This window comes from Terrapene carolina, unplaced genomic scaffold (genome assembly GCF_002925995.2).
Source record: "Terrapene carolina triunguis isolate 2854851 unplaced genomic scaffold, T_m_triunguis-2.0 Scaffold67, whole genome shotgun sequence".
NCBI lineage: Eukaryota > Metazoa > Chordata > Testudines > Emydidae > Terrapene > Terrapene triunguis.
The window spans coordinates 35,967,248-36,029,375 of NW_020664418.1; the positions used below are offsets into that span (position 1 = coordinate 35,967,248).

The 62,128-nt window shown below is 42.7% G+C and overlaps 1 protein-coding gene across 1 annotated transcript; it reads left to right on the plus strand.

The window, feature by feature from the left end:
* The first annotated feature begins 31,492 nt into the window (after positions 1–31,492).
* TMC3 (transmembrane channel like 3) lies at positions 31,493–58,297 on the plus strand. The gene is made up of 15 exons (XM_029910750.1): positions 31,493–31,582; positions 34,510–34,676; positions 36,032–36,175; positions 41,040–41,115; positions 45,317–45,398; positions 47,365–47,471; positions 48,333–48,431; positions 48,534–48,676; positions 50,943–51,090; positions 53,095–53,138; positions 53,296–53,443; positions 57,022–57,131; positions 57,301–57,379; positions 57,920–58,174; positions 58,274–58,297. Exons 1-15 carry the CDS (start codon positions 31,493–31,495, stop codon positions 58,295–58,297), a joined length of 1,716 nt encoding a protein of 571 aa, XP_029766610.1.
* The last annotated feature ends 3,831 nt before the right edge of the window (positions 58,298–62,128 follow it).

Here is a 62,128-nt window from a genome sequence, read left to right on the forward strand (position 1 = left end):
CAAGTTCCTTACAAGAAGAGCTGAAAATACCAGATGCTCCAATTTGTCTTGGATTTTCTCATAGCTGCTAACATTGGTGTTCCGCTTGGTGGAGGTTTAGCCAAATAAGGGCTGGACTGTTCCTCCCTAAATCCACATGCAGATACCGTCCCCGTCCCCCCACCCCTGATCAAAATGAATAGGCCAGCAGGCAGCACTCTCTGCACTAGATTCCACAGAGAGCCATGCAAGGGAAGAGCTGGGTGTGGTGTCATTGAATGAAGCACCACCATGGTCCCAGCACATCCCTTCTCACTCCTGACACACCCGCTATTCTGAGAGCTTGGGAGAGGGTGGAGGCAACCAGTGCAGGGTAGAACTGACTAGAAAGAGGAATCTGTCTCCATGAAAAAATGTGCCGTTCACAAATGTCCTCCTGAACCAGGATGAAATGTTCCAATGTGAAATATTTCGCAGAGAGGGTTTATAGAAAAAATTTATTTTGGAAGAACTGAAATGCAATTTTTCTGCTTCTCAGATGCCCACCGGGACAGCTGCTGTCATTTAGGAAAAGGGCAAGAACCTGGGTGCCAGAGAGGCAGAGAGCCTGGACACTCAGCCCCCCCTGCAGCTCTGGGAGCTAGAGAACCCAGGTGCCTGGCCTCCCTTCCTCCCCTCACCGTTCTGGGGCTGGAAAGACAGAGAGCCCAAGCACTCAGCCTTCAAAACCCTCCACGAAAGCTTTTGTCAGTGTCACTGGCAGAAAGTTAAATTGATGAGCCTCCCTGGGGGCAGCCAGCGAGCCATTATTTTTCTTTTACCCAACAGAAAATCACAATTTTTCAGAAAAACTGAAATTTTCTTATTGGAAAATCATTCAGACAAAAATAAAAATATTTTTGACCTGTTCTAATACAGGGGCTCGGACCTGGAATACTTGCACCAGATGTTACAGACGACTCAAGAATTGCACCATCAGGTAAAACAGACTCCAGTGAGGAGTGGCTGGAATCAACACTGATATCAACACTAGATACTGCAATGACATTTAAAATATACCTGGCCTTGGCATCAGTCGCTTGCTCACATAAAAAGAAAGTCTTAAGCACCTAATCTGTCCTGGATAGCGGATTTATGAGTCTGGAAAAGTGCTGGTAGACAGTTGTTGAGCTGTACCAAAGACATCAACATTCTTTAGGTTACTTTCAAGGTATACCTTCAGTATTTTTTTATCTAATATTATCCGGTGTCTTGTTTTTAAAAAATGCTTCCTGCAGGCAGAGTGATTAAAATGGTGTTCCTGTTGAGCTAGGGATTTAACAAACTAGTTTTGGACAATCTGCTGTTTTTTAGCAGCACTTTCTTCAAATTTTGAAAGGTAGTCAAACGTAAATGTGTACAGAAATGTTAAGAGGTTGATCATAATTATTATTTATTCATTATGTGTATTACAGTATTGCCCAGCCAACATTAGTGGCCTTTTGTGCCCTTTGTACAAACACATATTCCCTGATCCAAAACCCATTGAAATCAATGGAAGAATTTCCATTGATTTCAAATAGCTTTGGATCAACCCATAGTAAAGAGACCAGTCTCTAACTTTTATAATGTACAGTCTAATTAGACAAGAGAGGTACATTTTTGCAAATATCTATATATGATGTAATAGCATATTACTTCTATATTTTTCTAAATATGATATAATGAAATATGTCATATATGTGCCTGTATCAGTTGTCTTTTTCATCAGTTTGATACACACACACATTTATGTATTTATAAAATAAATAGCTATCAATAGGATTTATGTGTTCTCAGTAAATTCTGTAATAATAATTTAACACACAAAAGGGTTCTTCCCACATTGAAAGTGGTACATTGACTTTAATCAATCTCTGCAACATAAAAAGCTTCCAGTTTTAAGTGTGTTTTTGTTGTGGACAATGTTTGTCGCTTATTTCTTGACATATAGTAAAATATATTCCTCCTCCCAATAGATCTCCTAACGTTCCCAGTGGCTAAAGCAGGACAGGTCCTACCCATTAGGGAGCTGGTACTGGGTGCTGCCCCAGGGGAGTGGGAGGTCCGGGTTGCGGCAGATAGTTGCAGAGGAAGCCTGCCCTGCACTCATCCTGCAGTAGCAGCACCTGTCCTATGGGGCTGGCTAAGGTCTACTCCAGTGTTCTGAGCTCTTGCTGCTGGGCACAGGGCGGGCAGGGGCTGGGGAGGAATAGGGGGAGTCCAAAATGAAATGAAATTTTAAGTTGAAACTAAGTGAATTGTGTCTTCAAATCAACAAACTGATTTAATTTCAAAATGCAAATCAAAAACAATGTGGTTAGATTCTCCCAATTGGAAAATTGAAAAATGTTGTCAGCATAGATATTTTCTCATGGAAATGGAAAATTTCAAGTGCAATTTATTTATTTTTTTGACATGAAAATTAAGAATTTTTCAATCTAAACGTTTGACCAGCTGTACCCCTCATAATGTTAATCACAGTGCTGTTGTACAGCCACCCACTGTGCCTGGGACCTTGGTGTACACTGAATGTTCTGCGGCTATTTTTGCACTACTAATAGAGATTGATATAATTTACACACTTTTAGAAACTCCACTGCAGAATTTGCTGCAATGTCCCTAATGGGTGACAATGAAGCAGGTGGGGGCAGGTGTATCTAATTTCAGTGTCTCCGTTCAGTGAATTCATATCTGAGCATGTCTTTAAAAGACAAACGAGACATGCCTACATTCAGATTCTCATAATAGCTTCAGAGATGGTTTCAAAATCAGATCTTTTTAATGTACTCACATGGTTCAAGGCAATGTTGCCAACTCTCACAATTTTTACACAAGTGATGTGATTTGGGCTGGGGCTGGAGCCAGTCTTATGATGGCAGAGAAGTTTCAGCCCTCTAGCGCATGTGAGCCCTCTGATTGGCTGATCCAATTCCCATCTCCTGGAAGAGCTCTCTTCTCCCCACAGCCCCAGTAGCATCTATAATTTTGATTTTACAAACTCTGTCTTTGGTTGTAATCTTATAGTCTCTGCAGCCACCTAGTGGGCACTCTAGGCATATTCACTGAGGATAGTACTAAAGAGAAGGAGGAAGGACCTTTCTTTCTGTAATAAGCGTGACACACAGTGACAGAAGTAATGGCAGAACCAAACCAAAACACCCAACTTTATTTCCTTGCCACAGCCACCTGACTTTGATCAGATTCACAAAGGTGAATACCCTTGTTATATGGGTCAATATTTACTGACTGTCGTAACTACTGTTACCATAAACTTCTAATACCAATTTCTTCCATAGCAGCACATTGACTCTTGAAACTCAGCCATTACTCTTGAGCTAAATCTTTGACAGGCCTTGTAAAGCTTAACTATTTATTTTAAATTGATCCAAACTAACCTGAGTTATAAATTTTCATCTCTCTCTTCTCCTTCCCCTTTCTGACACATCCTTCCTTCCTTCTTCCTTCCTTCCAGTTCAACCAGATTGCTTTGATTCATATATCTCACCTTCTCTTTCTTCTAACTGCTGCTCCCCCTCCCAACCGCCAGCAAACCATGCTCATACTTTCTCTCCTAACCCTCTGTTACAGGATAGGTTTAAGATAAGGCCTGGATCCAACTTATCCCTTCTCCAAGTGCTGCCTTATAAAAACCGGCATTCTGGAATTTGTAGTCCCCCCAGAGGATCATACAACTACAGCCTACAAAAAGGTCTGCAGGGAAAAGGGTCCAGCCTGTAAAACAGCTGCTTGTTGCTAAGTGCAGGTAAAGGCCCAGGGAGACTCTGAGACTTTCCACTGGAAGATCTGAAGGGAACGCGCTCTGGCTGTTATGTCTGTCCTAAAAAGGAGCCTTGGAGATGGGCTGGTGACCAGAAGTTGAGAAAGGGCTGGGGAGAAGACATAGAATGCTCGCAAGCCAGGCACTCTAGGAAGTGGTCCTGGGAAGCAGAGAAGCAGGCAGCATGGAGTATGAGTGTTGACAGCTGCCCAAGTGTAGTGGGTGTGACATTCTGTACCTTGGGGGAATGCCCTGTAACCCCCATATTCCTCATTTATATGTGATTGTGATCTTACATATAAGGCATGCCATGTGAGGTATCAGGGGAAAGGTTATGATCTGCTGAAAGTCATTTCTCTATCCATATATGTATATCATTAATGCATATGAAGTTATGAGAATTGTGTTGTACGGTGGTCATTAAAACATGCTGTAAGTTGGGAAATCAGCCAGATATTAGCTCCCCAGAGGCAACAGCAAGGAAAGTAGCCAACACCCAGGCGGCGTGTTAAACAACCCATCAACAACCATTGTCCAGCAAGGGAGCTACAATTCAATGACTCACCTGCATGAAGCCACACCAGGGGAATTGCTCAACCTTGCCTGGAGATTCAGCAATGCACCCAGACATGCCTGTACTTGTGTTTTTCAAGCAGATGGACTGAGGGTATAAAACAGACACACAGGCCACATGCTGGGCCTTTCTCCTTCACCCACCTATGCTGCAAGCAGCAAGGGCACCCTGAAGACTCCGACTGAGGGGACTGGCCCAGATTTCAAGGGTGAAATCTGTGTACTAAGGACTGCAGTATCCAGTGGGGTGAGAAAAATTGCTTAATCTAGATGTTGCCCAGTCTAATAGGGTTGAGAGTATAGACTGCGTGCTCATATTTTATTTTACTTTGGTAACTAACTATGACTTTTTGCCTAGCACTTAATATCACTTAAAATCCATCTTTCATAGTCAATAAATTTGTTTTACTGTTTATCTTTACCAGTGAGTTTGTATGAAGTGTGTGGCAAATCTGCTCGGGTTTTGCAAAGTCTGGTGTATGTCCATTTTTCATTGATCAAGTGGTGAACCAATTAATAAATCTGCATGTCTCGTCTTGAGGTACAGTGCTGGGAGCTGGGGGTAGGATTTGGCTCTGGTGCCTTTCTCTGTGGTGATTCATGAGTGGCTCTGGGAGCATTCATGCAATCTAGCTGGGTGTGGAGTTTCCACATGCTGTTGTGCTGAGTGATAACAGGACCTAGAGGGGTTTGCTGCTGGTCACTAGCAAGGTATTGTGAGAGACATCCCAGGCTGGAGAGAGTTCAGGGGGCACAGCGGTCCCACAGTCCCAGGCTGCATGCTGGGGATCCCTTCACTGTGGGTTTCCGGGCTGGACCATGGTAGGAGAAAAATGCTTATTGGCTAACCCAGTGGTGCATAATCTAGCTATGCAATGAATGTATTGCCTGCCCTACGTGGCTGTACATTGTCCTGCTGGACAATTCTGTCCGGCCCCCATGGAGAATGCCATCCTCTGCACATCATGACCTCACATGCACTGTATGTGTCTGCATTTTGCAAAAATGTGACCCATTACCAAGACCAGATGACTCCTTTCAGCATCCCTTCTGCTTCTCAGTTTTTCACTCCCAGTACAAATCAGCAAGGTACTCAAATTACCACTATTTAGATAGTTTTTATTCCTCTTATAGCCCAGTCATACTAGATAGGATCTGTAAAACACTGATGGGGCATCTAAAATGCGAACCCCACTGCTTTTCAGCCATTTTCAAAGAAGTTCTCCATTTCCCTCTGTGGAACTGGCTCCCCTAGAAGCATTGTGCTGGACACCTCTGGTAATAATTCGGTTGCTCAAGAAAAGATTTCACAAATCTTGCTCATTAGGGAACTCTTTAGGGATCTTTTCCCCCTAGGCCACTGGTCAGATGGTGGCCTGTGTGGAAACTGTTCCATGCTGATGTAGGGCCCCTGCACTCTATAAACTTTCCTGATTTATCAAAGGAATGTTCACAATCGAGAACCAGATTATAGTCTGCACTATCCAGGGAGCTCAAGGCAAATGGCTGTCTCAAGAATCTCATCACAACAACTTCCTGTAGTGGCAAGCAGGATTTTTCTCTCTTCTCCTAAGATTCCCTTTGGATCTGGTCACCATTGAAAGTGACAACAGAACCTATATCGCATAGCAGTAATGCCAGAGATGAACAAAAAAGTGCCCCAAAAAATCCTAATTGAAGCAAGGCTCTCCCAGATCAAGAAATTGTGTTACTTACTTACTTATTTAATGTGTGTCACCCTCTAAACACTCAACAAGTATGATCCCTGTTCAAAGCATCTCGCAACAAAAAGAATTTAATGACCAAAACCAACTACATTTAGGCAAAAGAGCAAGACTGGTTGACTGACTAAGCAACTGCTGGTTGGATACAGGAGAATGAGATCTAAATCAGTGAGTTATTGAGTAGTTATCAGAAATGTAAAGACCCTGTCACTCATGGTTTTCCAGATTCCTACAGATGTCAGTTCAACTCTTTCCTTGGGACCTTCTATGCCAGGGCCCTCTCAAGCACTCATGCATTGAGCACCTGAAGCTCTGAGCCTGGAACCTGAGGGGTGTACCCGCCTTACGTGTGGTACTACAGAGAGCTCATGGACTGTCTGCTCATGCCTAGAAAACCATCCTCTAATCTGGGCATTTCAAGAGATTCTGAGATCTTGGACCTTGAAAGGACCAAAAAAACCTGTTTGTTTCAGGACCAGGGATATACTGGAGTTCCTTCTAGATGGGTTTTGACTGGGTATGAGCTCTTGCTTCCTGAACATCCAAGTTTCAGTGTTAGGAGCAATGTGGCCTATTTCTTCCCATTCTGGTTGGTTGGTCGATCGGTTGTTAATTTGTTTGGTGATTGTTGCATCCTCACATTCCTTTGTTCTTTAAAGTTGTGTCCTGCAGACCAGGAGACCACTAAAATAATTTGATGCCACAGTCCACCACCAAAAACTACCCCCCCCCACACACACACCTTTTCTTTGGCTAATAAATGTAGGATAAAGTTTCCTGCCTGGAGATTTGTGAAATATTAACCATGACTATTAATCAGAATTTATTGTTTTGTCTTCTGGGCCATGGTCATTGACTGAGAGCTGGAGATGTAACCAGTATTCTGAACATCATCCTTGCTGGCATTTCACTGAGAAGCTGGAAAAAGAGGAAGAACCTAGTCAAAATGGATCAGAGAGCACCAGGTACCCACTCCCACTTCAGAGCAGGTACCATTATGGGTAGGAAAGGAAACTTTACCTTTCAAAGTCATTTGATTCATAACTGAGCTATGATTAATCATGTTAATTTTAAATACTTTAGAAAAATATTGCAATTATGGGATGCCATCCCAAATATGAGAGGCTAAATGCCTTCCAGATTCCAACTGCTTTGTCACTGTGTATGTCTGGATTAAGCTACTGCATTTCCTTCTCTGAGAAATGGATGTTGCTAATCTCACTGATATAGTAGCTTCATATTAGATCATGTTACAGATTCTAAATCAGATTACACCAAAATCAGATTCGTTTCTGGTTTTTAAACAAGGAGCTGAATGTCTGTATTTCTGAATTTCTTGTGTTACAGCTCTTGTCTGATTTCTCTACCCAAGAGAAAACAGGCATTCAACATTGCATGTATTCCCGTACAAAATTTTAGTAGAGTAGATTTTCCATATTAAGTGGATAGCGGATTAAGTCACAGTCTGGGAGAGAGGTATTCAAAATACTCTGCCACTATAAGGTCTAAAGTAGCTAAAAGTTTCATTCACCTTCTGAGCACACTGCCATAAATATTTTGTATAATGTACTGTTTGCACTCCAGGTCTGCTTTATACTCATCACCACTCATGACAATCTGCCATCCTAGGCAAAACTTCAGCATGCCCCTCCCCACTCTCGCTCACCCCTAGAACAGAGGGTTTCAACCAAGAAGAAATGTTCCCCCAGAAAGTCTGGGGGTGGTGATACATCAAGCCTTCTGACGGTTCCGTGGTTATGATAGAAAACGGGGGAGGAAGAAGGCACCAGGTTGCAGTACCATTCACTCAGGTTTGGCCCTGCCACCTCTACATCACACACGTTTTCTGCACTGAGTATATATTATTATTATTATTTATATATTTTATAGATCTGTACTCCAAAGAGCTTACCAAGGTCCTCCATCAAAAGAGAGGGAAGTCAGGATCTGATATTCTTAATATTTCTAATATTAAACTAAAAAAAACTTTTTGAAGAGGAAAACAAGGCAGCCTATATACCTCATAAAAGAACAGAAAAGGCCAATAAAATGTTATGGGGTGTGTGTTTTGCTTTTGTTTTGTTTGTTTGCTTCACATTAAACATAAGCTCTAGTTCTGGTAGTTTTCTTTTGAACTAACTGCCCATTCTCTTTAGATGGCAAGCTTAAATGCTAGTCTGACATTTAAAAGTTACTGGACAGTCACATGAATTTTTTTGTGCAATTAATATTTTTATTCTCTTGTCAGCCTTGCAGTGCATTTTGTACTGTAGAATTATATTGGATCTGCAAAATCATAGTTGGAGTCAGGCTGCTTGCTGCCAGTAACTTACAGAAAATGAGTAACAAGGAGAAATAGCTATATTTTAAAAAACTAAACTCAGTCAGGTTTATTGGTGTTTGAATTAACCATACATCATAGCAGGTATTTTATGTACAAAGAAATAATTTTACCACATGGTGGAGCTTTCTGCTTACTCTACAGGATCAGAGACTGTCAGATAGCAAAACAAGTTGATCATTTCTCAGAATTGTTTATGTAGCTGACAGATTTGTACTCCAAAGACCTTCCCAAAATCCTCCAGTAAAAAGAGATAAAAATGTAGAATTGACTATGGAGATATATGTATCTGTGCCTTAATGAGAAATCTGGATGGCTTTTAGACCAGCAAATATTGACATGGATAAAATGCTCTTTAGAAAATCTATCCATGTATTTATTTATGAATTACTGCTGCCTGGGACAGTAATATCTAAGTGCCGATCCTTCACAATCAATGGAGTAGAATCATAGCCAGAGATGTTTCTCATAGTGAAATGACTAATCAGCCCACACTTGGCTGGGGCAACATTTTTAGCCAAACCTTTTTTTTTATTCCAAAACATTCAAATTCACCAAACAGTTTAATTGTAAACAAAAAAGGCCACAAAAAATTCAGAAAATGTCTTAAATGTTTGTTTTGAATTTTTGATTCAAAATGACTTTTCATTTTGAAATTTCCTTGAAAAAATTTACTTTTTTTTAATTTAAAAGGTCAAAACATAATGAAATATTTTGTAAACTGATTTTTTTTTAAATTTAATGTAGAAAAATTAATAAAAATCTTTAAAAAAAACAAAAATCCCAAGCAGAGGTGGTTGATTTCTACCCCTGCAGATCATTGGTGTCTTTACTATGGTAGATTTAACAGAAGATTCTGCAAAAACAGATTGTTGTTTTTTTTTAAATGTGACCCAATTGTGGCACGTATCATGTCTTAAATAACTAACTCACTTTGTCTGAGTAGGGTGCCTTAACTCTGATCAGGAGAGACCACCTCCAATAATTCCTTAGCTTTTCTGTTGATACTGGTGGTAAGGCCACATTTATGCTATGGACATTTGCATCCTGTGACAAAGAATCTGACTGCCAATTTATTTCATATAAATTAGCGTATTCTAATACCTTTCAAGCAGCTGGATCAAATCTGATACTGTGGCATAGAGAGGGAAGGCTCTGTAGAATATTACCTGTCCTCTCAGCCATCCAACCCATTCATACATATACATTCATTTTTAAAAATAAAAATTACATCTTTCTCCGCCGTAGCTCCTTGAAACATAGCACACAAAATCACACCTTAAGAAAAGCCTCCTCTTCTTCACGACTCAGTTTGCACAGCACCTGATTCATCACGTTGAGGGGAAAGGCTCAGGTCACTGCAACAGATGCAGATACATTGAAAAATAAATTGCTAATTCATCTTCAGTAACAAAGAAGTCCTTCCAAAGTGGATGCAGAGGCAAACAGAGTATGTGGCATTTGCACAGATTTAGGGAATATCTGTGTTTGTGACGACAGAAGATTCATTGCATGATAATGGAACTAAAAGTCCAAAGGAAAATCGTTTAATTGGCAAAAATAAAACTAGAGGGCCAACTTTCACTATTTTTTTTTTTCGGTAGATTTGCTCATTGACATACGGTAATCTCATCACCTTAGTGCAGGGTTCTCAAACTGAGGGTCGTGACCACTTAGGAGGTCATGAGGTTATTACGTGGGGGTCACAAGCTGTCTGCCTCCACCTCCAAACCCCACTTTGCCTCCAGCATTTATAAGAGTGTTAAATATAAAAAAAAGTATTTTTAATTTATATGGGGGGTCGCACTCAGGGGCTTGCTGTGTGAAAGGGGTCACCAGTACGAAGGTTTGAGAACCACTGCCTTAGTGCTACGGGTGGCATTCCTACAGGGCAATGAGTGCTAGTCACAAGGGAACAAATTACATACACACCACTACACACTTTACAGTTGTGGTCCATCTTTTAGCTTCTTTGTTTAAGAGAACAATGTATTCTAGTTTAGAATGCAAATTTCAGGGCTTGTCTACAAACACAAATTGCACTGATTGAATTAAATCAGTTGCTAAATTGATTTATAGTTAAATTATGTGGGCACCTTAAACTGCTTACCAAATTAACCTACATCAATATTAGCTGCTCTTAAATCAATTGAAGGTTATCCACACAAAAGGGTTGCACCGATTTAACTAAATGAAGTTAGAATTTGATTTAATTAAATCAGTACAATTTGTGTGTAGATTAGACCTTAGTTTTATTTAAAAAGGAGGCTCCAGAGGGGGAGATGTTTTAGCAATCTTAACAAGAATAGTGAAGCTGTTTTAAACAATGTATATGGAAGCTACCATAATGTTTGGCAGAAAAGAACAACAGAATTGCATGAGGGTAGCAGAAACAGGAAATGATAACCATAAACAAAAAATGAAACTGACCAGTCTAGTTTTATAACTCAGTATTAGAGCTGGTCAGAGAAACTTCGAAGGAGCCATATTGCATAAAAATATACAGTTCTGTCAAAATCAAAAAGCTTCAGAAAATCAGGTCAATTTTGCTGGAATTTTGGTTTAAATTTTTTTTTAAAAAAATGTTCTGAGAACATCCACACAGTCCCTTTCAATATTTTGGGAATGAAATATTTTGATTTCTTGTTTTGAATTTTTATTTTGCATTATACTATAATACAATATAAAATAAACTCTACATTGATTTAATCAAAATAAAACATTTTGAATAACCCAAAATTATTATTATTTCATATTTTCCTTTGTGGAGAATTTTAAAGTTTTAGTGGTTATTTTTTTTTTTTTTTTTGGTAAGTTTTTGCTCCGATTTGGAATGAAGCCAGATTTTGACATTTGAAAATCCTTTGTGAAATAGAACTTTTGTCCTCTGCACAGCTCTACTCAACATACATGAAGAGCAAAATGTTAACTAAAGCACCTAGAGTGGGGACCATTACAGATGTTTCACTTACTAATATATTATTCTAAAATAGGGAATTATCACAAATACAGTAAATATAATAAACAGTAAAAGAGAAGTTAATAAGTGTGCCCATTGTACTTTAGGAGGAAAAGAAGCATGTATTTAATGTGGCTAATACATTGGGCTAGACGTATGGAGATACTGAGTTCCATGGTATTTCAGGCTTAGCCTCTGAGTTGCATGTGTGACCTTGGGTATATCACTTAACTGCTCTGTGTTTCAATTTACATGTCTGTGTAATCTGGATAATAACATTTAAGTTAGGAGTGCATTAAGGCTTTCCTTAGTATTCATAAAGTACTTGAGATCCCCAGGTGAAAGGAGCTATTTGAAGCACAAAGTATTATTATTTAAAAAAAAAAAGCCCACGCTTGACACGTTATTTTTATTAGTTCTTTTTTTATAATGGTTGTACCAATGGCATAATGGCATAATAAACACACTTTACAAGAGTTGGATAAGGAGGAAATTCTCATTGGCAAAGTGAAGCATAAAAAGACTGATCATAAATTATTACACTTTGACAGCCTTCTTCACTGCTGTCTAAAGAACAGTACATACAAGTTCAAAGCAAAGTGTAGATCTGATCCTAATCCATTGAAATCAGTGGCAAACTTTGCATTGACTTCAATGAGATCAGGGACAAGCTCTAGAGTTCACATTCTAGTGAAGAAAACTATTGTGGGTGGCAAAATTGTATTGAGAACTCCATGAATTTCAATCTACTGCATTCCCAGTTATCCATTCTACCGAGAGGTGGGGTCTTCCATCCTGCAGAGGGGACATGAGATGGCCACATAGATGTCTCAAGATCCAAAGTGAAATCGCATGAATCTCTGAACATTCTTGCAAAGGGCTGGACTCTGCTATTCACCTCCTCCAGTGCTTTCCCCAACTGACTCAATATTTAACTTACTGTAGATATCTGCATATAGTGTGTATAGCACCCCCTCTTTATGCTGAAAAATCAACCAGAAGAACCCTCCAATGTTAGGGCTGTAAAACTGTAGCTTAAGTTTTTCAGCCATTTGGCCTTCCACCAGAAAACCTATCGTGCTAAGTATAGGGTGCTGTTTGTGGTCATCCACTTGCATGCCAATCTGTCACCCTCCATGCTGCTTTCTTTACTGTGAGTGGACATGGTTTAAGAAGGCAGAAGGATTTTCCACCTGTGTCCAGGGCTTGTTGGTGATGGCCTCATAATCAATCATATTTTATGAATTCAGGTGTTTCAGAAATGACCATGCGTGGTGGGCTATTGCTAAACAGGGAAGAGTCCAGAATGGTATGGTATGAAGTACAAATATAGTGGCAGCTTAAATACGAGTAGAGACAGCAATGCTGGATTGCATGACTAAGCCAGTCTCCTGCTACCAGAGGGGAGAGGGAGGCAATGAGGGAACTCCCTTTTGATCCCTGTTGCTGTTGGAGAAAGGATAGAACCAGAGTCTCTATTTATATTGATTAATTGAGTCTACACTAGGGATTTGTACTGGCGAGCTATATAAGTATAGTATACCTGTGACTAAAAACCAACTGTGAAGATAAGGCCTTACATAAGTTTCAGCTCTCCTTAATAGGGTGCTATATGACTTATACAGGCTTTTACTGATTAAAGAAGTTCTGTGGTAAAATAACAGAGATGCACAGGATTTTATTTATGAGACTTGCATTGATTTTAATACACTGCTTTGAAAATTTATACCTGACATAAGAAGGCAATAGTCCATTCAAAATTACAAGTTTATTTTCTCCTGCCCAAATCTGACCTGTACTCTCATTTACCCCATTGCAGGGTTTTGTAACAAATGTAATTCATCCCCGTTTCAGCCATCTTGGCTTTCTGGCTAAGATCATGTATATTGTCAGTTTATTATCTGTTGTATCCTTCATTGGGAGACTTTTGCAAGGGGAATGGGGTGAACTTAGTGAGCTCTTAGATACCTGGAAGCCAGGAAAAGAAAACACCTATCTTCAACACAAGACTAGAAAAAACATTTGCATTACACATGTATCCCTTTTAAAATGTGTCCTCTGCATTTTAAAGGTCTTGCTCAGTGAATTCCATGATTATTTAATCATAAATGCAGACTTTTATATTGAAGTTTTATCACAACTAATTTTCCCCATGCAAAATCTATTTTGGATAGATTAAACTTATTGCTAACCCTTGTTAATGCTGTTATTTGTAGCACAGATCTCCCATAATAACTTCTTTTAAATAAATATGATGTTAAGTTAGGGTTAAATATTGTGCTGTACCTTGAAAGGTAAAAGGGCAATGAATTAATTTGGAGTTCTTCCAAGGACAAAAATGTTGTTATACATCACTGTAATGTGCCTTCTGTTCAGATCAATCAAATCACATCCATTTGGACTACTCCAAAGTGAGATATAATTGTGTCTTTTTCTTTTGAGAATTATAAAAAAAAATATGAGAAAATCTATTATGTTGAAAAGTTAAAGGTGTGCTAATGGATTATCAAATGTCTCATTCAAGCTTAGTGGAAATGTTTTCATTGGGAAAACTCAATTTAATGCAGCATAATATTATTTGACGATACATTTTGAAGTCCATATAATGAGGTTTAAAAGCAAAGAATGAAAGTCCCTTTGGAGCAGTCTGCTAACAGTGATAGTTGGAAATAGCCATAACCTTATAACTTTTTGGCTGCACGATGCGATAATAATATAATTCTGGAGCTGGGTGGTATGGTGATATATGCTTCATTTATATCCATTCTACCAAGTGACATTTATTGAAAACTGGCTGTTGAACTGCTTTCCATGTCGGTTGCTATCTATCTGCCTTGGTGCTGTTGGAGATTGTAATTACATTTTGCTTCATTTCCTGTATAATTTATGTGAAAAATCCTTCAATGGCAGGGAAGTACAAAGCCCAGACAATGAGAACATGACACTGTGTAAGATTGAAGGTGGTTGTTTGGAACCAAAGATAGAAGTTGGCCGTAACTCCGGCAATTTCAAGGTCATCCAGTGCAGACAGAGCCCAAGCAATGCAGCCGTTTTGTGACTGTGGAAGCTAAAAATGTTTTGCTACTTCTATAAACATTGATCTTCTGTCATTCTCAGAAATTAAGGTGTGTCTTATGGGGAGGGTAATTAGAGGTTATTAATTTTGTTATGTCTAGTTACCAGGACATTTAGAGACTAGGCTATATAAGGTGTAGAGTGATTAAAATGTTTTTAGTTCCAGAGTTTAACATTTTATTATATTGTTTTGTTTAACCTCTCATAATTTTTTTTCTTTTGGCTGTTTCTTGATGGTGCTAGCCATTTTTAAAAAATTAACAAATATTTTAGTACCAAATGATTATTGCCGGGGGGTTTTTTTAGGAATTTTTTCTTCCTAAATCTTCATCCTTCTGGCTTGTCTCAGCACTACTCAGGTGTAAGACGTTACAGTTTAGCGATAATAAGCTGGGTTCATTTCTCCAGGAAAAAAACAAACCTCTCTTCAGCGGATGCTTTAAAAATTGTTCAGTGTTTTTCTTCCGAAAATATAAGTTCTGTCTACTAATGACATTGCTGTTGATTTCCATAATGACATGTGAATAGTAGAGGAAGGCAATCTGCAATATGTATCCATAATCTGTGTTTGGAGACCACCTAGCACAATGAAGTCCTGATCCATAACTGGACTCCTAGGCTTTACCCACAATGCACATAATAAATAATAATAATAGCATTGTATACAATAAATAATGCTGGGCTAGATTTCCCCTCCTGAATTGCTGGTGGTGGATAATTCCTCATTTGTAGAGAAATAATTTAATTGTCCTAATTCATTATTGAAGGCCTTTTTAAATTGTGGTGCACTCTGCCTATACTGAATTTTAATGCTGTGAAAATGAACTGACTTGCTGCTAAAAACAAGGAACATTGAATGTGCATATTGTGCAAAGGCCCTTCCCATGGCTCCTGACCTGAAAGACACTTCCTTAGCATGTCCAGATCAGAATTTCTCAGTCAAGCCAAAATGTTGTATGAGTTTGACACAATTCCTTGTTAAGATGTTGTGCTACATTAGGTGTGAATAATTTCCAACACGATATAATAGAATACTGCCCATCATGTTAGAAATTAGAGACATGATTGAGTCAGCCCTCCTCCCCCAGGTCTGAATGCCCCCAGATTTGTAGTGTTTGAAATCTGGAACCAGAATTTGCAAAAGCCCACTATGTATATAGTAGTTTAATCCGAAGGCATAGGTCTGAACACCTCAGAACCTTGAGATGTATGAAGCTTGAATCTAAATTTTGTGGGTTGGGCCCATCTCTATTTAAAAGTTACTAAAGGAGAAAGCTGGTAAAATCTGCAAGAATTATTTTCTTGTTCTTTCAATGCATCTATTTTTCTTAGTTTCCCTTTTAAGACACCCAATGTCTCCTTAAGTAATACTTACCAAGGAAATAGTTTTTCACTTGATTAGCCAGGCATGTGGAATGTTCATTTCTAAAGCCTTTTCCAAAATATTCACTACAGACTTTAAAATTAAGCCCTTGTGTTTCATATTTAATGTTTCTTATCAATATTTCAGGACACTAGGATTCTAACGAGTCATCTTGCAACTGGAATAATTGGAATGCAAATTATATCATTTCATTTCAGAGCTGAAGTTGATTCTGCACAGATTATTGTTGAACATTATAAAGACACACTCCCCCAACACAATGTTTCAGATTTATTGCAGAGCAGAGAGCATCCTCTATTGAATTAACCTAGATGATCATCATCATTCATGGGCCTGCCAGACTTTCTGTTGCAATTTACTACTTTCATTTTGTTGCATTTGATTGTCCTGTCATTATGTCATTTATTACATTGCAGACATCTAACTGTACTTGGTCTCAGTACTGGATGATTTCCATCATCCCTGTTATGCATGTGGTGGCTTCGCAAAAATATAATATCAGAAAACATTTTGAAATCCAAAGCACTGCAGAGTAAAGTAGAATAGCTCTGACTCCAATACACTGAACTTCTGTATAGGGCCTCTCGGACAAGGATCTCAAAGTGGCTTACAAATATTAATTAATTAAACCCTAAACCTCATAACAGCCCTGTGTGGGATAAAGTATTATGCCCATTTTACAGATGAGATTAAATGATTTGCGCATAGTTCAACAATGAAGCAGTGGTACAACATGGGTTAGATACCAAGTCCCTAATTTAGCATGATGTACCACATGAATAAACCCCCTGGGTCTGTGCAGAGGCCCATTGAAGTCAATGGGGCTCCACACTGTGCAGGGGTCCACCCCACTGTATTCTTGAGGAAGCAGATAGCAAATGTTTACATTATGAGCAGTATAGTAGCACAGCTATGGCACAGTAAGTGTGCTGCTGTAGCACCATAGTGCAGATGCATCTAACACCAACAGAAGGGGTTTTCCCATCCCTGTAGGTAACCTCCCTCCCTGAGCTGCAGTGGCCAGGTCGACGGAAACATTCTTCCACTGAGCTAGTCGTGTCTACGTCGGAGGTTAGGTTGGCACAACTGCAGCACAGATAGGATAAAAACTGACTTGAACTGAACCAAAACCAAACTTTCTGAAGCTCAAACAAGTCTGGGTTAACTTCACCCCTCCCACATTATCCTTCATTTTTGCAGGTCTTTACACTTCCTGGAGCTGGCCAGAAATGGGAAAAGACAAGTCTATTAATTTCACGAGAGTCTGTGCTCACAAGATTTCTAGGGCAAATCTGCAAAGTCAAGATATTCAAAGGGTCAGAAAAGCATCTAAATGTTTGGCCGCTTTTCCCAATCACTGAATTTCTTAAGGTTTTTCTCCCTCACTAATATGCTGATTTTTTTTTTCACTGCATCCTATGTCTGCCTTGTAATGATTCATGTTAGCTAGAAAATAATTTGGTTAACATGCTTTCAATGAAGTCCCTGGTGAAATTAATATGTTTGTAATATACTTAACACATTGATGTCCTCTGAAGGACAGGCAGACTGGAATCAGCCAGGGTGGAATCTTATACTAAGTACCGCTTCTCTAATGGCAACAGTAGACTGCCTGAGGCAATAATGAATCAAGCTTTCTTATAGTTCATAGTTGCTCCTCTTCCCACCACAGCAGACGGTGCTGTAAGTCACAGAGCCCAGATTCTAACCTGTGGGGCCAAAGCTAGGGCGTATTCAGAGAAAGGAACTCACTTCCACTGAAACCCAGGCCAAGTCAAAGTCTTTTCATTTTTAGCACAAGATGCAAGACTCCACTCTTTCTGCATGTCTTCTCCTCACAGCTAGGTTGTGGAATGGGCACAGCTGCATGCCCCAGAGAAATAAGTCACCCGCATTACTTCTTTTTAAGTAAGTGGCTTTGTGATTGAGAGGGAGTGCTTGAAAACTGCAACCTTCTTAAATGAGGGACTTGATGTATTTATGGCATAAACTCACATAGGGCTAGACCCTGGCCTAACATCAAAGCCCTGCTCCAGTAGTCAGGGCAGGCTGTGCCCTCATGACAGATCAGCAGTACACCCACATGTGTGAAGAGTGGGTGGGGCACCCCTGTCACGGAGTCCCCGGGCGATGCTCTGGAACTGCTCCCCAAAAAGCCAGTCAGGACTTTGGGGAACCTCCTCTCCCTCAGAGCAGACCGTCTTCAGGGCAAGAAGCTCACACGTCTTCACCTCCTGGGTCTGACCTTGGAGCATTCAGCATATGCCCCTCCATGCGCTTCCCACAGCGAGTCCGCCCAGGCGGGGTCCTGAGGAAGCCAGAGGTCCTGCACGCACCCGCACTTTGCAGTCAGACGTGACTCTTGGCCAGCCAGTAAAACAGAGGTTTATTAGATGACAGAAACACAGTCTAAAACAGAGCTTGTAGGTATAGCGGTGCACGGGACCCCTCGGCCGGGTCCATTATGGGGTTCAGAAAGCCAGACACCCCCGTCTGCACTCCCTTCCCCGTTCCCAGCGAGCACCCCACTGAAACCCCCTCCAGCCCCTCCTTCTCTGGGCTTTGTCTCTTTCCCAGGCCAGGAGGTCACCTGATCTCTTTGTTCACCTTTAGCTATTTCCTTGCAGGGGAGAAGGGCCCTGGCCCTTTGTTGCCAGGGAGACAGAGTGTCAGGGAGACAGAGTGTCAGTGATTTATGCACACTGGCCTTTATCCCATCACCTAGAGATTTAAGAAATGCATAGGGGAAACTGAGGCACCCACACAGTATTCAGAGGAAACATTAAGAACAGTCTCACTTCATCACAACCCCTACTTAAGCAGAAGAAATAATCTCACTGCACTGGTTATTTATGGTGCATAGCTGTGCTGATTGCAAAGGGTTGTTTGTGGTCAGCTAACACACCTCACTTGAGGCACTGGGTTACATCATTGTAATTTGGTCCAGCTGTCCCAGTCAGCAGTTTGTTAGGGATGGGGCACTGACTACTGCTTGCTGGTGTCACACAATCTGTAGAGAGGGATTATTTGCAATAGCACAGTGTTTCTCAAACTGGGGCCGCCGCTTGTGTAGGGAAAGCCCCTGGCGGGCCAGGCCGGTTTGTTTACCTGCCCCATCCGCAGGTCTGGCCTATTGCAGCTCCCACTGGCCGCGGTTTGCTGCTCCAGGCCAATGGGGGCTGCTGGAAGCTGCGCGGGCTGAGGGACTTAAAGAAATTCCCCCAAAAGTTGTCATATTTTCAGTTCAAAAGGTTAATTTTATTTCTATAAATGCTGTAACAAATTTTGCTGTCTTCCTTGGAGAAACTAACCTTGCCTAAAATAAGAAAACATTGGCCACTAAAGTTGATGGATACTGACTAGAGCAATCAAAAACTAGCAGGTAAAATTCATAAGAATTTTTGCAAAAAACATTTTCTCATCTTTTTGTTGAAATTAAAAATTTCAATACAAAATTTTGTTGACATTTCTCATTCTTTGAAATTTCTACCAGGTGTAAACTGGCCCCATCATATCAACCCAGGCCCATCTCAGATAAGTGGACCAAGATATAAAGAAGATGACAATTTACACCAGGTGAGAATTTGCTCCCAATTTCATACCAGAATTCCTGTGTCATATTTATAACACATAAGATCACCCTATAATGTTTGTACCTAAGAGCAAACTTTCTTTCTTTCTTTCTTTCTTTCACGATCAACGGTATTGTCTCCTAATCTTAGCCTCAACTTGCCTTGAAAGTGAGGGCCCCTCAAATTGTGTCTCTGAGTTTTTCGGTGAGTTCACAGTAAATAAATAAATACAATTTGCTTTGAGTGTAAAGTGCTTTGTGCTTAGCATGTCTCAGGCTGCTGCTCAATAAAAATGCACAAGGTGCTCATTTTCCAAGCTTTTGAAATACATAGAAAAGTGTGGACATACCACAGGGACAGAGCCATATAAGAACTTAGAAGGCTAGATAGACGCAAACGCTGATTTTATGGAGCTCTTGGGGAACATCTGTAACCTTTGTAAAATAGCAGGTTGAAATAACCAGGTGCTTCAATCCTGTGAACCTCCTAAGCATAGAAACTTCACAGGGAGTTAAGGGCTTAATTTCAGTCCTATAGATCTCCCTAAAACCGAAGCTTCACAGGACTATGCAAACTCAAGGAACATAACCTTTTGTTAACCTGGAATTTCAGCTAATCAGAGTTCAGAAAATCAAGGTTGTGTTGTATGTATTTGTAAATATATGAAAGTTGCTGCATGACAAATAAGTCTCCCTGCCATGCACAGATAGCAGCAATTATGTGCATGTGTTAAAGGGTTAAAATGCTCTTTGAACCCTGAGGATTGTAAAATATTAAAACACCAATTAGAATCAAGTATATAATCACTGTAATATTCACAAGAAAGAGAATGAGTCAAAATGCATTTTTGGCTGAAATACAGCATGTGGGAGTTGGTAGCTGGATTTTCTGGCTGTTAACCTAATGGGTAAAAAAGTTAGCGAAGGATTCTGCTCCGAGCTCTGAATTAATAGTTCTGTTTTTAAAAATAGAATCACAAGAATGGTGGACAACGGCTGAGTGCCACCAATTCGTCCAGTGAGTGCTCTGTGCCTGCTTTCCAGTCTCTCAGAAAGCGCGCTTTGCATCCCAGGGTATAAGACAATTTCACAATTCATGACTCTTATTGTCCATTTTTGTTTGTGCTTTTAGCATTGAGTAGTAACTTCAAATGAATGTCAGTAATCTAACTCCAGCACTAGCAGCATTAGAGTTATGCTACGCTAAATTGTCTCCTTGTTTTAAGATTAGACTTCAAGGGTCTTTTTTTTTTTTTTTTTGTAATGAAAGGGAAACTAATATCCTTCCTTTTGACAAGTTAGGAAACATTAGCCAATTAAATCTGTTTATAAAACTCCCCTGCATCATTCTCTCAAGCTCTGTTTTTCATTAGCTCAGCAGCATACTGTTGCTGGCATATAAAAGGACACAGTTTTATTCATGGAATGAAAAAACCCTAATGAACTAATATTAAACCTTAATCTTTCTTGTGTAATTCCCTAAAGTGTAATCTAGGGCTTCTGGGAGCCCATCTTAAGGTGAACGTTGGAAGTCTTGCCAGGAACAGCAGCACGGAATGAGGGTCGGGCAGTTTCTCTGCTACCTGTTAGTCATCACTCGTCTTGAGTAGAAGGATGTGAGGCAGCTTGGTACCATGAATAAAACAGCTGCCCTTTCAGTCAAACATTTCCAGCGACATCTGAAGGTGTGGAGATATAAAGGGCCCCAGGCCTTCAACCAAAATTGCGGTAAGTTAAGTGTGGGAGCAGAATCCTTTTGTGGGGAAGGGTAGCTTCTGGACAGAGGAGAGACCCAGCAAAATTTCATCTCTATTGACTGAACATACCCTGGTGGGAGTGTTAATGTTTTAACTCAGCCTTGAGTTTGCAGCCATTGGCCTTGCTTTTCAGCTGCTAGTACGGTCACAGCATGTAGCTTCCTGACATTGCTTAAAACTACATCACTCAGCATCACTACTCTATGTCTACTACTGAGAAACAAAGTCAATGTATCATAGTAATCCTCATCCTTCCTTCCCTGTCCCCTCCCTACTCTCTGTCAGCCTGATTTAGTGTGTCACTTTGACTAGTTAGACTGATAGCTCATTGAAGCAGAGAACATGTCCTTCTCTGAGGTGGCTACGTTAAGTTATATTGGTGTCCTCGGGGGTCTGCCGGACGCGGAAGCCCGTCAGCGTGCCGAGGTGCTGGTACGCCTGCCCCTCCGCCAGGGGAACGACGGACTCGCCCTGGATGAGGAACTCCGTCGTCAGTACCGAGTCCTCTTACCAATGAGTAGATTGGTTTCAAGATATAAACTCTTTCTTGAGAATGAAAACTATGTACAGCAATAAGGTCACAAAACTTTCTACTACTCTCTAGCTGTAGCCTGCAACTTTGCTGTCCAGGGTTTTTGTGTTGGCTCCCCAGCAGCAAGTGTGTCTCAGGAAACTCGAAGACCACGTGATATTGTACAAGAAGTGTGGCACCTGCTACTCTCTAGCACACTTCCCTGTTTTAGATCCCTTTCTAAATTTCCTGCTTTCTCAGCACATTTTAGTTTAATGGTTGGGTTTGTCGCAGTTCATGCATATTAGCCCCCATGCTGGGCATTTCCTATCCTCATGCAAGTTGCCACATCCCTGGCATTGTTTCCTGCTTTCCGTGTTTCTGTCCTTGTCCATTTTAATTTCTGTGAACTTCTCCCTGGCTGCTCTAACTGTTGTACAAAAAGTCATATGCTTTGTGCCTTTCTTTAGGCCAGGGATCAGCAACCTTTGGCACGCGGCCCATCAAGGTAAGCCACTGGCAGGCCGGGACAGTTTGTTTACCTGCAGTGTCCGCAGGTTCGGCCAATCGCGTCTCCCACTGGCTGTGATTCACCGTTCCAGGCCAATGAGGGCTGGGGGAAGAGGTGGCCCGGTCCGCACCGCTGCTCGCAGCCCCCATTGGCCTGGAATGGCAAACGGCAGCCAGTGGGAGCCGCGATCAGCCGAACCTGCAGATGCTGCAGGTAAACAAACAGTCCCGGCCCTCCAGAGGCTTACCCTGATGGGCCGCGTGCCAAAAGTTGCCGATCCCTGCTCTAGGCTTTCTGTTTGTACACATATTCACCTTTCTAAAGTCAGATTCATCTCCTTTAGTTGTTCATGGACATTCTTATTGTTACACCCCAGATCAGTCTGGTCTTTAACAAGTGAGTCTGATTTAATATTCTATATTCACAGGATTGATTTTTTTTTTAGTTATAAGCCTGTGAGAAACACCTCTATAGAGGACACAATGATCCGCAAACCTTTTAATTGTTTCTGCAAAGCTTTCCTCTCTTTCCTCACCACCGTCTGTATGGGATGCATTGCGTACATCTCGCACTTTCGTCCTTGCCACTAGCAGCAGAGCAATATTTTGCTCATCCTCCCGTTTGCACCCGTGGCTTTCATAAACCTTGAAGCATTTCCAGATACATTCCGCATTTCCGCTGATTCTCCGGCCTGGTGGGGGAGTTACTTGCAGTTGCACAGGCTGTAGCATCCACTTCAATATTACCCCTCCCACTGGGGCTTCTAGTATTCATTTGTAACTCCTGCCTGCTTGGTGTGGTGCTCTGTCCCCCTCTAGTAGCACCTAGCCCAGCTAGTGATTGATGAGTCTGCAACAGGCTTAGCTAAGGGCCATGAGGCAGTAGAGTCTCAGACACTAAGCTTCAGAGGTCCCACTTTCGACCCAGCCTACCGGGGTCTGTCAGCGTTACACTTTGCCTTCCACCGCTGGTGCTATGTAGTATCTTACTGACGAGCGAGCCAATTTCAAGATATATCCTTTATTGAGAACAGAAACCAAGTACAGCAATATGGTAACAAAACTTCCTACTATTCACTGGCTGTAGCCTGTGACTGCCCTGTCCTGGACTCCTTTGTTTTTGCTACCCAGCACGAAGTGTAGCATCTCTGTTTCCTGGAGAACTTACCCTACAGCACACTGTTAACCAACAGTTCTCTACCAAATGCTGTTTGCTGCAATGGTCTAATGGGCTGAGCATAGGGATGTGAATAGAGAGCCTGGCATCTATTCACCATTTCTCTGCCACTAGCTTCTTTGCTCCCTCCTACAAATCTCAGGGTATGTCTACATTACCCGCCAGATCGGCGGGCAGCAATCGATCCAGCGGGGGTCGATTTATCGCGTCTAGTCTAGACGTGATAAATCGACCCCTGAGCGCTCTCCTGTCGACTCCTGTACTCCACCTCCGTGAGAGGTGCAGGCGGAGTCAACTGGGGCAGTTAACGCACCGCAGTGAAGGCACCATGGTAAGTCGATCTAAGTACGTCGACTTCAGCTATGTTATTCACATAGCTGAAGTTGCGTAACTTAGATCTCACCCCCGCCCCCAGTGTAGACCAGGCCTCAGTGTTTGAGAGATGCTTTAAAAGTAGAGTTAGCTTTATGAGTCTGAGCCACACCCAGGGCCAGTTGAGCAGGGTAGTTATCCTGGGCACCAGTTTCCACTGGGCACTGCCATATCGCTGTGCTGCTGAGCTTCCCCCCACCCCCCTTTGCTCTGCTGATTCACTGGCTGTTTTGTTTTTTGCTGAGCCACTCGGGGGACTGGCACTTTCTGCACTGACTGGCAAAACAGCTCGGGCAGCTCCTGGCTATACCACACATCCTGCTGAAGTAAACTCCTCAGCTGTACTAAACTCCCAGACTTGAGTCAGCTCCTTAAAGCTAAAGCAAGACCCTGGCTAGTCTGAGCTTCCAAACAGTCTTGACACTCTCAGGGCGGGAGCAGGTTCCTGGTTAAACCAATGTTGCCAACTCTCACAATTTTTCACAAGTGATGGGATTTCAAACTGGGCTGGCACCTGTCTCACGATGATGTGAGAAGCTCCAGCCCTGTTGTGAAGTTCAGCCCTGCCAGAAGCCAACAGAGTATCTCTTCATCACTTGCCATTCTCACGATGGGGGGGGGGGGGGGGCTGGCTTAGGGCAGCTCCTTCCATCCTGTGAGCAATGGAGATGGGATGGCACCTCTGCTCCTCCCCCTAGCAGCACCCGGCCTTGGAAGGGGGGGTGAAGAGCCCCCGTAGCTGTCCCCCCATCCTGGGAAGGAGAAGAGGGGAGCCTGCTGCAGTCCCCCAGGTCTGGGAAGTGGGGGGAGGCGTTGAAGAATCCCAGGAGGACCAGAAGTGAAGCTGGGGCAGGCGCTGTGTGGGGACAAAACGGATGGGAGGACTGGAGGACATGATTAATTGTTGGGCAGGGGACAAGCAGATGTGCAGGAGAAGTTCAAAAATCAAAAGACAGATCCAAAACACAATGTAATTTTAAATATATATATATTTAGTGATTTTAGGGGGGCCAATCACATGATTTGGTGAGGGGACTCATGTCTCTTTGATCTCTTGAGGTTGGCAATACTGTTAAACCATGGTTCCAAACTGCAGGGAGTTTCTCTAGGCTAAAATAAGCTTTTCTAATCTTAGTCCTACCCACTAATGGGTTCTGGCCCATCAGCTCCTTCCACCTAACCCAAAGAGGAGTCTCCCAAGCAGCTAGCAGCAAAAGTCACAGTTTTACCCAACTCCAAGAAAACGCCGCTAGCACACTACTCCACTGTAAAGGTGTCTAAATTACTATTATTTCTGAATAAGGGAAAGAGGAAAGGAGATACTCACCATGAAGCACAAATCCTGTAGTTGGTTTCTATTTTTCTATTCCTGTTTGGGCCGCACTGAAGATTTAAAATGTAAAAACCATCCATTTACCTTTACACAAACCAGCAGTCTGGGCCTCCACTCGCCTTGTGAGGCCTGTTCTATCACACTGACTGTCAAAGTTAAAAAACCCATCTTAACTATATAAATCAGCAAAATCATTTGAGGATATGTTCTTCTGTGGGCTCTGGATCAAGTGTCAAGTAAATGGAAGGACTCCCATTAAGTGGATGGCCTTTAGATTGCGCCTGAAAGGAGCTGACTGGCTAAAGCCGTGTACAAATGGCAACATATGCAAATACGAAAGAAACCTAATGTCAGTATTTCTTGATAGTTGTATGAAGTAAAGTTCCAACAAATGTTTAACAGAGTTTGTTTGTTTGAAATCTTTGCTTGTGTGGTTTGACGTTAAACCTGATAGGTGTTTTGGAGTGTAATGTGACTATATGTGGACATATATTTGAAATTTCTCTCATTTCAGAAGGTAGGTTTTATTGTGTTATTCAAATTGTGGTCTGTCTTTTGCATACCTTTTTGAAAGCACCTCTACTTTAAGTTAATGTGAAACAAACAGAGCATTTAGGTCATGAATTTCAAAATCCTAATCATCAGAAGTAGTGCGGCAGCCGTTGGCTATATCAGCATACTTCACAGAGAACTGAATCACATGTGACATGAAATCAAGCATTTTAATTTCTTTTTGATGTAGTTATCTAAGGTGATCGGCTTGAAAACTATAATATGCTGCATGGAGTTTTGTGGAGGCTTAATTAAATTATGTTGGTAATGTGCTTTGAGAGACACATAAGTTCAAATATTTTAATTTTCAAAATGAGAGCAATAGATAAATATCAGAATATAGCTGGAATAAATAACACTAATGGTTTTCAAAGGCTCAGCTTGTGGAGGAAGGGGGGCTATTCAGCATGATTGAAAATGGCAGAATCTGGCTCCTAATAACTAATCACTGACCAAGATGGGCAGGCACATGACTAAACATAACATAGGAAATATACTTGAACTGACTTCTTATTGCCCTTAAATCATAAAATTAGAGGCTTATCTCGCAGCACTACAAACAAGTAGTTGCTCAGGCTCATTTGCAATAATGTTAATGAGCATAAAGGATTCCATGGGCTTTTCTGGCATTCAAAACAGTCCTCTTCTTTGTTCATTCCAGCTGGGAGGAGGTGATAATCCTTCTAATGGCAGAAAAAGGAAGTGTGTGTTTCTGTCCTGATATACCCCTGACTCTTGGCTGCTTGCTTTAACCTGATTTATGTTCTGATACATAGCTATGTAGTCAGGAGATTTTGTTGTGTTGTGAATTAGTAGCCAAACAAGCATGCTGTCCCCTGGCTGGTGGATTTACGTGCAGTACACATGGCTTGATGTGTCAGAGTTCTAGCAGTCTCTGTTTTATAGATTTCATTATCGAGAATATTAAAATGTAGCATAAAGAAAGTCAGTATAGACCTCTTTTTGGAGGTGCGGTGGGAGGGAAGATTATGGGAAACTAGCAAGCAAAATCCTAGTCCTCCAGCGGGCTTAGAGGAGGTGTGTATCAAAAAAGGAGAGTAGCAGTTTTCTACTTTTTGCATAAGGTGAATTTATTGGGGCCAGCTCTGCCCTGAGTGTCTTCACAGCACCTGGGTGCAGCAATGTGCAGTAAAAACCAAAAGTGCAGAAGCCACTTTGAGTTAGCCTAACATGCATCATAAAAGGCAGATTAAAGGGGATGGAGTGGCATGTAGTGGAGTGATTTTACAAGATTTGGCCCTGAATGTGGACATTTAGTTACCCCATGGTGGGGATCCAGTTCGTGTGTGTGTGTGTGTGTGTGTGTTTGCTGATTTTCATGAGAGCTCCACACAAGAAGCAACTGTGGAATTGGGCCTCATCGTGGAAGTTTTTAGAGCACAGTCACGTCTTTATCAAACCTGGTCCTTCCCTGTCTGCTAAAGAATGTACAGTGAATTAAACCAAATTCATTTAAATTAAACCACAAAACCTGCTGAGTAACCCAGTTACGGACAATAAATTATGAAGCCTGTGACAATTTAGCATTTTGCTTACTTAGCTGTGTGCTGTGTTATGTTTATAACAATGACCATCAAAAAGTGACATTTCTCAGTAAGCCTCACACTGTAGATTAGTCAACGGCATGAACGAAAGCAGGCTCCATGCTGTACTCTGTAGCAAATCTAGTGGAGAGAACTTAATGTTCTGTCTTGTCAGAGGATGCAAATAAAACTTAAGTACCATGGAACGTTGATTTATGCAACTTGAAGCCTTACACCCCATCTCGTACAGAGCTTTTATGGAGAGAAAATACTGAGTTAGGAACCAGACGTATCTTTTCCTGCGTTGTTGTTTTTTTAAGTGGAAGGGCCAAATTGTGTCAGTAAAATCTATTGATTTCAGGGCCTGTAGGTTGTAATTTTGTTCTCTTTTTATAATTTGACCCAGATCCTCTGCCAAGCCTCATCTGAGTGCAGTTCAAGAGAAAGACCATCGAGGAGCTATTTACAGCTCTCAGATCCTGTGGCTAGCTTTTTCCCCCAGTCCTGATCCCAGCAGAGTTTGGCCTGGGGCCTGTTCTACATTCCACCAGTGGTAGCAATTCCTAAAGATGCTAAAGCAAAGGCGTCAGCCAGGGCTGGCTCCAGGGTTTTTGCTGCCCCAAGCGGCGCCAAAAAAAAAAAAAAGCCGCGATCGCGATCTGCGGCGGCAATTCGGCAGGAGGTCCTTCGCTCTGAGCGGGAGTGAGGGACCGTCCGCCGAATAGCTGGACCTGCCGCCCCTCTCCAGAGTGGCCGCCCCAAGCACCTGCTTGCCAAGCTGGTGCCTGGAGCCGGCCCTGGCGTCAGCTATGAAAGCTCTACTCAAGCTGGTGGCTCTTCTGTGTCAGGGGAGTTCCCATCAGGGGAAATGCAACCAGGTCCTGCTCCTATTGCACTGCTGGAACAGCACAACGGGATTGGCACAAAGTGCCAGCATTTGGTCCTGAGTTCCCACCCATATTAGGCTAAATTGTATCAGGGTATAAATAATGGGCCCCATCCTGTTCGTGTTAAAGTCACTTTAAAATCATCTTAAATAATTTTGTAAAAATTGTAAAATCTGTCAGTATAATGAATAGCACTGCTCTTCCAAGTGTATGATTGTCTGTGACAATAAATGAACTGAGCATCACTGTTATGAAAACTATGCCAATACAAAAAAATTGTAAATCAGGTAAAGCACAACGTATTTGTACATGAAACGTGCACTATAAGAGCAGAGTCCTATATAGAGGAACTGCTTTTTAAATACAATGTAAAATGGGTAAAGGCTGTGGCTATGGATGTTTGGTTTTCAGATCTGTCTTTGCTAAAGCCTGGGGTTTATAAGATCTTGATGTTCTTAAGGCAACAGCAACATCCCTATCTATCCCCCCCTCCAATTATTTATGCTCTGGGAATATGAATGTATTTTAAAACATGGTGGTTCATTCCAATTGAATGGGTAGGTTTTCAGAGGCTATTTTAGATTCAGTTTATCATGCAGGAATATACTACATAAAACATTGTAGCACATAGGGAAGTCCAAAACAAAATCATACATGTGAATGCCCCTGAACATTGGGGAAAATGCAGCCCCAGAGTTAAACTTTGTGACTCAGGCCTATCTGTGGTATCCTGCCACCCTTGGAAAAACATTTAAAAAATGACACAGTGGGGAGAAGGGGAAATCATTTATTTCTTGAAAAAAATATACTGATTTCTGTCTAAATGTAAATTCTATATGGTTCTTATATAATGGTAGTTCTTACATTATGGTAGTATTCAAGCACTTTGCACTCTTTAATGGATTTATCCCCACAACACCCTTGTAAGGCCAGGCAGTGCTGTTTTCCTCATTTTATAGATGGGGAACCAAAGCACAGACAGACTTGCCCAAAGTCATACATGAAGTCTGTGGAGGAGCAGGGACTTGAACTCAGGTCTCACAAGTCCTAGGCTAGTGCCTGAAACATAAGATCGTTTCTTTTAAAGCAGACATACATTCTCTACATATCACATAGACAAAATCAGTATCATGCCTTTTAAACGTATTTAAAAACTGGCTCACTGATAGATCTCAACAAGTAATTGTGAATGGAGAATCTTCATCAAATGGCAGTGTTTTCTGGTGTGGGACCTTCTCAGCCCTGTGATAATCAATATCTTTAGTAATGATTTGGAAGATGTTGCTTGTAAAGTCTGAAGATTACACAAAGATTGATATATCTTGACTTTAGTAAGGTTTTTGATACTTCTCATAAACAAACTAGGGAAATGCAACCTAGATAGAGCTACTATAATGTAGGTGTAAAACTGGTTGGAAAACCGTTCCCAGAGAGTAGTTATCAGTGGTTCCCAGTCACGCTGGAAGGGCATAACAAGTGGGGTCCCACAGGGATCAGTTCTGGATTCGGTTCTGTTCAATATCTTCATCAGTTATTTAGATAATGGTAGGGAGAGTGCACTTATAAAGTTTGCAGATGATAGCAAGCTGGGAGGGGTTGCAAGCACTTTGGAGAAGAGGATTAAAATTCAAAATAATCTGGACAAACTGGAAAAATGGTCTGAAATAGGATGAAATTCAATAAGGACAAATGCAAAGTACTCCATTTAGGAAGGAACAATCTATTGCACACATGCAAAATGGGAAATGGCTGCCTAGGAAGGAGTACTGTGGAAAGGGATCTGGGGGTCATAGTGGACCATAAGCTAAATATGAGTCAACAGTGTAACACTGTTGCAAAAAACCGAACATCATTCTGGGATGTATTAGCAGGAGTGTTGTAACTAAGGTACAAGAAGTAATTCTGCTCTGCTCTGCTCTGCTCTGCTCTGCACTGATTAGGCCTCAACTGGAGTATTGTGTCCAGTTCTGGGTGCCAAGTTTCAGGAAAGATGTGGACAAATTGGAGAAAGTCCAGAGAAGAGCAACAAAAATTATTAAAGGTCTGGAAAACATGACCTATGAGGAAAGATTGAACAACTTGAGTTTATTTAGTCTGGAAAAGAGAAGGCTGACGGGACATCATAACAGTTTTCAGGTACATAAAAGGTTGTTACAAGGGGAGAGAAAATTTTTTATTCTTAACCTCTGCGGATAGGACAAGAAGCAATGGGCTTAAATTGCAGCAAGGGAGGTTTAGGTTGGACATTAGGAAAAACTTTCTAACTGTCAGGGTGGTTAAGCACTGGAATAAATTGCCTAGGGAAGTTGTGGAATCTCCAGCATTGGAGATTTTTAAGAGCAGGTTGGACAAACACCTGTCAGGGATGGTGTAGATAATATAGTCCTGCCATGAGTGCAGAGGACTGGACTAGATGACTTCTCGAGGTCCCTTCCAGTCCTATGATTCTATGATAACATTGGTGGCGCTGTAAATAATGACAGCTCAGTTACACAGAACAAACTGAATTACTTGGTAAACTGTGCTCCTTCAAATAACATGTGCTTTATTACATCCAGATGCAAAGTCATACATCTAGGAACAAAGAATGTAGGTCACCTTTACAGGAATGGGGGGCTGTATCTTGTTCAACAGTGACTCTGAAAAAGACTTGGAGGTCATAGGGACAGCTAGGTCAGCTGAAGATCTGGAGGAGTGCTACGCTGTGGCACTGCAAAGCAGCTGGCTCTGAGGCTGAAAATCTAGCCCCCATATTCTCAGTTTATCACAGTTATAAGAAATCAGTCTAAATGTGCTACATTTGTTGCAATGCATCACTTGCAATGCCTTCCATCTCTTTAAGTGCTCCTCATCACACTCTTGATTTGTGCTGAAAGAAAAAATGATTTCTAAGTCTGCAAAGCAGAGACACTGTAGACAGCCCCTCTATATTTGTTCTTCATGGTGCTTTGACCCAAAGGAATTAAGGTAAGGAGGAGCTGAGATTTATCTTCAGTACAATCTTCAAACACTGAATTCTCCCCAGATACGTGTAGATGGCTTTCACAGATGGTACTTGAGGACTATACCCCTATAATCTCGGGCGCTTTTCTAGAGACCTGTGTCCTGTGGCTATTAATGCTGTAACCCTGGGATCTCTTGGTGCCACATGGCAGAGGGCACCAGAGTGCATCAGGAATTCCCCTGGGTCTGGTATCCACATAGTAGTTCACCAAAGAGTATCATGAAAGGTGTCTAATGAAAGCCTGTGTCACACTGGTCTTCATACTCAGGGTAAAATATATGTATGGATAATATATAAGAAGTTATGTGTGTATACTGAAAATTATGTTCTTAAGGTCTGCGACTTGGGGCTAGTCACCAAAAGGTGAGAAACGGGTTTCTTTCAAGCAAGAAACGTTTATTTATCTATCAACATATAAATTGAGTATTGTATGGTTCACAATGGGCAACCATTTACAGTCTGAGCAAAATGCTAATCAAGTAATTGCACAATCGCCAGGGTTGATTCTAGACAGAAAAACACAAGTGAAGGTGAGGATCCTGGTTTTAAATGCCGACAGTGGATTTTTGGACTATAACAGGACCGACAGAGCAGAACTCTGGATCTTTCCACCGAGGAGGCAAGAGGACAGTGGACTTGTTTCATGAATGGAAGACCACAGCCAAACCTGGTTGTAATACACTGGCAGAATTTAGGGTGAGCTTTTGTTCTCCATGACATGACGACGTCTTATTAGTTAAGTTTAGAGCAGGGGTCAGCAACCTACCAAACAGGGCACGCAAGCCGATTTTGAGTGGCACACTGCCTGCCCGGTGAGAGGAGGAGGAGGGGCAGAGGGGCCGGAACGCGCCACGCTGGGGGAAGAAGCGGGGGAGGAGGGAAGCTTGGCTGCCGCAGGACCAAGCTTCTGCCTCCTGCCCCGGCAGGGGAGAGCGGTGGGGGCCCCGGGCCCCCGCCCCACTCAGCCCCCCCCCACCCACCGCTCTCCCTGCCCTGACCTCCCCCACACCCAGCCTTCTGCCATGCACCTCCACACACCCCCAGCCCTCTGCCCTGACCTCGAGTCGCCCCCAACACCCAGCCTTTTGCCCTGCACCTCCACACACACCCCAGCCCTCTGCCCTGAACCCCCCTCACACCCAGCCTTCTGCCCTGCACCTCCACACACACCCAGCCCCCTGCACTGACCTCGAGTCCCCCCCAACACCCAGCTTTCTGCCCTGTACCCCCACACACCCTCTGCCCTGACCTCTGAATCCCCCCACACCCCCGGCCTTCTGCCCTGAACCCCCCACATCCCCACTGCCCTCTGCCCTGACTGAGCAGGCTGGCGGCATAAGATCAGCATTTTAATCTAATTTTAAATGAAGCTTTTTAAATATTTTGAAAACCTTGTTTACTTTACATACAACAATAGTTTAGTTATATAATATAGACTTAGAGAGAGACACCTTCTAAAAAACATTAACATGTATTACCGGCACGCGAAACCTTAAATTAAAGTGAATAAATGAAGACTCGGCACACCACTTCTGAAAGGTTGTCTACCCCTGGTTTAGAGTCTAGAATGCATGCTATGATTTTGTTTTATTTGTCACCCTTTGTTGCTAATATTTCTGCTTGCTACCATTTGAATTTCTGTTCTTTGTTTAAAAAAAACGTATACTCGCTTCCTTTACAAACAAATCTAAATACTGTGTCTTAAGCAGAGCTGTGTTCTATGGTGTGCTGGTCCTCTTTGGGAACAGAAGATCTAGGAATTCCGTGTGTGTCCAGTGGATCGGGACTGGGCACTCTAGAGCAGGGTTTCTCAAACAGGGGTCGCCGCTTGTGTAGGGAAAGCCCCTGGTGGGCCAGGCTGGTTTGTTTACCTGCCCCGTCCGCAGGTCCGGCCGATCACAGCTCCCACTGGCCGCGGATTGCTGCTCCAGGCCAATGGGGGCTGCTAGAAGCGGAGGCCAGTACGTCCCTCAGCCCGCGCCGCTTCCAGAAGTCAGTTTAGTCATTGCCTAAGGCTTGTCAGGCTGGTGAACCAGGAAATCCTCTCTCAGCTGTTTCTAACAAATGCCCTACAGACTTCTGTGCTTTGGCAGCTCTGCTCCACAATTCCCACCCCCAGTGGCTGTGTTAGCATGATGGGTTTTTGCAGTCTGGAGCCCAGAAGAGAGGGAGGATTCTTCAGTAGACCAGAGTCTATTTCCATTTTGCCCAAGTCTGCCCCAATGTGGAAAATTCAACATCCATAAGTTATGTGGGAAAACGAGATCATATTTTCAGCTGTTAGTAAAGACAAAGAAAAAATGTTGACAGCTCTACTTTGCCCCAGGTCTTCTTGCAAGGTGGTGAGGCAGAGACTCTGGTAGCCTGGCCCAGTGCATTTGATTGTATTACTCAGATGTTAATATGAACTTGTGCTTTCACCTCAATGCAGTGATGTGGGTTCTGGCCCTTTAAGGGTATGTCTACACTGCAATGTAAGCCCAGGGTTAGTAGAAGCCATTTGGTTAATGAAAACCAGGGCTTCAGGTGAGGCTTGAAGTCACAACTTCAGCATGTCTCTACTCAGCACTGCTCTGTAAATACTAGGGTGTAGCCAGTTGAGCCACTGGAACACCCTCAAGTTAGCAGATCCTGGATTTGTTAACCTAGGACTTGTGCGTCTACACTCATTTGTAACCCCAGGTTAGGAATTGTTGAACCCTGGGTCCCAACCTGAGGCTTCAGCATCTGCACTGCATTATGCAGGCCCGAGTCCAACTACCTGTATCCCAGACTTCCTGGCGGCCTCCCAAAATGTGGCTACTTTAGCCCTTTGTTCATGATGCGAAGTGGAAAAACTTGACTGTCCACCAAACTTGACTGTCCAGAGGACACAGAAAGTCAGCCCGTGGGATTGTAGAATACTTTTAGTGGACCCCAGAGCATGAATCCAGTGGAGCTGCATCTACACTGTAAAGCAACAGGGCTTGAACCCTGGGTCCCGGCTTGACTCAAGCTCGGACGCTCCACCGCTGGGGGGGCTCCTGGGACCCTGGGGTCTGAGCTGAGGGTTAGCACAATTTGTGTGTAAACAGATGGGGTGGAAGTGGTTAGACTTGAGCCTGAGTTTGAACCCTGGGCTTATATTGCAGGGCAGACATACCCTAGAGATTAGTCACTATCATACTTGGCAATGGCATCTGTGCTCTGGATTTTGGACTGCAGGATGCCCAGACACACTCTGGGAAGCTAGGTAGAATGCCCCAAGGATACCAGACTGAGCATCTTGTGTACTGCCACTTTAAGACTATCTATGCGTTGCCAGGTTTCAGGTCTTTCCCACTCTTAGGAGCACCAGCTGCAGGCGAGTAGTGTTCTGCTTCAGCAGGGCTCGGGAGTCATTCTGAGCTCTCTAGTTCCAGATAATAACATTTGCTGTTTAAGGTACTTCACCTGAGAGCCTAAGTCTTCCTTCTAGCCTTCCAGAATGCCATCTGCTGCAGCCGGGTCTAACACAGCTTCAGGTATTGCCAGAATGACAACAGTAAGTGGGTCTGCTGCAGTGAAAACTACGAAGTCCTGCAAAAGGCACAAAAGTGTGAGGCAGCATGCCAGCATGTATGCGTACAAGGAGCCACCCCACAGGTGAGAGATTTTCTTCTGTTCCACTTGTAATGCATATTAGATAAAACTATTATTGATCTGGGTGAAAAGAGGCATCACCCCTCTACATTTTCTGCTACAATCTATCCAAATGATGAATAAGAACCTTCCGTTTTATTTTTCCTTAAATCCTTTTTTTTTTTTTTTTTGTAATGTTCCTTACAGGACCAAAATCATCTCCACTGAGGATTTATTTGAGTAATTCCAAAGGTGTCCCATTTTTCAGCAAAGCTGCAGGGAAGTTTTAGTGGGTGGCATTCCCAGCAAATGTAGGAAGCTGATATTAAATTGTTGGCTTTGTTTCATGTAGCGTTGCAATTCTGTTTATATTGTTTCTAAAGGAAAATCTTAATTTCTGGAGCTTTTAGACGCGGTCCCCTGTAAGCATGAGCATTGCTTGTTCTTCACTTACAGTATACAGTATGCGTTACAGACGGGAACTGAGATCCTTAGCTCCACTGCTTAATTTGTAATGAAAGAGGTGTCGGGGCTCAAGTAATTTTTTTACATGCATAACGGATGCAGCAAGCCCAGAGGTGCCAGGGCTATGAACTGTCAAGCCTAGAGGTGCCGGGGCTCAGTCCTGGAAAGCCCTAGCACAAATTAAACACCTCTTAGCTCAACAAATACACTAACAACATCAGAAAAAGATAATTGCCTGCAGAAACCAGTATCTGGGTACATGTCTCATTTTCAGGGATGTGCTACTCTTAATGCCCCTGTAACGGGGTCCCACAGTTAATCCCCAGTACTCGCAGTGTGGAGGATTGAAGGGCTAGAGCATTCTAGGCATTTGTTGTCCCCATCTTAACAAAGAGACACTGTATCCTAATCACAATCAAAGTAGAAGGTAGTGCTGCATACGGCAAATACATTTGTATTAAGTGCACTTGCTGGAAATGTTTACATAGCACTTAGTTCCTGAAAAATATACTGAGTGTATGGACAGGACAGCATGGTGTTTGAGCTGTATGATTTGAAATGTGGGGAGCTGGAGGGTTTGAATTCCTGCTGAGGGAAACAGGGGTACTCCAAAATGCCTGACACTGTGTGCAAGCTGGTGCATTCCAAAGGCAAAAAAAATTGCTCTTCAGAAGTATTTTTCTGAGCTACAGGGATAAATGTCATCTCTGGCAGTGATAGTCTAGGATTAGCCAAGGAAAGCGGTGACTCCAACTACAACAGAGAAATCAGTCCAATCCTTCCTCCAGTTTGGTGGACTCCTGTTGTTATGCTGTTGTTATAGACCGGATTGTATGTGTGTCTATTCTTTGCTATAGTTCTGAATGGGAATAACTTGTTTTGTGTTTGTCCCCCATGGGTGTGGGTCTCTTCAGTAACTCAGGTGATGATAATGGTGATTTAAATGCGGACAGCAATGACCCAGAGCAGATATTCCAGAATATACAATTTCAAAAAGAGATCATGGCAAACATCCGTTGCAGACCATGGCCCATGAGACAGAAGCTGAGGGCACTCAGGTAATAGAGTTTTCATGGACACTTTCAATCCCACCATTTATTACTGCTTTTCCAAGTCTCACAAATTTGTTAACCTAAATTAGGTGTGAGCATAGGAATGGCTTACAATTGCTAGAAAACCATGCAGCAGCTATCTTCCTACTGCTCCATCATAGAGTAGTACAAGGTTGGGAATCATAAGATTTTGAAAATTTAAAAGCTTCTAAAAGTTGATTACAGCTCATTTTTGTACATGTTCATTGAACTTTGGATCAGGCCAGAATAGCTTTGTCTTTCTCTTTGCCCAGCATCTACGGGATGCTCAAGGTATCACACAGCTCTTCATTCTTTACACTTCTGCCTTGTTTTGGGCTCCAAATTCAAAATCTTTCTATTGTTGGTTAGTGGTGATCAGAGCTTTTCCTGAGCCATTTGGAATATTAAAACTATTAAATGATTCTGCATTAGAATGCTCAGGAAGGCAAGGCCGCCCGGGGGGGGTGAGGGAAGTGGGGCAATTTGCCCCAGGCCCCGGGCCCTGCAGGGGCCCCCACAAGAATGTTGGAGGCTCCCCCCCACCTCCGCCTTCCCCCAGCGCCTCAGCGCGCCACGTCCAGGAGCGGCCCTGGACAGAGCTAAAGCAGCGAGGCACCAGCGGGGCCTGAGCTCCTCCCACTCAGAGCCGCGTGGTAAGGGGGCGGAACTGCAGCCGAGCGGCGGGAGCTCAGGTCCTGCTGGAGCCACACCGCTGCAGCGCTGTCCAGGGCCACTCCTGGACGCGGCGCGCTGAGGCTCCGGGAGAGGGGGGAGGCGGGGGTAAGCGGCATGGTAAGGGGGCTGGGGCCGGTGGGGTTGGATAAGGGGCAGGGAGTCCCGGGGACAGGGAGGGGGCTGAGGTTTGGGGGGGAGGTCAGGGGACAGGGAACGAGGGGTTGGATCGTGGGCATTCCGGAGGTCTGTCATGACTCAGCGGGGGGGTGGATAGGGGTCGGGGCAGTCAGGGGACAGGGAGCAGGGGGGGTTCATTGGGGGTGGGGTCCCGGGTGGTAGTTGGGAGGTATCGGGGGGGCGGTGAGGGGACAAGGAGTAGGATGGGTCGGGGATTCTGAGGGGGGCAGTCGGGGAGCAGGAAGTGGGTGGGGGTCGGATAGGGGGCAGGGGCAGGCTGATTGGGGAGGCACAGCCTTCGCTACCCTAAAGCTCATTCAGCAGTTTGAGGCTTGCAGACAGCTATTTAACACAAAGAGCCAAGCTGTTATCTTTTCCCTTAGGGCTACCATCCCTTTCACTTCTCAAATGCCAAATTATAGTCTACATTTAATTTCAGTGCCATAGGGAGATTCATGTCAGGGGAGGGTAGCTTCATTTAAAATTAGCCACTTTAGATTAACAGTGGTAGAGCCAAGTGAGCCATGGTGGAGGGATCACATGAGAAGAGCAATATCCTACACCACCTACCTCCTTCCCAACCCTACCAAGGGAGACCCCCCCTCACCTGCATTCCCCGAGGCTCCAGAGGGGTTAATTAAGTGGTTCTCAAACTTTTGACCCCTTTCACATAGCAAACCTCTGAGTGCGACCCCCCCCTTATAAATTAAAAACACTTTTTAAAATATTTAACACTATTATAAATGCTGGAGGCAAAGCAGGGTTTGAGGTGGAGGCTGACAGCTCGCAACCCCCAGTAATAACCTCGTGACCCCCTGAGGGGTCCCGACCCCGAGTTTGAGACCCCCCTGGGTTAATTTAATTTTAGCAATTTAATTTAATTTAATTCACATGTATGTGCTATTTTGAGCATTTCAGTTTTCACAGCATAGGCTCATCCTAGATTATGGAACAAGCTCAAATGCTCAGTTCGTGGAGTATGTACATAGTCTATACTAAAGACAAACCCACAGTAACCGTCTCCAGTTTGCGAGGGACCCCATGGAGCCAGTCTCTAGGAAACAGATAAATTCACGGCGGTTAAGTCCATTAATGGCTATTAGCCAGGATAGGTAAGGAATGGTGTCCCTAGCCTCTGTTTGTCAGAGGGTGGAGATGGATGGCAGGAGAGATATCACTTCATCATTACCTCTTAGGTTCACTCCCTCTGGGGCACTTGGCATTGGCCACTGTCGGTAGACAGGATACTGGACTGGATGGACCTTTGGTCTGACCCAGTATGGCCATTCTTATGTTCTTATGTTCTAACCTAAATGAATCCAAAGTTATGGAAACAGATATGAGTCAAGGAAGCCAGCAAAGTATTAGAAACCTGGAAAAATCTCTGACTGGATGGGCTCAGGCGTTTGGTCACAAGCTGAGGTGGTTCAAAAGTTTTGGATTTTTTTTAAATAGAATTTTTCATTGTTTCTTTAAACAATCAAACACAGCAAGCAGCAAATATTTGGCCACACACTTCTGAAACAAACCCCAAACCACGTTCAGGTTTTGGCAGGCTAATTTCAGCTTTTCAATTAAAAAAAAACACAACAAATTTTGAAGGAAAGCAGACATTGTCGTGATTTTTTTCTGCTTTTTAAAAACCCCTAGTTTTCAATCCAAAAAAAGTTTTGACAGAGAATATTTGTACAACCCTTTTAATAAGCTTTAGTGCCTTTTAGCACTAGCTGATGCTGAGAACCAGTGATACCTTGTAAAGGTGACTTGAAAAGAAGTTTTCTCAAAACTGGCTTTGTGCCGAGATGCGGAAGGTATTTAAATGTTTATTTTTCCCAGGGCCGCCCAGGCGGGGGGGCAAGTGGGGCAATTTGCCCCGGGCCTCGCAGGGGCCCCCACGCGAATATAGTATTCTATAGTATTGCAACTTTTTTTTATGGAAGGAGCCCCTGAAATTGCTTTGCCTCAGGCCCCCTGAATCCTCTGGGCGGCCCTGCAGGAAGGACCACTGTGATGTCACTATATGTATTGTACATTCTGTCAAAGATACTCAACAATATGTTATCAGCTAAATTCTGTCCTTGTGCTCTGTGAAACACTGTCAAAAACAGCACAACTTCCCACTATTCAGGAAGGCTGTGTTTGAAAGTAATGAGGCTTTGCTGGATGAGGAGACAGAATTTGGCACTTCAGCTTTTAAATTATGTTTCAAATAGCAGAGACTAGTACCCATGTTTGCAGATTAATGAGGTACATGTAGACTGTTGACAGCATGCAATGTAGTATCATCGTGACCATAAAGTTTAAAGCCATAAGGGTTAATGGTTCCAAATTTGAAACACAGTATGAAAGTTCATAACTTTCTCTAATATCTTATCTAAACAGCATCAGTCTTTTCACCGTGCATTCAATTTGACTTTTTTTTCCTTTCTATGAAATCTCTCCCTTGTCACCTCACTGTGTGCTGGAATGGCACTTTACTAACAAAGAAGGTTCATCGCTCAGGCCACCTTTGCCTTGTCTTGGGAAGCAAAGGGAGACTTTTCTCATATCCCTGGAGTGAGAACCCATAATTTGCAGCTAAACCCAAGCTGCCTTCATGGATGTGCAAATGCCCTGTTCCTGTCCTGTCTGATTGCCTATGGCCCCTATTCAGCTCCCACAAAAGTAAAAAAATCCCATAACTTTAGTGTAAGTATAAAATCATAGAATATTAGGATTGGAAGAGACCTCAGGAGGTCATCTAGTCCAATCCCCTGCTCAAAGCAGGACCAACACCAACTAAATCATCCCAGCCAGGGCTTTGTCAAGCCAGGCCTTAAAAACCTCTAAGGATGGAGATTCCACCACCTCCCTAGGTAACCCATTCCAGTGCTTCACCACCCTCCTAGTGAAATAGTGTTTCCTAATATCCAACCTAGACCTCCCTCACTACAACTTAAGACCATTGCTCCTTGTCCTGTCATCTGCCACCACTGAGAACAGCCTAGCTCCATCCTCTTTGGAACCCCCCTTCACGTAGTTGAAGGCGGCTATCAAATCCCCCCTCATTCTTCTCTTCTGCAGACTAAATAAGACAAGTTCCCTCAGCCTCTCCTCATAAGTCATGTGCCCCAGCACCCTAATCAGGCCCGGCTCCAGGCACCAGCGCAGCAAGCAGGTGCTTGGGGCGGCCAACGGTAAGGGGCGGCACGTCCGGCTCTTCGGCGGCAATTCGGCGGCGGGTCCCTCAGTCCCTGCCACCGAATTGCTGCTGAAGAATGAAGCGGTGGCGGTAGAGCTGCTGCCAATCGCAGCTTTTTTTTTTTTTTTTTTTTTTTTATTTGGGGCAGCAAAAACACTGGAGCCAGCCCTGCCCCTAATCATTTTCACTGCCTACCGCTGGACTCTCTCCAATTTGTCCACATCCCTTCTGTAGTGGGGGGACCAAAACTGGACACAATACTCCAGGTGTGGTCTGGAGTAGGATTAGGCCTGTATGCATATCTTGTCCAATACCTCTGATTAAAATGTAACCAATAGTTTAATATTAATCAGTTGCTATATTGATCAACCCCATGCTTTAGACTACACTTTCAGAAGAAGTGTTGGTATCCACATAAACTGAACTAAATGAGGTATTATATTGTTTTTACTTTGAGACAATTTAGGTTACATTATTACAGAAAAATTCGAGAAACCAGGGAGCAGGGCACAGGAAAAAATGTTACTGAAGCTCTCCCTAAAGTGAAAATCTTACATTCGTTTTGCAAACTGTTGGGATCTGATCCTGTGGTTCTTTCTCAGACAAAACTCCCATTAATTTAAATTGTTAGCAATACTCTTATTTTAAGTAAAAATGAAGTTTTGCCTGAGTAAGGACTTCAGGATTGGGCAGGTAGTCTGTTGTGACAATATTTCCCATTACTTGGCAACTTTCATTTATGTGTGGTATGGCCCAAGTTCAGAGTGTAATAAGATTTTTGGTTACATTAAATAAAGTTTTTGTCTTCCTCTGCAGACAAGCTAAGGAGATTGTGTTGAAATATGAAGGCAGGCTCACTAGAACAAGAGGTTACCAAGCAGCTGGTGCAGAGGTACGTCTGCTTTTCATTAAAACTACAGCTCTTTCCTATAACAATTATCTGGAATTCTCATTTACAGAAGTACCTATTTTCTGTGAAACACTGCTCCCCAGTTCAAGAATTGTGTGGAAGAAAAATCCAGTTATAAGCTTCTTTTTTCTATTAAGAATTTAGTAATTACATTTTTGCAAACTAATTTGATGTATGAGGGATGGGCCTCGTTCCGGTAACATGAGTATTTTTTCTTTTCAAATACTCCAGCAAATAATGTGTGTCTGCCAGAAGGTTGGCGATGGGAACAGGAGCCAAACAATGTGTATTCTATAAAGAGTTGTTTTGCTGAAGTAGGGGCCCAGGTACAGTCATTTAATATGAGAAGTGTTTCTGCCTTTTTGTTTTCAAGGTAATGTTATGAACACTTTTGGGAGAGATCCTGTGGAAAAATAGTATGTGATCTAGGGTTACCACCTTTCTAATGGCTGGTAACCAGACCCCCGAGGCCCAGCCTTTGCCTCGCCTCTTTCCCCAGGCCCCACCCCTGCTCCGCCTCTTCCCCCAAGATCCTGCCCCTGTCACTCACAGGGTCTTCACCAGCACAGCCGAGGCCACCTTGCCTGCCACCTGTGGGCTGCACAGGGCCATGCGCCACCACCAGCTGCATGAGCAGCCTGGCCCTGGAGGTGGCAGCAGCTGCTGCTGCATTGCCTCCTTCCTTCCACTTTGGGTTGCCACCTTTTCCACAGATTAAAAAGAACAGACATCAGGGCTTGTCAGATGACATCCGGGGACTGTGCTGAAAACCAGACAGGTGCCAGGCAACCCTAATGTGATCATGTAATTAAAGACTGTATCATAATGCATACGCAGAAGGGGACTGAATTAAGGTTGCACAGGCAACCTCAATACTGGTACTTCCTAACTTTTGAGGACTTGCATTTACAAACTTAATAATGTGCTTGTACTGTACTGTACTGTACTGTGGTGTGTGTGTGTAATAGAATATAAAATGCAGGATAACCAAACTAAAAATTGTAAGGCTAAATATTTATCTGTTGTTCTATTGACACATAAACAACAGTACTTTAGCTTTGCTCTTATGTCATCAGAAACAGTTGATAAAAAAATACAACCTTCCTGGATAGTGGAAAGTTGTGTTTTATTGGTCTGTCTGTGGGGGCGGGCCCATGCACACACACACACATTAGGCATTATGAGTGAAGTTTTGCCATTGACTTCACTGGGGCCAAGATTTCACCCGGTTTGAAAGATTTGAGTGCCTAAGGACTTTGAACATGCAGACACCTGCTAAATTGTACAGGTTGGACTTGTTATTAGTTAATACTTGCTATATTGTAACAAAATTTTGGCTTTTGCTTTATACTTCACAATGCCCTCAAAGTCTGTGGCGATCTCATTTAATTATCCATGTTATCTGTTTTTACTTGTCTCTGTTCTGAATACATCTATATATTTTAGAAGTTCATTACCAGTAATTATTGTGTTTGGCGTAATAGTATTAGCTTGCTGGCTATGAATTAGGGAAACTAGAAAGTCCTTTTTTTTTTTTTTTGTAAAGGGTTAAATTCACAGCACAAGCTAGAGAGCTGAATTGTTCTTTAAACTAGGGAGACAGGTTTAGACAGTTTTTTCCAGAAGAATATTGACCGATGGCCCATTTGGCAAATCATGAAATACACAATAGAAGCATTACACCACGAGAATAAACATTCACTGGTTGAATAGCCTGAGAGTAGGATACTTAATTAGCAACTTGTAAGAGTTTACTAACCCTTCCATAGGTTTTGCACCAATCACTGTAGCCATAGTTAAAAAAAAAAAAGAGCTGGCAAATGGTATGTAGTATTATTTTCTAGCAATTAGATTAAATCACTTCTAAAGTATTGTTCATTATGATTAAAACTAATAAATCAATGTTTGTTCATATAAAAATTACCCAGAGTCTTGACTATGAAGATGAAAATTATTATTCCTTTTTATTCAGGTGATCAGTATGCAGGACTAGAAGTTATTTTTTTATCAATGCTACTCGAAGCTTTTTCAGATTGACATCCAGATATATATAATTTATATGCCTGCAGTGCAACCTGTACACGTTTCTTGATCCCTTTTCCAGCCTTATGAACACTGCCTTCCAATTAAAGTAGCGACTTTGGTGCAGTTCATAGCCTCTGTTAATTCTTGCAATAACACCTTAATAGCATCATAAAAATTAATTAACTTTGACCATGTAGATTGATGCATTTATTAATTAAAATGTAAGTCTGCTTCTGCTTTGACTTTAGCAGATTAGACTATTTGTAATATGTTGATATTGCCATTTGCTTATATATATATAAGCAAATATATATATATATATTTAAAATAACTAGATCTACTGTAAATTTGTGTTTAAAAATGACTAATGTACATAAATGTTGTTGCCATCCTGTTCATCACTGAATTTCAGAATATACAATATTTCTCTACTTTTTACGAAACAGAAGCAGATAGCATAAGAAAATGTCTATGAAATTATCTTGAATTACCTGATAAAATACTGTACTTGCATATAGTCAATTTACAATAGATAGTAAAGTTACTATTCATTTCTGAATTAAATAAGAAAAGTTATTATAATGTTTTGTGAGTAGAGGTTACTGGCATGAAATAATCTGAGTGCATATTTAAGGTTATATTTTTATTTCAAGGACTTTCAAAATTTGTCCTCAGTTGTGCACACAGTCACTTGTGCATTCTCATTTGCACATGCAAATGCCATTGTGTGTGAAAAAACTGTCTATTGTCTATGAAAATAATTAGGCACACACAAATTAGAGGCTGAGTTGAGGTCCCTTTGAAAATGTGTCCAAAGCGCTCGAAGTAAATCCTCAAGCATAGAGTTGAGACCGCCTGATTATGCTGCAGTTCAGTATTAATGATCACTGTCTCTAAGAAGAATTAGGACTTAGCTCAGAGTTACTTGCTCTTATACATTTGAAATTAGGTGTTATGTATTCATTCATTCTATAAGAAATCTGGTTTCTTATTCAGTAGGATTCCTTAATAAAGTACATAAACACTGTGATAAATGCTGGCTTAGTCTGGTAACAATTTCTGAATCTGTTTAAAATGTTTTGTGCTCATAAATTCATCTACTTTTGTATTCTCTCTCCGATGCATATTTTACTTCACTTAAATATTCATTTTCCTTGTCACAGGTTTAGTTTATTCTTATCTTTCTTATTTCTTGTCTAAGGGTCATAGGGTGCTCTCAGTCACTTTTGTGCAACTCTCCTTGAGTTTATCCCTGAGGTTGTTCTGTAGATGGAAGTTAAACTTGAGAGAGAAAGCAATGTTTGAATCTCTCCAGAAGGAGAGTCTCCACAGAGTAGGCAGAGGGGGGAAATAAGGCATGATCCCCTACATCAAAGCAAAATAAATCTTTCTTGTTCTGTTGACGTACATGTTCCACAGCAAAGCTCTTATGGTGTAGGAGATGTAAGTGTAACAATTCTTACCAGCAGTGAACTTGGAATCTTGAGCACTGAAGCCCAAACCTCTACCATTTGAGCTAAAGGAGTAACTGCATTAGCTGAAAGCAGAGGTAGGGTGTTATCCTCAGTGTGGGCATAGACTTTAGAGGTATGTTACATGAAGAATTCCTTTCAACTAAGAATGTAACTCTTATGCAAAGCATTAAAGGTTCTGTGCTGCTGTTAATATATACAGCTTCAGACAAATAATGTGCTGATGTATTAAAATATATCTCAGGTATATTTCAAATGGGTCTAAATTTAAAATATATTGTATTTTTTGTGGGTACCCTCATTGGTTGTTCCAGATATAAAAAGAGTGGTGGAAAATGCTCTTTGTAGGGTATTCTCTTAAGATCATTAAAACTTCTCTCTTATATATGCATGTGTGCTTTAGTGATTAGAGCATTCACTTGGGAGTTGGGACTTCTGGGTTCTGTACCTGGTTCTCTGACTTCTGGAAAGTTTCTGAACTGTCTGTTCCCAAAACCATGACTCAATTTATTTATCTTACGTACCTCACAGGAGTGCTGTGAAACTTCTTAGTTGTTTTTTATAACATGCTTTCTGATACTAGATGAAAGATGCTACACATGGACAAAATACTTTCACACCTTTTTGACAATTATTGCTTTATGTGCAAAAGTTACAAATCTCTTATTTCTGTGCCCTTTTCTTAGCTCTGGAAGAAGTTTGTTCGGCTTGCATATAACTTTATGGTAATCTTCATTCCTTGGGAAATGAGAATAAAGAAAATAGAAAGTAAGTATGGAGATTTAGTGGGATTGTGCAATGCAAACCATGCTAAAATACTAGGCTTAAGGGTTATGTTTGAACTCACTGAATTAGTGAAATATATAATAATATTATAAAAACATTAAAAGTTTCATCAAAGTAGTGTGGTTGTCATTAAAAAGTCAACACATGTATTACTCTTGGTGTGTTAGATACCACATTTGTTTCTCAATTATAGTCTTTAGTGATACTACCGGTAGTATAATGTTACTACAGTGTGGCAACTGTAGTTTAAAAGGCCCTGTAGCGCTATAAACTGCTGAAGTATTTTTGCAATACAGACATAGGCCCAGATGTCTGTATTGGGTCTGGCCCAAGATGTGCTCAGCACAGGACATGGAGTGGGAAAACTGGATCAAAGCCATCTCTCCAGCCATTTGGCCTCTAATATAATACTCTGAAACCTGATATAACTTAGACAGTGGCAATTCAGGCCATATTTCCTTTTGACTCTTGTCCATCCCTGACCTGCCTCTTACATCAGCAAGCTGGGAGCAGATGTCACAGAGCCAGCTATGTAAGGGAAATTCTCCTAAAGCAGAGAATCTCCACTTGCCCTGTTAGAAGCAAAGGGAATGGAGCTGGGAGCCGAGACCTCACATGTAGTCTATATTTTAAAACTAAACTTTCCCTCCAGTGTAAAGTGCCTTGAGATCTATGGATGAAAAGCACCATATAAGAGCTAAGTATTGTGATTGACCACCTTTAATAACTATATTAAAGATGGTCAAAAATGGAAAATATATTTTCCTGACAATGTTCACATCTAGCTCTAATCTTGTTCTAAATGGAAGGGATTTTTCTGTACTGCAGATATTTTCACGTGGATAAAAACAGCTCCATAATTTTGACAATTTATTGGCAACTACTGTATTTATTTGGCTGTAAAATGAATGTTCAGGCCAGACCATTCAGACTTTTTACACTGCTCCCTGTTTGTATCAACTAAGGGAGCCAGCAGTGTATGTACCAGTGGGCTCTTCCTGCTCCTTCCAGATGACAGGCGAACATTCTCCCTGTCTACATGGTGTAGTATTCCTTCCCGACATGCAGTGAGGGCCTAATACAATCTGCCTCCACCCCACACACCTAGTTGTTAAAACCCTTCTGACCTTCTTGAAATTACAAGCACCCAGACTGCCCATTTATCCGCTTCTGCATCACCTTAATGACCAACATTGCTGACCCAACCAGTCGTGTGCCAGGGTCCCTACTCCCACTTATGTAATGGAGATTGTGGATGTCAGTCTGGGGCCCCATGTGACTTGCTTTGCACAAAGCCTGCAATACTTAGGACCAACTGTGATCATGTGGACAGTGATGGAAATCAGAATTTTTGTGTAATAAAATTGAAAACAAAGAGGGCCTGATTCTCTACTCCTTAATGGTGTTATGAATTATGAGTAGTTCTGCTGTAGCCAATGAAGATGCACTGTGAAAATCAGAATTGGAACCACTATTTTCAGTCCAGACAAAATCAGGAGATACTGGAAATAGCACATTTTAAAAAGGACTGATCTTATTAAATTTCCAGCCTGGTTTGCAGAGCAAAATGGTTTGCATAAACTTAAGATGAGAATTCTTAGATGCCGAACTAAACAGGTGAGATTAACTACTACTAATAGCTACACATGCATTTTGATGTAAGTTTCTGTATAAACAGCAAATAAGAAGCTATGTATAACTTGAACCAAGAAGATTCCTGTGATCATAACTACTTCACTTGTAAATGTTGTGATTTTTAAACCTATGAATAGCAGTTTATATTACAGTTCTGTATTATTGATGTTATAGCATTTTCTCTGTCTTGATCTGTGCATTGCAGAGAAGGAAAAGTTGTTGTTTTTTTTAATGATCAAATAATACTTCATTAATAAGTGATACAGCTTCTGATAGGCTTCACAGCTGATATAAGTATTTCCTGTGGTTTCAGGTCATTTTGGATCCGGAGTTGCCTCTTATTTCATCTTTTTGAGATGGCTATTTGGAATCAATATTGTGCTTACCATAATGACAGGAGCATTTGTGGTTTTACCAGAGGTTAGGACATATCTCCAATATCTATAGAAAAACACTGACTGTAGCATTTCCCTTCCTGAATTAAATAAATGTTCTGCTCAAAGGCATACATGATTTTTTCCGAGTGTACAATTTAAATGATTTAAAATACTTTCCTCTGTTGAGCATTATTCTGCCAGAGGAGGAGAGAAACTTGCCATTAATGTCTCAGATGACATTTTACCAACATACCACTGTAATGTAGATGTTTCTGATTGCTGATATTAGGGACCCAATCCTGCAAGGTGCAGAGCACGTGTTGAGCACCCGAAGCGTCTCTTCGCTTCATCTGGAGAAATCGGTGCTCAGCATCTCTCAGTTTTTGGCCCTTAGAGCCTGATTTTCAGATGTTCTGAGCATCCACAACTCTGTGACACTTCAGCTGGAGCTCTGTGTGATCATCAGTGCAAACCAGGCCTTTAGTGTCTATATTGTCTTATGTATAAAGAGAAAAAGTCTAGCACACCAATCTAATATAGTAGGAAGCAGGTTTTAATGTACATCAGTGTGATAAATGATCTAAAAATTTATCTTCCCCATACATTATACTGTGCTTTAATAGCTCTTATGTCTATACAGTAATAACTTACCTAAAAATTAGACTTCAGGGGCTAAATTCTGCCATCAGATAGACATGGCCAACACCCATTGACCTCAGCAGGAGTTGAATGCAGAATTTGTCACTACACTTCTAGTTTAGGAGAATGAATGACAGTAATAGTACTTCTGATACTGCCCCTCAGGTAGGCAGTTTGTTGCAGCTTGTTTCGGGCTGTGCTCAACAGACCATGTGGTAGCACTGTCTGCTTTACACAGTTTTTAAGACCTTTTCTCTCTTATCAGCTCCTGGCAGGAGCGCCATTTGGAAGCACTATCAGCAAGACCATCCCAAAGGAGCAGTTTGCATCAGCACAGGACCTGGACACCATCTGGTCACTGGGGGCAAGGCTTAAAAGCACACTTCATTGCTTTGTTGCATGAATTCTTCGTGTGTTAATTTAATCAGGTGTGGGTGCTGATGTTGACTGTATGTTGTCTTTGCAGGGTTATCTCCAGTACTCTGTTTTATTCTATGGCTACTATGGCCGAGATCGGAAGATTGGGAAAGCTGGGTATCGGCTGCCCCTGGCTTACTTCCTTGTTGGAATGGCAGTATTTGCTTATAGCTTCATCATCCTCTTAAAAAAGTAATGTTTCCCTTTTATTGGTGTTTGCCCAGAGATATATAGTCAGGCCGTTTGAATGATATATTCTTTCCCCTTCCCTCAAAGAGTTCCTCCTGGATTTAATTCTGTAATTCCTGTATCGTATTCAAGCCTGCTAATATCAGAGAGGCATCTTTACTGGTAGATTAAGGACAAGACCGGGATCCAGGAACTCCTGAGCTCTAATTGTAGCTTGTTCTTTTGCTGTCACTTACCCTGTCTCCTTCAGCTTCCCTGTCTATAAAATGAGGGTAATGTTTAGCAGTCTCTAGGAGTGTTGTGAGCATTATATAGTTAATGTCTGTACAGTGCACTGAAGATGTAGGGCCTGATTTTCACTGAGGACTTTATCAGGCTTCCATTCTTCCAGAACAAGTATTATGACAAGAAACTTAAATTGCTACCTGTACATTTGCCATACTACGATTCCTATCCAGTTAAATACAAATATAAGAATGCTGTCATAAAACTCTTCATGTTGCTTGAACTGGTACACTGCACAGTACTCAAATGTGGGCCTATTTATTTCCTTTGCTATTTAGGTAGAAGGACTGGAAGTAACTTAGGCAAGAGAGCCTGCCAGTGCTGACCATAAATCTAGAAACGTGCGGTACTTAGTGGGGCAAGGTCACTTTATCCTCTCTCCATTCAGTTTCCCTTCCTCTCAGGGTAACTAATTGTCTGATAAGTTGCAGTCCAGGAGGATTTTTAATATGAGCTGTAATAGCTGTGTCAGCCACAAAAACTATCACTCCTTTTTCATTAGATCTGTTATTTTAGATCACGATGGTCATTGTTTTGGACACTGGTTCACACACTGATTATACATTCAGGTTCTGGATGAGATCTGCTTTTCTCTACCTATGAAGGGTGCCGCCTTAGGTCATTGACTCTTTGTTTGCCCATCTGTTGTGACCCTTCTACCATTTCCTGTCTGAGGTGAAACAGTTCTTATTAGCCTCTGGTAAGCCACACCAGATGCACATTGTATTGTGTTATGTGAAACATCTCTGGAATAATATATAGTCATATGGCAATGGTAGACCCATATGGCTATTACATACACAGATGGGCCACATTTCCAGAGAAAAGGAGGAGGTGACTGAATTTCTGACTGCTATGCTGATCCAATGAAGATATTTGAACCAACTATTTGCTGTACAGTAAAATTCTACCTATTTAATTATTTTCTATGATACTTAGAGAGAAACATGGTCTCCAGGGCCGGCTCCAGGCACCAGCTTAACAAGCAGGTGCTTGGGGCGGCCAAGGGAGAGGGGCGGCACCTGCGGCAAGTCGGGGGCGGCAGGTCCCTCACTCCCTCTAGGAGCGAAGGACCTGCCGCTGAACTGCCGCCGCCGGTCGCGGCTTTTTTGTTTTTTGTTTTTTTCCAATTGCCGCCGCCGATCGCAATCGCGGCTTTTATTTTTTTATTTGTTTTTGGTTTTGTTTTTGTTTGGGGCTGCAGAAATGCTGGAGCCAGCCCTGATGGTCTCATTTAATGTATTGTACAGCACAAACTCATATTTAATATTCTGAAGAAAACCGAGCACAAATATCTTTGATTAAAACAATATAATTTTATTTTCATATTGTTGGGGTAGTTTTTTTGTAATGATCACCTAACTCCTTTAAAGACCTGGAATTGATTTCTTATATCCTTACGAAGGTCTACTCATCTGAGATGGGAGGGCTATTTTTTAAAACAAGGTTTTTTAAAACTAGGTTTTTCATCTGACTATCAGTTGTCTTTTTACTGTGCCATCGCTATTGTTATCTGCATTCATAATAAAGGATAGCCATCGATCCTGTGTAAGATCATCACATTTTTGCCAAGCTATCTCTTGATCATAGTGACAATGTTCTTACCTTGCCATGACACCTTTCCTCCAATCAGATCCGACACAGAGGTTTTAAAAGTGAATTTTGTCTGGTGAAAGGTATAAGATGGACAGCCCTTGAGACTGAAGTCTTCTATCAGAAACAGGCAGCAGTGCACATTTTCCCATACTATCCAACCAATGTGCTTGAACTCTGAATTGGAGTATGCATTCCTAGGGACAAGGAGTAATTCAGTCTCTGTATCTTTCTCTGTTCTTAGGTTCTCTATTGAGATTGCCAACAAAGATACCAGTTAATTCCAATTTTGGTCATTTTTTGTGATATAGACACCTGTGAGCCAATTACCATCACATAAACCGTCACACATTGACAACAATTAACATTTATTATTATTCTTCTTTTCCAGAATGGCGAAGAACTCAAGAATGAGTCTAGCAAGTGCCTCTGATGAAAATTATACTTTCTGCTGGAGAGTGTTCTGTGCTTGGGACTATTTAATAGGAAATCCAGAGGCTGCAGAAAGCAAAGCTGCTGCAATAGTTAATAGTATCAGGGTAAGCAACGAGACTCTGAGCAAAAGCATAGTTTAGGTCAGAGGAGGGCAAACTACGACCCACAGGCCACATCCGGCCCACGGGACCGTCCTGCCCGGCCCTTGAGCTCCCAGCCGGGGAGGCTAGCCCCCGGCCCCTCCCCTGCTGTTCCCCCTCCCCCGCAGCCTCAGCTCGCCGTGCCGCCAGCGCTCTGGGCGGCGGGGCTGCGAGCTCCTGCCGGGCAGTACGGCTGCCAGTCCTGGTACTCTGAGCAGCATGGTAAAGGGGTGGGGAGCAGGGGGGTTGGATAAGGGGCAGGGGATCCCGGGGTTCAGTCAGGGGACAGGGAGCAGGGGGCATTTGAATAGGTGTGGGAGTCTCGGGGGGCCTGTCAGGGAGCGGGGGTGTGGATAGGGGTTGGGTCAGTCAGGGGACAGGTAGCAGGGGGGGTTGGATGGGGGTGGGGTCCCAGGGAGCAGTTAGGGGCGGGGACAAGGAGCAGGGGGGGTTGGATGGGTCGGGGGTTCTGAAGGGGCAGGAAGTGGGAGGGCACAGATGGGGGCGGGGGCCAGGCTCTTTGGGGAGGCACAGCCTTCCCTACCCGGCCCTCCATACAGTTTCGGAACCCCGATGTGGCCCTCAGGCCAAAAAGTTTGCCCACCCCTGGTTTAGGTCTATTGCTTTGTAAATAGCAGAGTGATTTTTCATCCATTCCATTCCATACTGTTTCTTTCCTGTTGTGCATTGTGTTTATTTCTGAGTCTGATTACCTAGCAGAGGGCTAGTATCAAATATCTTACTGCTGCTTCATGCACTTGATCTGTGTGCCCAACTTTCACTGATGACATGAGTTATGGTTAACAGGCATGATATGTCACTTTGTCACGTGACACTTTTTTCAACAGTGTCATTCCATTTCATTTATTGTGTGATGTTCCAACAGCAACATCTCAATCCCCATTATTACATGTGTTGTTTGGAGTTAAAAACCTTGAGACAAATTCATCCTTGGTGCAACTCTAATGAATCTTTGAATCAGGATCCTTTTAGTAACCTGATAACATGCATTTATATTGTACTTTCATCAAAATAGTTCAGGGGAATTTTATAACTAGATCAACATTAAAAGCTGCATTAAACATGAACCCTTTCCATTTAGATTTTAAAAAATAGACACAGCTTTCCTAATATACAGAAGTAATTGATTCCATAACCTTGGCACATCATCACTAAAAGCCCTTTGTCCAAATGACTCCAAATTGTCTAGGACAAACCAATAAATAGTTTGATTTGTATCTCAAACGCTGGGATGACTTATGCTGATATTATTTTGTAACATCTACATGTGGGTGTTACGTGCCTCAGGGGAAACACGCAAGTGATGTATGCAGTGTTGTTGTAACTGTGTTGGTCCCGGGATATTAGAGAGACCAGGGTGGGTAAGGTAATATCTTTTAATGGGCCAATTTCTGTTGGTGTCAGAGACAAGCTTTTGAACTACACTGAGCTGTTCTGAAATGCGAGCTCAAAAGTTTGTCACTCTCACCAACAAAAGTTGGTCCACATATTACCTCACCCACTTTGTCTCACACAGGTGATGTGTCCTTTCTCTGAACAACTCATGATCTAAGGGTCCTATCCTGCATTAATATCTGCTAGTGGGGACCTCACGTGCAGTCCTATTGAAGCAAATGAGACAACACAACCCACAGGTCCACATTAATGAATCCTAGAACAGGACTGGGATCTAAACAATGAACATATTGGAAAGGAGTGAATATAGCATACACCAGGAAAGAGAGGGTGATAAAGTTCTTAATGTCTTTACTCCCTCCAAATCTCCTTCACTAAACCCACAGCATGCAGTATGTTTATTAAGTAAAGAAGCACAGAGCTGCATGTCAGCTGTTCCCCAATGCAGTGCAGGATCTGGCCATTTTAACTTTTATGGTTTGTAACAGGTAGAGGAAAGTTTATTGATTTTACTGAATGCTGCTAAAATGGTAATTCTGTGTTTCTTTCAAGGAAGCTATTTTGGAAGAGCAGGAAAAGAAGAAAAGCAAAAACCTGTAGGTATACATGGCTGAGGCTATTTTCAAAACTACTGTTTAAATGCAGATAACACAGTGTTGACTTGTTTGTTTTATGACCTAAAAAAAAATGCGGGAAACACCTACTTGTGCAAGATGGCCCATCTGTAGCATTTGCTGTGTGACTCTTTTCTAGGGCTGTGACAATATGCTTAAGGATTATTGCAAACATCCTTGTCCTTCTCTCACTTGCTGGAAGTATTTACATCATTTACTTTGTTGTGGATCGATCCCAAAAATTAGAGCGTACCAAAAAGGAACTGACGCTTTGGGAGAAAAATGAGGTACAGTATATCAGCTGTATTTGACCTCTTTGTTAGTCTGTAACTGTGCACTCTGGTTAGAGTTCTGTGTTCTGCAAAGTCTTCACAAGCCTCTTGGCTGGTTATAAATTACTGTTGATTTTGCTGATATCTGTCCTTAGTATGGGGCCAAACTCTGCCCAGCAGCCCCTCAATGGGTATAGAGGAGGCATGGGCTTACACCTGGTAGTAAAGTTAAACACATGCATAATTGTTTTCAAAGTCAGGGCCTTAGGGGAGACCCATGAAAGAAGTGTGAATAAACAATTGATTGCACTGGAGTTTTAGGGCTGCGGGAATAGGTCAGGGGAGACATGGGGATGGAGCTTCAGCTCAGGGACGCCTGAGGAGGGGGGGGAGAGGGGAAGTGGGGCAATTTGCCCTGGGCTCCGCAGGGGCCCCCACGAGAATGTCGGCGGCTCCCCCCCCTGCCTCCACCTTCCCCCACCCCCCAGCGCCTCAGCGCGCCGCGTCCAGGAGCGGCCCTGGACAGAGCTAAAGCGGCGTGGCTCCAGTGGGGCCTGAGCTCCTCCTGCTCAGAGCCGCGTGGTAAGGGGGCGGGGCTGCGAGTTGCGGCCAGGCAGCGGGAGCTCAGGTACCGCCGGAGCCACGCCACTGCAGCGCTATCCAGGGCTGCTCCTGGACACGACGCGCTGAGGCTCGGGGAGGCGGGGGTAAGCGGCATGATAAGGGGCAGGGAGTCCCGGGGACAGTCAGGGGACAGGGAGGGGGCAGAGGTTCTGGGGGGGGGGGGGGGGAGGGGGCGGGGGGGGGGGGGGGTTCATGAGGTGTGGGATCCCGGGGTGGTGGTTGGGAGGAGGTCTCGGGGGGTGGTCAGGGGACAAGGAGCAGGATGGGTCGGGGATTCTGGGGGGGGCAGTCAGGGGGGCAGGAAGTGGGTGGGGGTCGGATGGGGGCAGGGCCAGGCTGTTTGGGGAGGCACAGCCTTCCCTACCCTAAAGCTCATTCAGCAGTTTGAGGTTTGCAGACAGCTATTTAACACAAAGAGCCAAGCTGTTATCTTTTCCCTTAGGGCTACCATCCCTTTCACTTCTCAAATGCCAAATTATAGTCTACATTTAATTTCAGTGCCATAGGGAGATTCATGTCATGGGAGGGTAGCTTCATTTAAAATTAGCCACTTTAGATTAACAGTGATAGAGCTAAGAGAGCCATGGTGGAGGGATCACATGAGAAGAGCAATATCCTACACCAGGGGTAGGCAACCTATGGCACGCGTGCCGAAGGCGGCACGCGAGCTGATTTTCAGTGGCACTCACACTGCCCGGGTCCTGGCCACCGGTCCGGGGGGCTCTGCATTTTAATTTAATTTTAAATGAAGCTTCTTAAACATTTTAAAAACCTTATTTACTTTACATACAACAATCATTTAGTTATATATTATAGACTTATAGAAAGAGACCTTCTAAAAACGTTAAAATGTATTACTGGCACGCGAAACCTTAAATTAGAGTGAATAAATGAAGACTCGGCACACCACTTCTGAAAGGTTGCCAACCCCTGTCCTACACCACCTACCTCCTTCCCAACCCTACCAAGGGAGACCCCCCCCCTGCATTCCCCAAAGGGGTTAATTCAGTGGTTCTCAAACTTTTGTACTGGTGACCCCTTTCACATAGCAAACCTCTGAGTGTGACCCCCCCCTTATAAATTAAAAACACTTTTTTATACATTTAACACTATTATAAATGCTGGAGGCAAAGCAGGGTTTGAGGTGGAGGCTGACAGCTCGCGACCCCCATAATAACCTCGTGACCCCCTGAGGGGTCCCAACCCTGAGTTTGAGACCCCCTGGGTTAATTTAATTTTAGCAATTTAATTTAATTTAATTCACATGCATGTGCTATTTTGAGCATTTTGGCTTTCACAGCATAGGCTTATCCCAGATTCTGGAACAAGTTCAAATGCTCAGTTCGTGGAGTATGTACATAAGCTGTACTAAAGACAAACCCACAGTAACCATCTCCAGTTTGTGAGGGACCCCATGGAGCCAGTCTCTAGGAAACAGATAAATTCATGGAGGTTAAGTCCATTAATGGCTATTAGCCAGAATGGGTAAGGAATGGTGTCCCTAGCCTCTGTTTGTCAGAGGGTGGAGATGGATGGCAGGAGAGATATCACTTCATCATTACCTGTTAGGTTCACTCCCTCTGGGGCACTTGGTATTGGCCACTGTCGGTAGACAGGATACTGGGCTGGATGGATCTTTGGGCTGAAACAGTACTGTATGGCAATTCTTATGTTCTAACCTAAATGAACCCAAAGTTAAGGAGACAGATATGAGTCAAGGAAGCCAGCAGAGTATCAGAAACCTGGAAAAATCTCTGATTGGATGGGCTCAGGCGTTTGATCACAAGCTGAGGTGGTTCAAAAGTTTTGGATTTTTTTAAGCAGATTTTTTTTACTGTTTCTTTAAACAATCAAACACAGCAAGCAGCAAATATTTGGCCACACACTTCTGAAACCCTAAACCATGTTCAGGTTTTGTCAGACTAATTTCAGCTTTTCAATTAAAAAAACCACAACAAATTTTGAAGGAAAGCAGACATTGTCGTGATTTTTTTCTGCTTTTTAAAAACCCCTAGTTTTCGATCCAAAAGAAGTTTTGATGGAAAATATTTGTCCAACCTTTTTAATGAGCTTTAGTGCCTTTTAGCACTAGCTGATGCTGAGAACCAGTGATACCTTGTAAAGGTGACTTGAAAAGAAGTTTTCTCAAAACTGGGTTTGTGCCGAGATGAGGAAGGTTTTTAAATGTTTATTTTTCCCAGGGCCGCCCAGGCGGGGGGGCAAGTGGGGCAATTTGCCCCGGGCCTCGCAGGGGCCCCCTCAAGAATCCCCCGGGGGGAGGGATAGCTCAGTGGTTTGAGCATTGGCTTGCTAAACCCAGTGTTGTAAGTTCAGTCCTTGAGGGGGCCACTTAGGGATCTGGGGCAAAATCAGTACTTGGTCCTGCTAGTGAAGGCAGGGGGCTGGACTCAATGACCTTTCAAGGTCCCTTCCAGTTCTAGGAGATAGATAGAATAGTATTGCAACTTTTTTTTATGGAAGGGGCCCCTGAAATTGCTTTGCCCCAGGCCCCCTGAATCCTCTGGGCGGCCCTGCTTCAGCTACATGGATGCCATACACAATTACCACCTCCATTGCATAGCGAGGGGATAGCTCAGTGGTTTGAGCATTGGCCTGCTAAAGCCAGGGTTGTGAGTTCAATCCTTGAGGGGGCCATTTGGGGCAAAAATCTGTCTGGGGATTGGTCCTGCTTTGAGCAGGGGGTTGGTCTGGATGACTTCCTGAGGTCCCTTCCAACCCTGAGATTCTATTCTATGATTCTTAGCAATATTCCAGATCAAGAATTCTGGGTCACAAATGTCCTTACTCTTGTCAATGACACATTTAAAAGTAGAATTTGCTGAGTTATCGCAATCACCACTAAGTATTTCTAGTGCATCATCAAGAGTTCAATCAGCAAGCAAAAAATTCTTCAAGTACCAAAGGCGGCTATGAAAAAGCATCATAAAGACTGTCTTTCTATTCTGTAGGTGAGTGTCGTTGTTTCACTAATTACTATGATTGCACCCTCTGCATTTGAACTTGTGGCAGCGCTAGAGATGTATCACCCTAGAACCACTCTTCGTTTTCAGCTTGCCAGGTACAGGGCATATTCCGTATCAAAGCAATTTTTGGTTTGTTTGTTTGTTTGGTGGGAGGAAAGAAATGTACTGATGACACATTTTACTTCAGACAGTGTAGAACATGAATAGAAGTCTTCAGAATAACCCTGATGACTGTGTCCCATATACTATGCTTGTTGTTTTCAGGGTTCTCGTTTTATATCTGGGAAACCTCTACAGTTTAATTATTGCTCTGTTGGATAAAGTGGACAGCATGAGTATCGCTGTAAGTATTGCTGGTATTATTATGAGTCTTAAAACTAGCTACTTTTACACATAGAACTCTTATTATAGCATATTTAAAGTCCAAAATAAATTTGTTTGATACCAAAATATACCTATTAAAATATAGTGGAACTCTGATTAGAAGATCAGTTGTGGTATTCATTTATAAATCTTTTCAGTCAGCTAGAAATTCAGATCCATAGGGATGCTGATAAATAACACAAATAGATAGCCATTCTGTGCATCGTTTAACTACTTTGGTAAAATAGGTCACCATTTTAGGCCAAATATTTCAACCTGGTATAAAATCAACTTCCTGTTTTGTGCCTACGAAACTAGTAGATCATTTGCACATACAAATCAGGAAATTGGGTGCCTAGCCACCTAACTCGTCCATGAAATTATATGGCTGAGCACATAAATGGATGCCTTTGCAATTTTGGACGCATGGACATCTGCACGGTTTTGCAGGCAGATGGAGACCATAGCTGAAAATGTAACACTTAGACATTTAGATTAAACTTCTGTTCCATTCTTTCAGGAAGCTGAAGCTAACAGCAGTGCAAGTAACTGGATAGATTCCACCACCTTCTTAGTCACCAGAACCCTTCCCGAAGAAGACAACTTATCTACCACTATCCCTGATATAAGAATTAAGGGAAACAGCACATTGACACTGGAAAAGAGTCATACTCAGAACTATACAATACCTGTCGTGCTGGTTAACAAGACAACTTCCTATCCCTACAACATGCAAAGTCAGAAGGATCAGTGCTGGGAAACGTACGTTGGTCAGGTAAGTCCCTTTTTTCCTATTAAGAAAAATAGACCAAATATGCTGCTTTGCTTTACTAACGAATTAAAAGTCACATGGTGGTGTTATATTCCTTTCCAGAGACCTTATCAAGGCCAGAACTAAGAATATTCATAGTGACATGGATCTAAAATAAGTAGTACCTGTTGTCTCTCTCTGAGCAACCCTCCCATTCAGTTCACCTGGTAGAACTTCTGTCCTTGTACAGTGACAGCCCACCTGATTTACTATTTATATGCCGGATTCATAGATAGCGAATCCAGCTGTTGAATCAGATTTGACTTAGCCAGTTAGCAGGGGCGGCTCCAGGCACCAGCACAGCAAGCGGTTGCCTGGGGCGGCAAGCTGCAGGGGGGTGGCGTGCTGGTCGCCATGAGGGTGGTAGTCAGGCAGCCTTCAGCGGCATGCCTGCGGGAGGTCCGCCGGTCCTGCGGCTTCGGCGGCAATTCAGCAGCGGGTACGCCGAAGGCATGGGACCCGCAGAAATGCCGCCGAATCACAGGCATGCCGCCGAAGGCCGCCTGACTGCCGTGCTTGGGGCGGCAAAAAACATAGAGCCACCCCTGCCAGTTAGTGTGCACAAGTGTGGGGGCACAGAATGGGGGCTCTCTCATCCAAGCAGGGCATCTCTGAGAATGCAGAGGAGCATGAATCCCCTTGCACACAGAGTCACCACCACAGCAGTGCCAGGGTGGCTGGTGGAGTCCCTGCAGGGAATTCCCCTCTGGTACTTGCAGCCCTGCTGGGTGCCTGACAGAGAGACATTCGTGGAAGCTGGAATGAGTAAGAAAATCTCATAGAAAACCCCGGGTATCCATTGCCACTTACTTTTTTTATTTAAAATCTTGGAAGTAAGACAAGTGTCAGACACCACCAGTCCTTGTTCAGGCCTCATAGTTCATAAGTGCCTACCCTATTTGGGCAACTGGCATTCCCCTGGGGCAAAAGGAATCCCTGGGTGGAATAGAGGGCATTTTTGGACAGTCCAGGACTGGGAAGAGGCAGAGCACAGCACAACACACTGATCTGGTGATGGAGGAACAGTCCGTAGGGAACCTCTGTAGCTGTTTCAGACATTAGGAGACTCTACATTTGACAGGGGTTGGTCTCTAGTCAGACTGAGGGTCAAATCAATGGAAAGATGGCTTGGAGCCCTTCTTCCTGCTCCAGTCCCAGATCCTGCATTGAACACAGCTCAGCTAGACCTGGTGCATCAAGCCCATAGGGGTATACTACTGTTCACAGCTTGTATCTTAGGGCTTGTCTACACTTACCGGGGGATTGACGAGAGGCGATCGATGCATTGGCAGTCGATTTAGCGGGTCTAGTGAAGACCCGCTAAATCGACCGCAAATCGCTCTCCCATTGACTCCTGTACTCCACCAGATCGAGAAGAGTAGGGGGAGGTGACGGGAAAGCATCTCCCGTAGACATCGCGTAGTGTGGACCCTGCGGTAAGTAGATCTAAGCTACGTCAATTTGAGTTATGCTATTAACGTAACTCAGATTGCATAGCTTAGATCGAATTTCCCCTGTAGTGTAGACAAGGCCTTAGACTGAGCAACCAACCAGAACACTCAGGATACTGAGAGCACATTGCAACTAGAACTGTGTGAAAATTTTGCAACAAATTGGCCTATGGGCAAAATTTGCATATTTTCAAATTTGGGAGGGTGTGTGTGTGGGGCGGGGGGGGCGGGAGTTCCACATATCAGTGGCAGTGCTGTGAAAGTCCGTCCCTGAGCCCTGGTTGGTTAGGGGATGGACCAAGGGGAGGATCTGACCTCTCCGCCACTTTCTCTGTCCACTTTGCAGCAATTAATGTGGACGTTATTATTCATTATGCTTTGACAGTGTTTCGGTGTTGTGAAAATGTCCTTTTCTTTCCGAGTTTATATTCTAAAGCCCTGATCTTGCATTCACATCTGCACTGGAAGACCTCTGCAACTGTGCACAGACTCAGAGATCTGCCCGGACAGATCTGAATGGAGGATTGAAACCTAAACCAATCATGTGATTGTGCACATGCACATTGTCCCATGTCTCTGCATGACCTATTCACTCTGTTCTTGTAAGCCAGAAGGGAATTAGATGTTTTTCCAGTATTTCAGACAATAGGAAACGTGTTTTCAGACCCCTGCCAGTTCATCAGTATGGAGGCAGGTGGGAGAGGGGGGAGAGATGTACAGTGTTCAGATGTGCTGGTTATTGCAGAAAACCATCTGTCCTGGGATAATGGTTGTTGGTAGATTGCCCCTATGAGAGGCTGGGATTTGAGAATTGTTTGTAGCCCTTATTTTGGATTGCTGATGATGGAACAAAAATACTAAGGAGAAATTTGAACTAACTCCACTCCACCCACCCACCGACCCCAATAAAGGTAATTTAACTCCATTATGTCTCAATGTGTTTTGGTTTCAAAGGGCTTCATTTATCAGTGCCATTTATCCAGTCTGGTGGCCTGAACCTCACTGGGTTAATGGGCCTCTGCACTGTTTAGCCCCTTGTTCAAAAACAACATAAGAAAGGCCATACTGGGTCAGAGCAATGGTTTATCTAGCCCAGTATCCTGTCTTCTGGCAGTGGCCAGTGCCAGATGCTTCAAAGGGAATGAATAGAACGGCAATTATCAAGTGATCCATCCCCTGTCATCCAGTCTCAGCTTCTGGCAGTTAGAGGCTTAGGGACACCCAGAGCACCAGGTTGCATCCTTGACCATCTTGGCTAATAGCCATTGATGGACCTATCCTCCATGAATTTATCTAATTAGTTTTTGAACCCAGTTACAGTTTTGTCCTTCACAACATCCCCTGGCAACAGGTTCCACAGGTTCACTGTGCGTTGTGTGAAGATGTACTTCCTTATGTTTGTTTTAAACCTGCTGCTATTAATTTCATTGGGTGACCCCTGGTTCTTGTGTTATCTGAGGGGGTAAATAACACCTCCCTATTCACTTTCTCCACACCAGTCATGATTTTATAGACCTCTATCATATCCCCCTTAGCCATCTCTTTTCTAAGCTGACCAATCCCAGTCTTTTTAATTTCTCCTCGTATGAAAGCTGTTCCATACCCTTAATCATTTTTGTTGTTCTTCTCTGTACTTTTTCCTATTCTAATGTATCTTTTTGTGAGATGGGGCGACCAGAACTGCATAGAGTATTCCAGGTGTGAGCATACTATGGATTTGTATAGTGACATTATGATATTTTCTGTCTTATTATCTCTTGCTTTCCTAATTTTTCCTAACATTCTGTTAGTTTTTTGACTGTTGCTGCACATTGAGCAGATGTTTTCAGAGAATTATCCACAATGACTCCAAGATCTCTTTCTTGAGTGGTAACAGCTAATTAGACCCCATCATTTTGTATGTATAGTTCGGATTATGTTTTCCATTGTGCATTACTTTGCATTTAACAATACTGAATTTCATCTGCCATTTTCTTGTCCAGTCACCCAGTTTTGTGAGATCCCTTTGTTACTCTTCACAGTCTGCTTGAACTTAATTATCTTGAGTAAATTTGCAATCTTTGCCACCTCACTGTTCAACCCTTTTTCCAGCTCATTTATGAATATGTTGAATAGCAGTGGTCCCAGTACAGTTCCCCTGGGGGATGCGGCTATTTATCGCTCTCCATTCTGAAATCTGATCATTTATTCCTACCCTTTGTTTCCTATCCTTTAACCAGTTACTGATCCACATGAGGACCTTCCCTCTTATCCCATGACTGCTTTGTTTGCATAAGGGCCTTTGGTGAGGGATCTTGTCAAAGGCTTTCTGAAAGTCCAAGTACACTATATCCACTGGATCACCCTTGTCCAGGTGTTTGTTGACCCCCTCAAAGGATTCTAATATATCAGTGAGGCATGATTTCCCTTTACAAAAGCCATGTTGACTCTTCCCCAACAAATCATGTTCATCAAGCAAGAACTCTTT

Bases quoted from the DNA above. Each gene is read 5' to 3' on its own strand.
- TMC3 (XM_029910750.1), top strand. From the start codon at position 31,493: ATGGGCAACCATTTACAGTCTGAGCAAAATGCTAATCAAGTAATTGCA. The intron at 53,444-57,021 runs GTACAGTATATC...TCTATTCTGTAG, and splicing joins CGCTTTGGGAGAAAAATGAG to GTGAGTGTCGTTGTTTCACT. The intron at 57,132-57,300 runs GTACAGGGCATA...TGTTGTTTTCAG, and splicing joins CTTCGTTTTCAGCTTGCCAG to GGTTCTCGTTTTATATCTGG.